This window comes from Equus quagga, chromosome 2 (assembly GCF_021613505.1).
Source record: "Equus quagga isolate Etosha38 chromosome 2, UCLA_HA_Equagga_1.0, whole genome shotgun sequence".
NCBI lineage: Eukaryota > Metazoa > Chordata > Mammalia > Perissodactyla > Equidae > Equus > Equus quagga.
In genome coordinates, this window is record NC_060268.1 from 150,698,626 (window position 1) to 150,770,714 (window position 72,089).

The following is a 72,089-nucleotide window of genomic DNA, read 5'->3' on the forward strand; positions in this document are numbered from 1 at the left end:
TCAAGATTCTGGGTTAGCTGGTCAGAGATAGGGCTAGGAAGTGTTAATTAAAAACAAACAAACAAAAATCCTTAGGCCTCAAACGCAGCCAGGATAAAGAACCACTGAAGTAAATGATTTGATCCAAAATATTGCTCAACATTCTAGATTCTCAGACTGATGATCAGTTGGGAATTTACGACTTTAGGGAAAAGCAGTGCATTCTGTTTCCTATAGATAAAAAGTGTTTATCTTGTAATGATTTACCAAACACTAAGACACTTTATCCTTGAAAATGGAAGACTTTTAATTATTTTAATGTACTGTACTAACATTATAGCCGCCTCGACATAAAATAGCTAGAAAAACTCACATCTTGAATAACCATACATATATCAAGTAAATAGTTGAGTAAATATACACATCTTTTATCATTAAGCTCCCCCCCCAATCCCAGGAGAAGAGTTTATTATCTTTTGTTTTTAAAATGGGTAAAGGGAGACTCTGGGATCTCACATATCACAGGTGGCAGGACTGAGACTAGAACTGAGACCTTCTCATGCTCATTGTGGCACACTATGGCTTACGCCACAGCTGCCTGAAGAACAATTTTGAAAAACAAAAGAAAACCTCCAAAATACTAATTACTCTGAATTTACACCCCTTGATCCTGTTCACAAAATAACAGACTTCACATTAAATAAATTGCCCTTATTTGACTCCAAGGATAATAGAGCCATAGATTCTCCACTCTGTTACTCTCTCTATCACTGCACAGGTGAAACTTGCTCAGTGTAACTTAGGGAGGAGTCAGTCTCAGAGAATTTAGTGGGGAAGGACTTGAGAGACTATGGCTTCCTCCATTTCCCAGTAGCATCCAGACACAGGCTCTTCTGTGTTTTTTGGCCTGTCCTTGTCAGAAATATTGAAATGAAGTACCATATGCAGATGGAGATTATAAACAGAACAATAGGTGTGGAGTCAGTGGAGGATGGGAGGCAGAGAGTTCATTCAACAGACCCACAGCACAGAACCACCACAACGTTCAGACCTGACAGGAGACGACCTTTAGTGGTCATGAGGATCTAAATATCACGGAACGATATACATTAGTAGGTAACTAATGGTCGTGTTTGTACATAGACATGTTCTTTAAAGATATCATTGTATTTGTTCCAAATTGATTAGTGCAGCTATATCTAAGCTCTTTTAGGAAGGGAAAAATTAAGATCTGTCAAGACCTCAGTTACAAAATGTTTTAGTTTTCATTTTTACAGGGAGACGGACAATTAGAGAATTTTCACACCCATCATATCCCCTTTGGTTCTCTAAACTATCTTTGTCTAAGGTGAAATTATTCTCATTTTAATGATGAGGAAGCTGGCTTGGAGTTCCAGCACTGTGGCCAAGGACACATAGACTGCAGGTAGCTCAGACCCCACATGCCCTGAGTCATGCATGCCACCTCCAAGCAAAATACTGAGTTCAAGCAAGTTCCCCACACTGACTGTGTACTTTGATTCAGTATTCCGTGATTCACTCTAAAAAGTCATGTCAAAAACAAATATTAATTTAGTTAATAATTACAGCAACTGTTGATTAAAATGGGGTTCAAAAGTTTAGTTTTGTAACCTTTAGAAGTTGAGTGAGTCCAGGTCTCGATGAAACTTTTATCCAGGATGAAGAGAAGCAGTAGTTTGCTGCTTGACTCACATAGACCCAAACTCTACGAGATATTCACAATCTTATTTTAGGCATAATTTCATTGCCTTAAAAATCATATCCATTGTGCTCCACCTGTTCAATCCACCCTCCTTTAAATTCTTGGCAACCACTGATCCCTTTACTGTCTCTACAGTTTTGCCTTTTCCTGAATGTCCTATACTTACAATCCTATAATATATGGTCTTTTCAGTTTGACTTCTTTGACTTGGTAATATACATTAAAGTTTCTTTCATGTCTTTTCAGGACTAAAGAGCTCATTTCTTTTTAATATTGTATAAGATTCCATTGTATAATTGTACCGTGGTTTATTTATCCATTCACCTACTGAGGGATATCTTGGCTGCTTCCAAGCTTTGTCCATTTTGGATGAAGCTGCAAAAAAAATTAATGTGCAGGTTTTTGTGTGACATAAGTTTTCAACTCATTTGTTTAATACCAAGGAGTGTGACTGCTGGATGGTACAGTAAAACTGTGTTTAGTTTTTTAAAGAAACTGCCAAACTGTCTTTCAAACCAGTTGTACCATTTTTCAGTCCCACCAGCAATGAATGAGAATTCTTTCTGTTCCACATCTTGCCAATATTTTGTGTTGTCAGCATTTTAAATTTTAGCCACCTCATTTTTGATTAATTTACAATTCCTAATGATGTAATATGTTGAACATCCTTTCATATGCATATTTGCCACATCTGTATATTTTTTTTGGTAAGGTATCTGTCAGATTTTTGCCCATTTTTCAATTGGGTTGTTCATTTTCTTATTGTTGAGTCTTAAGAGATCTTTGTGTATTTTGGATAACAGTTCTTATCTGATATGTCTTTTGTACATATTTTCTCTCAGTCTGTGGCTTGCCTTTTCATTCTCTTGACAGTGTCTTTCACAGAGAAGAAATTTTTAATTTTAATGTAGCACAATTTATCAATTCATTCTTTTTTCATGCATGGTGACTTTTGTGTTGTATGTAAAAAGTTATCATCAGACGTCAGCAAGATGGTAGAATAGAAGATTTACCACTCATATCTCCACACAGAAACAATAATTTGGCAGCTATCCATGGGCAAAAGTGCCTTTGTAGGAGCTTTAGCATCCAGAAGGAGGTCGCAAAACCCCTGTGGAACCTAAGACCAAAGAGGGAAATTTTGAGAAGGTAGATCTGCAACCAAGTGGCAGGCTTGCCAACCATGGTCATAATAACAGGTCTGAAAACAGCTCCACTGCGCTGTGGACTCAGCTACAGCCCCATTAGCAATGGTCGTACTTCCAGCATTGTCTACCAAGCGACCCTGGTTGAACCCTTCCAACCCACGCTTTAGGTCACAGGCCATCCAACCTTCGTCCCAGCTGTGGACGCTGAAGTAGGCTATGATGCATCTCCAGCCCATTTCAGTCATGGTGCTGGAGCTGTCCTGCCCAACTAGGGATTAGGCAAGAGACACACCCATCTGTGCTCCTAGAGCTTGGCCCGCCTACCTCAATCTAGTGGTTTGTCTTTAAGACCACAGTGGGAGGTCTTAAAGCGGACCTGTAACTCATTTCCTTTCCCTCTCAGTCACAGTCTGGGGAATAGTCCTGCCAAGGGATCCCACCTAGTGACTAAGTAAGATCCCTTCCAGGGAACCAACAGGAGCCACACATGTCCTTGCATGTGATAACAGGTATGCCATCAACAATGGACCCTGACGCAGACCTTTGGCCCAACACCAGCCCTACTGACCAAGCTGCTGGAGTCAGTCCCATATGCTCAGGGACCCGTAGGATGCATGTCCCCCTACGTATCTGGTAACAAACTACAGACCCCAATGCAGAGGCAGCAGTAACCACAATAAGTTGCTCCAGTCCCATTCACCTGAGATCACAGAGGCAATCCCATTAGCCAAGGGACCAAATAGAAGAAGATCTTTACCTATTGAAACCAATATGTAAGGATTAGAACACATGTTTCTTACTCAAATGCATAGATACAAACACCAAGCTACACAGATCATGAAGAATCATGTGAACATAACACTATCAAAGGAAAGTAATAAAGCTCCAATAACCAATCAAAACAAATGTAGATTGATGAATTGTCCGTAAAACATTGAAAATAATCATTTTAAATAATCTCAATGAAATGCAAGAGATCACACATAGACAACTAAACAAAATCAGGAAAACAATACATGAACAAAATAGGAAGTTTAATAAGGAAATATATATCATCAAAAAGAACCAAACAGAAGTCCTGGAGTTGAAGAATACAATGACTGAACTGAAAATTGCAACAGAGAGATTCGAGGCAGATTTGATCCTGCAGAAAAAAGAATCAGCAAACTTAAAGGTGAGACACTTGAAATTAGCCAGTTAGAGGAACAATAAGAAAAAAAAAACGACAACGATACAACCAACATAGGAGCTCCTAAATATATAAAGCCGACATTAACAAATGTAAAGAGAGAAATAGACAGCAATACAATATTAGTAGAGACTTCAATTTCCTCAATGGATAGATCATCTGGACATAAAATCAATACAGAAACTTTGGACTTAAATGACATGTTAAACCAGAGGACTTAACAGACTTTTACAGGACATTCCATGAAAAGCAGCAGAAAAAATGTTTTTCTCAAGCACACACGGAACATTCTACAGGATAGATCACATATTAGGCCACAAAGTAAATCTCATATATTTAAGAGGATTGAAATTATATCAAGCCAAATGGTAAAACTAGAAATCAATTACATGAACAAAACTGGAAAATTCAAAAGTATGTGGAGATTAAATAACATGCTACTGAACAACCAATGGGTCATAGAAGTTAAAGAGAAATCAAAAAATATCTTGAATGCAGATCAAGTTCATTCTCATTTATCTTAGACTAGTCTCAATATTTTAGGTCCTAAAGTATATTCATAATCATGGATAAAATTAGAAAAATAACACCATTAGAAGGACCAGGAAGAAAAGTCTAATTCTAAAGTATATAAGTCTAAATTAGGCACATGAAATAAAGAGAATGAGTATAATAGGAGGAAGAAGTCATTTACAAGAACCCAAGCGATATTTTGCATAAGAGAGCTATGTTACTTTGGAGAAAATGAAGTTTCATGAAATCTATTTTCTCATCTTTATAATAATATTCAGAGTTGTGTTACTTTATTAATAATGCCATTGTAATACAGTTCTTTGCTTTCTGTCTGGTGCATAGATAATTATATATTCATGTCACACAAAAACACCAACTTTATACCCCCTGTAGTATCCAACAACCCTGCCAGTATATATACATCATATCCATTAACACAGAAAATAGCCCTCTGTAAAATTTTAATTCTTTGCAGAGCTCCATATCATAAAAACTTGCTCTTACGTTTTACACTAGAGGCTATACAGTTTTATTTTTCACACTTCTACGATCCATCTCAAATTACTGTTTGCAAATAACTTGTAGGGGAAAAGTTGCATTTTCTTCCAACTGAATATCCATTTATCCAGCATCAATTATTGAAATTATCCTTTTTCTGCTAAATTAAGTAGTACTCTCACGTGATCATATAGGTGTTACTCTGTTTCTAAACTCTATTCTAGTCTATTCCAAGTTGCTATCCTTATGCCAATATCACATTGTCTTAATTATTATAGCTTTAAAGTAAGTCTTGATATCTGGTATGTAAGTCTTCCATCCTGCTACTTCTTCTTTAGTATTGGCTTGATTATAATAGCTTCTTTGCATTTCCACACAATTTCAGAATAAATTGGTCAATTCCCACAGAAATTCTGATAAGAAGTTGATTGAGAATTCTTTGAATCTACAGTGCATGTTGAGAGAACTGACACCTTAACAGTACTGATTATTTTCTATTTATGAACGTGATATAACTCTCCATGTATTTGGATATTCTTTCATTTCTCCCAGAAATGTTATGTAGTTTGCAATTTTGAGGTGTTGCACATCATACATTATATTTACTCCTAGATATTTGAGGCAGGGGGTTATGTTAGCATAAATGGTTCTTTTAACAATATAATCATCTAATTATTTTTTATTAGCATAAATAAATGCAACTCATTTTTGTATTAACCTTGTAATCACTTCCAATGGCTGTGCTTCTTTACCACCAGCAGTGTACTTCTATTCAGCCACACATTTACACCCTCAAGACTTAAATAGAACATTTTTAGCAGTTTACTTTGTTTATTTCTCTTTTGTGACTATTCTGAGCTAATTCTATCAAATTTCTATTCTTTGTCACGTGCACCCACTAAAGCCTCTGGTATATAGCTTAGTGCTCATCTAATAGTTGGACAGATATTTCCTTAGTAATCTAGAATCAATCAATCTCCTAGTCTTTGCAAAAGGCTCTGTGCATTGTGTCAGAGGATGCCTTCAACATTCATCCAGGCAGTTGCTAATTCTGCCATAGCCTTCTTCACTTCCTCTTACACAGAACCCCAAGGTTAGCCAGAGGCGAGAGCTTAGGGTCTTCTCAGGTCTTTCCTGAGCATGTGTGGACTTCTAATGTCTCACGAATATGTCATAGTTTTTCTAAGACTCCTAAGAACAACTCAATCTCCAGCTTTTTTTTTAAAGCGTTTTGGTCTATTGTTTTCCCCAACTGTTATCCACAGCTTCAGGCACCCACACTCCTGAAAATTGGCCTCTAGTTGTTTTCAACAAGTGACCCTGGGGAAGAGGCTGTTTGTACTGGGCAAGTTCATGGTCAGATTAAATAAAGGAAATCCTGCAAGTTAGCTCTTCCATGGAACCACAAGACAGGTCAAACAATGACAATTCTTTGGAAGAGGGCTTTGAAGAAGCTTCAACCCCATTCTGTCACCTCCAGTGGCTTTTAGGCTGCTGCTTTTCACCAAGCTTATGTGCTGTAGCTTTCCAAGCTACCTTAGGGTAAGGGAGATAAAGAAAGGGAATAAGGCAAGTTAAAACGCCACAAAGCTCATTGTTCTTAGCGAGATTTATCCATTTTTCTTGAATAAACACTTTGCAGATCAGTGCAAGCCTTTGGTTAATGTCCAGAATTCTGAAAATGTTGATCTGATAATTTTTGGCTGTGTGATCATTGTTTTACATCAGAGAGAATTTTTAGGAGTCATCACTCCACACCATTTTGCTGACATCCTTCAGGCAAGGGGATATCTTTACTTTTTAAAAACTTATGGGGAAAGAATTCTGTATTTACCCCTTAACATAAATGTTGTCTAGGATATTGGAGATGTCCTTTTGCAGAATAAGAAAGCCACATTTTTTTAATGGGTTTTTGTCAAGAGTGTTTATCATAACCAAGTATAGAACTTTACCAATTTTTGTATATTTATTGAGAAGTTCACATGTTTTGTCAGCTATTTTTTTTAATTGTGTGCTACACATTGTACATCAAATAATGCAATGATAATTTGAGGCTCTGGAGGACATTACCTTTCTCCAGCGAAAACTATGCCTCCAGCAACAGAAAATGTTTAGGCATGGATCAGTGTAATGCAATCAGCGATTAAAATTATTTAAAGCAGGACTCTAGTCTTAACAAGAACTCTTCAACTTTAGGCTTATTCTTAATCCTCTATTGTAGATCTTCATTGCGATCTTCAGGCTTCAACTGAAGTCAGTGTGTTTACTTGGTCTTTCTCATTTGGCAAGCTCTGAACTGCATTTTTTTTTTCCTTCTAGCCTCGAGAATCTGCCAAAAATTCTTTTCAGTTTCTAAAGCTCCTAAATGATATTTTACAGTCAGCCTTTCAGCCTCGCAGCTCCTGATTTCAAATCATCAATCACCTCAAGGGTAAAATCACATCAAATATCAGGCTTCCCTATATGGATTCCCCAAACCCTCTGTTATCTTGTCCCCACAATTTTTATCACTTTTCCATGCTGCCAAACAAATATAAATGTACATATGTGCGTGTATGTTTGTGTGTGATGAGTAAGACAGAGAGAGATAGAGACATAGACATAGATGTTGTTTCTGGAAATTTCTGACCGTTGCAATGAAACATCCTTTGCTGATGATAGAATTTCCTTCTTGAAAAATTCATAAAGGTAACTAAAAATTACTAAATCTGTCGAAGAAGTCAGTCTTCTGCATATACAAATTTTTGATCAAATAATGTTTGATTACAGTCATGATAGAGAAGTAAGCAGACACATAATTGAGTTAAACTTCAGTATCTATGAAAAATAAAAGTGTACAAATATGTGCAGCCACTTCATATCTAGGAAACTATCCTGAAGAAATAGTACAGAAATAATGGAAGATATATGTAGTCTGTAGCATTTTTATATTAACAGAAGTTCAGAAATAACCTAAATATCCTTGAATAGGGAAATAATTTAAAAAATTACTATAGCCATGCAACAGGGTATTATGAGATATATTTATTCATACTGCTTGTAAAACTATCTATGATATGTTATTATATAAAATAAATATCACCGCCAAATTGTAGCATATTTTATATATGTATATAAAACAAGTGTATTACATATAAATATATGCAAATATGTATATATGTTTATATATACACATATACACACGAAACACACATTTGTTTCTGTATGTGTGCTTTCAACTATAACCATACATATACACTATCTTCCCCTCTTTTTTGCCATAATATGTCTGTATTTCTGTGTGCAGGTATGTGTTTACGTGTGTTCACGTGTGTGTGTGTTTACTCACAATGAGGAAAGAGGAAGGACATCCTTAGACAGACTAGCAAATTCAAGTTTTATCTCATGTTATTCCCTCTTGCTGGAATGATCCTCCCCTGTTTTCTCCCCACCTGTATATACATACACATACATACACCTAAACAAACATACATATACAAACATATACATCACACACATAATTATATTTTAACAGCCATAGAGAAAATACAGAAAGCATACATGCCAAACTGTCAAGAGATCATTCCCCTAGAGACCGAGATAGAAGTAAGAAATGAGTGAGTTTCAAATACATATTTTTTTAAAATATTTTAACTCATGGGATAACTTCCAATTTTTAATTTTTAATAAAACAACATACATTTATAAGATCCTTTCCATTTTGTGTACACTGAAGATGAGATGTAGCTTAAGATCTCAAAATTGCATTACAAGAAGAATTTTACGGGAAACAAAAGAGTGAACTTTATTTCATACAGGGAAATTTGAACTGAATCTTAAAGGATGGGCAAAATTAGATGAGACAGGGCTCAGGAATTTCATTTCTGCTCTTAAAGAAGAGTGGATAATGGCTAACATACAGGACAGAAAGCATCTGACTTGATCAGATGAGGCTGGAGAGGCTCACTCTGCCATCTGGTAGTCTGCCTTTTCTTCAGACTGGAATGAAACAGAGCACATATAAGGGTGGTACAGAGCCTATCCTTCTGACAACTGAGGTAGTGTCAATGTCCTATGGATCAACCAGAGGTTTCAATGTAAAATGCTGTAAAATGTTGGTCAGGAGTAAAGACAGCTGCATGTGAGCAAGGCCTTCTCCAAGAGTAAACCTTTTCCTAAAAATGACAGATAAAGTAAATATTCATTTATTTATTTTTATTTATTTATTTTTAGTTGCAGTAACATTGGGTTATAACATTGTATAGCTTTCGGATGTACATCATAATATATTTCCACTTCTGTGTAGATTACATCATGTTCACCACCCCAAAAACTAATTATAGTCCATCCCCTCACATGTGAGCCTAATCACCCCTTTTGCCCTCCCCTTCCTTCCCCCATGGTAACCACCAATCCATTCTCTGTTGCTGTGTGATTCTTTGTCGTTGTTTTTATCTTCTACTTATGAGTGAGATCACACGGTATTTGACTTTCTCCCTCTGACTTATTTCACTCAGCATAATACCCTCAAGGTCCATCCATGTTGTCACAAATGGGCGGATTTCATCATTTCTTATGGCTGAGTAGTATTCCATGGTGTATAAATGCCACATCTTCTTTATCCATTCGTCCCTTAATGGGGACCTAGGTTGCTTCCAAGCCTTGGCTATTGTGAATAATGCTGCAATGAACATAGGGGTGCAAGTATCTTTATGCCTTTGCGTTTCCAAGTTCTTTGGATAAATACCCAGCAGTGGGATAGCTGGATCATATGGTAGATCTATTCTTAATTTTCTGAGGATACTCCATACTGCTTTCCACAGTGGCTGCGCCAGTTTGCACTCCCACTAGCAGTGAACAAGGGTTCCCTTCTCTCCACATCCTCTCCAACATTTGTTGTTTCCTGTCTTGTTAATTATAGCCATTCTGACTGGAGTGCGGTGATACCTCATTGTAGTTTTGATTTGCATTTCCTTGATAGCTAATGATGTTGAGCATCTTTTCATATGCCTGATGGCATCTGTATATCTTCTTTGGAGAAATCTCTGTTCAGATCTTTTGCCCATTTTTTAACTGGATTGTTGGTTTTGTTGTTGTTGAGCCGTATGAGTTCTTTGTATATTTTGGATATTAACCCCTTATCTTATATATGGTTTGCAAATATCTTCTTCCAATTGTTAGATTGTTTTTTCATTTTGTTGATGGTTTCGTTTGCTGTGCAGAAGCTTTTTAGTTTAATTTAGTCCCATTTGTTCATTTTTCTTTTGTTTCCCTTGCCTGGTCAAACATGGTACTTGAAAATACGCTGCCAAGACTGATGTCAAAGAGCGTACGGCCTATGTTTTCCTCTAGAAGTTTCATGGCTTCAGGTCTTACATTCAAGTCTTTAATCCATTTTGAGCTGATTTTTGTGCATGGTGTAAGGGAATGGTCTGCTTTCATTCTTTTGCATGTGGCTGCCCAGTTTTCCCAAAACCATTTATTGAAGAGACTCTCCTTTCTCCATCGTATGCTCTTGGCTCCCTTGTCGAATATTAGCTGTCCATAATGTGTGAGTTTGTTTCTGGGCTCCCGATTCTACTTCATTGATCTGTCTGTCTGTTTTTGTGCCAGCAGTGTGCTTCCGTCTTGTCACCAGTCCAGGAGATCCAGGAGTGACCCCTTTGTGGGCTACTTGTGTCCTTCTGCTGTGGCAGGGTTGCTCCCACTGCAGGTACCCAGGGAGTCTGGTCTTTCCTTCCCTGGCCAGGTGTTTGTAAATCCGGTTTGGGGAGCCTCAGCACTGTTGGCTACAATGTCTATCAGCACACTCCTATTGCAGTTTTCCTCTTAATTGTGTTGGTACCCAGTGTAGCTGGTTGCTAGGCTCAGGGGCTTAGAGCTGTGGTGGGCCTCAGGCTTATAAGGCTGTTGTCAGTTCTCTTAGGAGTACAGCTGAGTGGGGATGGCCCTAGGCATGGGAGCACTCAATTGTTTCAGGCTTTGGAAGGTGGGGCTGATCCTTTTATGGCTATTTGTGAAGCACAGGTCTTCTGCCGCTGATAAGCCTTACCCCCTCACCCCCAGGACCACACAGGTTGTCAACATAGTCCTGGTCCGAGCACACTTCTCAACCCCCTGGAGCATACCCCAATGCCACACTGCAGAGGTCCCCACCTCTCCACCAATGCCCCCACAGTTCACCTGGTCCTCACACAGGCCCTGCCCCACAGAGGCAGACACCCTTGCCTGCCTGTGGAGGATCAAGGCACCCAGTCGATGCAGGCTGAAAAGTAGCCTGAGGGCTTCCTGTTAGGTGGGGCCTGTCCCTAGGGTGGGTTGCCTGCCCTGGCTGAACTGGATTACATCTGTGCTCTAGTGGGTGTGACAGACCCCTGGGCTAACAGGCCAAGGGATGAACCTCAAAGCCACCCTCCAGGGTCTGTGTCAGCACACCTGGACCAGTTCAGAACAATGGCCCCCAACAATGTCTCAGTCTCTGGAGAGGTCCTTCCTCTCACCAAGATGCCCCCAGAACACACCAGGTGAGTCTCATTTCACCAAAGGACTGTCAGCCTCTTTGGTGATTTTAGGTTGCTGCAATGAGTAAGTTTGTGCATGGGCCCTTTCAGACCCTGGTCTTTTTGGCTTTCAGCTGCTAGCTTTTCTGGGGGTATCCTCACTGCAGTTAATAGCCAGTAAAGCCAGACAGTAAGACCCCTGTCTCAGCTGGGCTGAGTCTGAAGTATGCTTATAGCAGTATCTGCCCCTGCTCTGGACCTCACTCCTCTAGGGAGGGCTGCATACCTTAGGGTGGCTCCCACCTGGCCAGCTGAGAAGCTCCCCTGCTCCCAAAGGTGGCTTTTTTTCCTCTATAGCAAGAATTTCTGCCTCTTCCTCCTTAGTCAGGACTGTCCCTTGTTGTGGGGATTCTTTTTATCCAGTTTTCATTTTTCTCTCCAAGGTAATTTTTCCAAAAATAGTTGTAACCTGGTTGTGTTTGTGGGAGGAGATGAGTTCAGAGTCCGCTTGCACTACCATCTTGACAAGATCCCCCGTAAATATTCATTTAATTCTGTTTCTGAGTTAGCACAAAGGGAGGCTTAAATAAATATGGAATGAATAAACAAATAAAAATGCTAATAAAAACTAACCTATGGCTTCTTCCATCTACACTCAACCTGGTTTCCTTCATTTCCTCAGCACATATTTCTGGGTGCATGCTGTATGAAAAAATCTTTTGTGTACAGCCATATTGGAGTCGCTTTGCTGAGGCTTGCAAGTGACATCTTTCTACACGCGTGCACACACACACACTCACTCATCTATCCCAATTGACATGAGACACACCCTGTACTTTTCCTTCTATGTCCTAAGGCTCAACAGCAGATTTATTTCTCTTTATCTGGAATCTAAGGGATAATCTTATTCTTGTCATGGCCTTACTTTAAAAAAATTTGAAGAGCTTCCCATTGCCAAGTATAAAACAAAAATCACAAGCTAGCCACAAGCATTATGAACTATTCACTACTCCCCAAACAGACCAACAATCTCAAATGTTATCTGAGATTCCAGTCATTCTTCGACTGAAATAGTCTCCCCCTCTGCTCTGCCTGCTGATATTCTCCACACGCTTCTAGATCCAGTTCAGATGTCATTTATTCTATGCAAACTTCCTTGACGTGCTCCAGGTATACAATTCACTCCCTTGTCTGTTCTCCACAACATTTATTAATGCTTCTAATACAGCATATTTCACATGAAATTATAATTGTTCATCTGTCTCACAGACTAGAGTATAAACTCTTAAGGTAAGGCCTTAGATCTTGCAGTGATTCTCACAATGTCAGGACAAAAGCAGACCTGCAAACCCTGTGAAATGAATAGAAATTTGGAGCGGGCTCATTCTGCAATAGTGGGCCTAAAATACAGGGAGAAAGGCCAGCAGTAGTACAGCCGTGTCTTGCTTTGAGATCATCTCTAGACACTGCACATGATCCTGTGGCCACAATACCAAGGCTTGCTTGATACCTATTTTCTTAGTTATTCAATCAGGGGCAAATCTCCTATTTTTGTCCCTGTTTCAGTTACTTTGGTAGGAAAGGCCCTTCACCTTCTACTCTTCCCCTGCTTCTCCCTTGGACTGCGCTGAATATTCTTCATTTGTCCCTCCTTCCAGATCCATTCTGTGTTTATTTGTCTTCCAAGCCTCCTCTGTGTTCAGGAAGCTGATTTCTATGGACTGCATAAACCCAGAAGGTAGTTCCCTTTTGCGGTCTGAATAAATTCAGAGGATTAGATATTGAAAAAGTCAGAGTATTTATTCCCTCAATCCCTCCCTGCCAGACCACAGTTTAGGCACTGGCTGTATTCCTCTACCTATAGATGCATCTGCTCTTGAGGCATCCATTCTCTCTTTGCTAAAGGTCTATTTGGGTTACCATAATTCCAGTAACACCCTCCTTCCCTCGCCACTTCCCACCCGGGGTCTTCCTGCTGATGCTAGTCCCTGGGTACTTCACTGCACCTTCTTACTTGCCTTAGTCCTGCCCAAACCTCTGAAAACAGTCTCTTCATTAAACTCTCTTTAATTAAGCTTTTTTTGAGTGTACCATCTGTTTTGTTCCAGGACCCTGACAAATTGATGGGACATACGCAAATGCTACTTCCTGCATGAAAATTTACCTTACCCTCGAACTACTCTGCCCTCTGCCTCTGCCACCCAAAAGGCAAGAGTCAGGAGCTCCTCTCTCTGGGCTCCTACAGCAGCTCCTTAAAGAGCATTTGTCACTCAAGGGTCACAGTGCCTGTCAATTTGCCTTCCTCTCTCCTAGAGAGAACATCTGTTCCTGATTCACATTTGGATCCCAGGATCTGAGCATGGGGCTGCTACATATAAGGCCCTCAGTGAAGTTTATTGATTGAACTGGCTTCTCAGGGCAGGTGAAAAAAGTCTTTGTAGAATTGGACTTTGGGGAGGAGCTCTCAGGAATCTCATTGATGGGTTATGGGGCAAACTTAATGAGTGCATCCTCCAATACATTGAGAAATAACCTGGACTTCCGGAGTGGGGCCTCTGGCCTCATACACACGACTATTTTTCAGCCCAGAGTAGCCTCCATGCAAAGCTCTTCCTCATCACACTTGACACTTGATGTATAGACAAAAATCAATCTTGCTTGCCTGCTGAAAAAGCCATAAAGTAGTCACTCTTCTTAAAGTTGCCACTTTCATCCAGAAGGTGGCCAGGATCAAAGTGCTTAGGGTTGGGAAACTCTTTCTTTGTCATCGTGCTGGACAGAAGTCAGAGAAGTTTTTATGGCTGTGCCCTGATACAAAGGGAAACAGATAAACTGGATTATAAAGAAGGTCAGGAAGCTTGGAAAAAGAAAACCCTTATCTAGTTCTTTTGCTTTATAAATGAGGAGATTGAGACACAAAAGGGTGAATTTATTTCCTTCAGGTTACAGAACAAATTAATGACCAAGCCTCACAGGTCAATAATGTCAGTCCAGGGCACTAGTCATGGACTTCGAGGCCATTCTGTTCAGTTTGTAGCCCAACACCAGCACTTGCTTTTCAGAAAATTAAGGGAGCTGCTTGGGGTGCACAGTTATTCACAAATAAATTGCAGTATTGTCTAAAAGTGCTGATGCCACTGAAAATTCAGCTCATTTCTTTGGAACCAAGTTTAAGGTCTTTTTAAAAACTCTAGTTGAGTGGTCATATTCTTGAAAACCCTTCACTTTCCCATCAAGATGATAAACTTACAAGTATCCCCTTTTGCTGTTATGTTCTTTCAATTGAATTTTTGCATATTCTTGTGGAAATGAGAGAGCATTTCTAGTTTGTAGTAGGATGTTGTCTGCAGCTGCAAAGGGCAAGGAATGACAGGTACCGCCAAGTCTACTTGGTTGTTTAAGCAATCAAAGTTTATTGATAAAAGGAAACAGAATGAGGAGCAGGGATAAAGGGGAACAACACATTGGTACTTACAACATCCACACCACAATCAGTCGGGGAACTCTCACTAAGGAAAGGACACTTTGCCTCAGACCCAGACAATCGCCACTCCTGCCTGCTGTACAAACTATTGGGACTTCTCAGGGAGAGGAGCCTCCAATTGCCTGGGTCCAACTCATGGGCCAAACTGGAGGTAACATCTCCTTGATGACCTTTCCCAACAGTACTAACTCAAATTAAAAAGATTCTTCACAGCAAAGAAAATGATTCACAAAATGAAAAGGCAACCTATGAAATGGGAGAAAATATTTGCAAACCATATATCTGATGAGGTTAATATGCAAAATATATCAGGAAGTCATACAACTCAATAGCAATAAAACAAATACAGTAGTCCCCCCCTTATCCACAGTTTCACTTTCTCTGGTTTCAGTTACCTGCGATCAATTGCAGTCCAAAAATATTAAGGGGAAAATTCCAGAAATAAAAAATTCATAAATTTTAAATTGTATACCATTCTGAGTAGCGTGAGGAAGTCTTGTGCCATCTCGCACTGTCTCACTTGGCATGTAAATCATCCCTTTGCCCGGTGTATCCACTCTGTATACACAGCCTGCCCATTATTCAATTAATAGCTGTCTTGGTTTTCATGTTGATTGTTGTGATATTGCAGTGCTTGTAATCTTATGAACTCTTATTTTACTAAATAATGGCACCAAAGCACAAGAGTAGTGTGAATTTGGCAATTTGGATATGCCAAAGAGAAGCCATAAATTACTTTCTCTAAGTGAAAAGGTGAAAGTTCTCAACTTAAGGAAAGAAAAAACTGTGTATGCTCAGGTTGCTAAGATCTATGGTGAGAACGAATTTTCCATCCATGAAATTATGAAGAAGGAAAAAGAAATTTGTCTTAGTTTTGCTCTAGTACCTCAAACTGCATAGATCACAGCCACAATGTGTGATAAGTGCTTAGTTACAATGAAAAAGACATTAAATTTGTGTAATAAGATATTTTGAGATAGAAACCACATTCACATAACTTTTATTATAGTATACTATTATAATTGTTCTATTTTATTATTAATTGCTGTTAATCTCTTACTGTGCCTAATTTATAAATTAAACTTTATCATAGGTATGTATAGAGAAAAACAAAGTATATATAGGATTCAGTACTATCTGCAGTTTTAGGCATCCACTGGGGGTCTTGGAAAATATCCCTCATGGATATGAGGGGACCACTGTAATCTGATTAAAAATGGGCAAAGGACCTGAATAGACATTTTTCTAATGAAGCCATGCAAACGGCAAACACGTCTATGAAAAGGTGCTCAATATCACTGATCATCAGGGAAATATAAATGAAATCCTCAATAAGAAATCTCCTCACACCAGTTAGAGTGGCTATTATCAAAAAGAAAAGAGATAACAAGTGCTGGCGAGGTTGTAGAGAAAAGAGAACTCTTGTATACTGTTAGTGGGAATGTCAGTTGGCACAACCATTTCTGAAAACAGAATGGAGGCTCCTCAAAAAAAAGAGAACTACCATATGATTCAGCAATTTCACCTCTGGGATTATATCCAAAGGAAGTGAAATCACTGTCTGGAAGAGACATCTGCACACCAATGTCATTGCAGTAGTATTCACAACGGTCAAGACAAGAAACCAACCTAAGGACATCATCTATCGATGTCCATACATGGATAGATGGATAAAGAAAACGTGGCATGTATGTACAATGGGATGTTGTTCAGCCATAAAAGAGAAGGGAGTCCTGCCATTTGCAACCACATGGATGAACCCTAAAGGCATCATGCTAAGTTAAATTAATCAGATAAAGACAAATCGTATATGTTCACATGTTAAATGTGGAATCTAAAAAACAACCCAAACTCACAGAAACAGAAATTAGACTAGTAGTTGCCAGGGACTGGAGGTGGAGGAAATGGGGAGATATTAGTCAAAGGGTACAAACTTCAAGTTGTAAGATGTATAACTTCCGGGGGTCTAATGTATAGCAAAGTAGCTATATAGTCAACCATACTGTACCGTATACTTGAAAGTTGCTGATATTAGATCTTAAACACTTTCACCACAAAAAAAAGGTAACCATGTGAGGTGATAGATATGTTAACCAAACTTAGTGTGTTAAACTATTTGCAACATATACATATATCAAATCTTCATGTTGAGCATCTTAAACTTAGACGTTATTATACGCAAATAAATATCCATAAAGCTGGCTAAAATTGTTTTTGCCGTTTAATACTGATAACATAGTAATAACTCAGAAAGTATTAATGTATGTGGTGGTTGGTACAATTTACACATTGTGAAGAAAAGGAGGCGTATATTTATGCTGTGAAAATAAGGAAATTCTCCTTAATGGAGGTTGGATGTTCACTGAATGTTGAGATAAAGGGGTAATGGAAAGAGGAGAGGAAAGAGAAGACATTCCTGGGAAAGGGATGAAGTGGGAAGGAGGTGAACAATAGCCCAAATGAGGGGGAGTTGCAAATGATAGCACATCAGTAGCCAGATTGTCTGCCCTTCTTCAGACAGGAATGAAATGGAGCTGGTAAGAAGGTGGCACAGAAGCAAACCCATTGGCAACTGGAGTGATGTCGATGTCCTTTGGATCAACCACAGATTTCAGGGTAAATTTCTGTAAAATGTTCGTCAGGAATAAAAATAGTTCCATGCGGGCAAGGCCCTCTCCCACACAAATTCGTTTTCCTGAAAATAACAAACACAGAACGTAAATACTCCTTGGACAGTATGCTTCTGATTGGCACAAAAAGAATAAAGAATACATAGTAACCATTTGAGGAATGGTTGACATGGATGGATGGATGGATGGACGGATGGATGGACGGAAGGCAAGATAGCTGGAATGATGGTTAGATAGACAGATGGACAAAAGATGGACTCACACATTATCCACCTTAATACCTTCTTTTAAAAGGCATTCTTCATGCAACAAATTTTTACTGAGTGTCAGCTCTATGCCAAGCATTTCATTAAGTATTCCTACTTTATAACTGCTATTTTGACATTTTGGGTTTCCATCAATCTCTTTCTAGAAACACACCCATGTTTGCTTGTGTTACCTGTTCCCAGTCTGATGTTCCATGATCTTCCTTGCATTCTTCACATTTTTTACTCTCAGTTCTAGCTACATCTACACTTCATTAATCTTCAGCATAACGTGCAGTTTCAAGATTTATTTGATATTGTTGATTTTGGCTAAGATGCACTTTACTTATACTTCTCTTAGAATCTAGGTCAAATTTCATTTCTTCCTTACAATCTTTGTGATCCCTTCAGGCAGTAGATTCTCACTCTCTAGGTTTCCTCAGTATCATATTCATGCTTCCAATGAAGCACAGACCACCTTGAATCATAATTCTCCATTTTTCTAGCCTGCTAAAATGTGAGTTCTCAAAAGGAGGTCTTAGTCCTTGTCATCATAATATGTACAATGTCAGATCCAAAAAGCAGGCATCAAAAGCCAAAGAATGAATCTGGCTTGTGGCAATACTTTGACCAGAAACTCAGCACACAGTTCAGGTACAGAGACCCCAATAACCAAAAGGGGAGACCTTAATTATAAGAAGATTAAGGTGTCTTGGAATCATTAAAGGGTAGTCTGTCACATTCCCAAGGTTTCCCTGACCCACAGTTACTAGGAGGACACTCTGAAATCCTTGAACTAGAGCAAATGTCTTGCTTCTATGGTCCATTACCTCTGTTAAAATGTCCTGCCTTTCTTCTTATCTTTTTCTGCGCCTTTTATGAGGCAGCTCAAATTTCCTTTCTTCTATTAGAAGAAAGGAATCACATAGTCCATTTTATGTCTCACTTTGTGTGTGCTATGAGAGAGCAGGAAGGAGGCAACTTCTTCCTCTCCTCGCCCCTCCAACAGCCTGTCCTTCCCTCTCTCACAGCACTAGTCCTACTGGATTATAATTATCTGTTTATTCATCTGCTTCACTTACTGGGGTGTGAGCCCTCTGGGTGACCATTCTGTGTTTGTGGATACTTGTATCCCCAGAGCTCAACCTAGGGGTGAGAGGCGCCACATAGAACATACTCAAAGTTGTGGAGTTAGATACCTTCCTTAGGGCAGATAAGGACAGTCTAGATGAGGTTAACCTGCTAGAAAAAGTTCTGTGTGGTAAAGTGATGTGCCTTGAGGTAGAACTCAATCAAACCATTCTCTAGCTTTCTTACTTTGGAAGAAGTAGTTCAGCTCTTTAAATCCCACTAATCTGGGCCAATAATGAGAAGTATCATGAGGTGTGAAGTGTATGGGCATTGGGAACTGGTGTTCTTGATCATGTACAAAAAGAAATTCTATGAACCCATCTATGAGAGTAGACACTGCAAGTTTAACAGATCCTGTGAAGGTGACCTGTCCCCTGAAGTACCAAAGGACACATTACCTGCTGAGAAAGCCATGAAGTAGTCACTCTTCTTAAAGTTGCCACTCTCATCTAGAAAGTGGCCAGGGTCAAACACCCTTGGGTTGGGGAATTCTTTATCATCATGCAGCACAGAAGTCAGAGATGTTAATATAGTTGTGCCCTGGAATGAACAGATGAGGATAAACTGAGTTATAAAGAAGTTATGGAGCTGGAAGAAATGCTAGAAAATACTTAGTCCAATCTTATGATATATAGATGAGGAGATTCAGGTGCAAAAAAGAGGAATGACATTTCCAGGCAGACATACCAAGCAATAAATAGTCCCGATTTTAAGGCCCATGGCAGTGATCTTACAAAAGTAGCCTCCTATTACATTTCAAGTACTGAGTGCTTGGGTACTTGAATGCCCTGCTTTCTGAACCCCACTTCTCTTCCTTATCATCACATTTAGACACTGGCATATGTACCCCTCTGCTGCTATGTCATCATTTCAGTTTTCACACATCTTATATGTGAGTTATGGTCTAAGGTGGCTGTCTATTTAGGCTCTTGAAATGTCCAGAGTTTCTATTCACAGGGAGTTTTAAAATAGAGGTCTGATCTAATTAGAAATTCTCTTCTGGAATAATGACAACAAGCACAGAAAGAATTTTGACTGTTTATCACTGACATGAAATTTATTTCTCTTCATTTAAAAATGTGGAGGAGCTCTTCTTTAAAGGTGAATCCCAGGGAAAAAAGGAAAAAGAAAAGGTAGAAGGAGTGATAAATTAGAAAAATTGTCACATTGCAACAGTAAAGGTCTTCAATTAATGCTGAAACTGTTGAGTGAATCATTTGGGAAGCTGGATATTCACAAGGTCTTAAAATACCGCGGTGCAGATTTTTATTAATTACATATGAAAAACAGAACCTCTGCAATGGAGAGATCTGGCAGACACCATTCTATTAAGTGGGGAACATGGCATCAACAATAATGAGATAAGTGATATTATTGGTTGGCCCCTGCCTCCTCAGTGTAATTCAATGGGACACACACGCTAACACTGTAGTTTTCCTGACAAAATAGTAACTACAATATAATCTGTAGAAGACAATCACACAGAACTAGACTGATGAACATTATATATGACAACTGGCCCGGACTCTTCAAAAAATGTCATTGTATTGAAAGGACAGTAACAAATAAAGGAAAGAGAACCATTCCTGATTACAGGAAACTAAAAGGATAAGAAAATTAAATTTTATGCTTCTTTCTTGATTGAAAACTAGATTTCAAAAGAAAAAACTATAAAGGATACTTTTTAAAATACTAGGAAATTTTAAATATAGGCTGTATATTAGATAATATTATTATACCAATGATAATTCCTTGAATGTGAATCGTTTTATTGTTATGTAGAAGAAAGTCCTTGTTTTTAGAAGATACATACTGAAGTATTGAGGTGTGAAATGTGATACATAGATATTTAGACATAAAAGTAGATATGTATATATTTCCATATATATAACACATATATGTATACATATGTTTTGAAATGTTATTGAGATTTTTTAAAAATTTAAATATAAAGTTGAGGGAAATTTCTTCCTCTTAATTTTATCATATATAAAGTCTATAATTTTGATTTTAAAAGTTTCCCCTTGTATGTTTTTACACAATTCATATGTAAAAATGTTTCTTTAAGATACAAAACTAGATATACTTTGAATAAATAGTGCTGGAATAATTGGGCATTCATTATAAAAAAGAAATGATGCATGATCATTACCTCACACTGTAGTTAAATTTAACTTGAAATGGATCACTGATCTAAATGTATGAGCTAAAAGTATAAAACTTTTAGAAAATGATATGAATAAATGTTTGGGAACTTGCGCTAGCAAATATTTTTTAGATAGGACAGAAAAACACAAATAATAAAAGAAATAAGTGATAAATTGGACTCCATTAAAATTAAAAACTACTGTTCTTTGAAAGATGATCGTAAGAAACTATCAGAAGGAGAAGCCACAGACTGGGAGTAAACATTGTGAAGCATATATCTGATAAAGGACTCATATTCAGAATATATAAAGGGATACAACAATTTAATAATAAAAAAAGGTCACAGAAAGTAGGCATACAATTTGAGCAGACACTTTAACAAAGAAGATACATGATGGCCAATAAGGACAAGAAAAGAAGCCATATATTTTTACTCATCAAGGAAACAGATGTTGAAACAAATGTGATATCACTACACAACCACTATAGGAGCCAAAATTTAAAAAGACTAACCATGGCAAGTGATGGAGAGTACGCTGAGCAAATGGAACTCTGATGCATTGCTGGTGGGAATGCAAAATGCCACAACCACATTAGAAAACAGTTTGTAAGTTTTGTATCAAGTTAAACACATGTGACAATCCCAATATTTAGGAATTTATTGAATAGAAATGAAAATATATGTCCATACAAATATCTGTATGCAAATGTTCATAGCGCTTTTATTCAAATAGCCAAAAACTGGAAACAACTAAAATATCCACCACTGGTGAATGGATCATCAATTTGTGGTATTCCACATAATAGAACACTACCCAGCAATAAAAGAGAATGAACTACATTTACATGCAAAAATAACAATGATTCTGATCACGATTTTCCTGGCTGGGAAATAAGAACTTCAAAACATGAAGGGGACATAATCTGGGCGCATGAAATACAAATAGCCTTTCTACAACTCAGAGGAAGTCATCCTCTCCCAAAAGGATGTTTTATCAGCTAACACAAAATTCTCTATAGGCAGACAATTTTACCTTCTGCTTCAGTCCATTAAATTTGAACATTTGTCTTCCCTTGAGGTATAAATAGACAATCGTATAAATGAAATCATTGGATCCTAATGTATTTCCATTTTTGGGATTGTTTGACATTTTAGAAAGGATCATGATGTATACTCTGTAGAATTTATGAAACTCCCAAAAGATTGTAGAGGAATCCCATATAATCAAACACATTAATATACTTTTTAGCAAAACATAAATATGCACACAAAGTAGGATAAGTAAGAATATATATGGTTCACTTCAGGCCAAGTGAGGTTTTGACCACCCAGTGAAACTGCACCAAACTTACAGTTTATTTATATTTTCCAGACTTTCAGTATTGCAAAGTTAAGAATGAGGGATTTCTAACTCTCTATTAGGAAAAGAATTTTAGATTCACACTATACAACACGGTAGCCACATGCCACACATGGTTCTTTATATTTAAATTGAATTAATTATTAAAAGCAAATGTAATTTAAAAATGTATCTCCTTAGTTGTGTTAATCACATTACAGGCACTCAGTAGGCATATGTGGCTAGTGGCTACTGTATTGGACAGCACACATATAGAACATTTCCATCACTGTAGAAAGTTCTTTTGGACAAGACTGTCTTAGATTAGTTGTCAGCAAACCATAGCCCAGGCAAACTCAGCCTGCCACTTGTTTTTATACAGCCCATTAACTAAGAATTTTAAAATTGAAAAAAAATCAAAAGAGGAATAATACTTGTGACAGGTAAGAATTACAAGAAATTTAAACATCATTGTCCATAAATATTGGAACACACAATCTTATTTCATTTATGCACGATCTATGACTGCTTTTGTATTACAATGGCAGAGTTAAGTAGTGGCGACAGAGACCCATTGCCCCAATATTTACTATCGAGCTCACTACAGAACATGTTTGCCAACTCCTATCTTAGACCACTATTTCCACCTAGCTCAATGGCTCTATTCCATGGTAGAAGAAATCATTTATCTGATTAGTAAGAGGATAGATGGAACCAGCCACTCAGTGCTGCATATTTCTATACTAGGCTGTTCCATGCAGAAGTGAATAGGCCATTCCCTTGGGCTCTGGGCTGTCTAGACTCAAAAGCCACTGGCACAATGTGATCTGCCACGCAGAAAAATTGATGGGTGTGCTCAGCAGATGCAATGCTCCCCTCAATCAGGTCCCCAAATCTGATGTAGTAGACTGGCAATCCCCATCTGATTCTTTAGCCTATTTCCAATTTAATTAGTAATAGGAGGAGAAACAACTTTTATTAATATTACCTTCGTGCCTCAAAATTAAAAAAGAAAAACCTTTGACTGGTAGCGTGTTTTTGTTGAAAAAACAATGGACTTGAAGTCCTAACCTTTGCATCAGATCTGTGACCCTCAGGGCAAGCCCCATTACTTCTTGGTAAAGTCCTCAATTCCCTCTTCCCCAGAAGATGGCGATATTGATTGCAACCTTACCAAGTTTACAGTTCTTTTTCCCTCATGGAAATAGAATTTTTGGTTATATTATTTCTTATTTAATTAGTCATATGTGTTGGCTTCAAGTGGAATGAAGTAGCTTGCAGCATAGCAACTATAAAATCTGGATAAATATAAAAACCATATGTTAGAAAGCGTTGGAAATCTCTTAAAACAAAAACTTTTCTCAAGATTCCAGAGATGAGAGAATCTCAGAGAGGTCAGCTGACACTTACAGTCAATTTTAGACTGTCTTCATTTCCAACTCTGAATGAGAGCAGGAAGCATTACATTATTCTGACTGCCTAGTCGAGGACAGAAGAACTCTTTCTAGTGGAAGATAAACATCTCTGAAATGCTCCATTTTTTCATATATAATATCTTTTATTTAACTAAAATTTATTTGGAATTCCAAAGAAACTACTGAGTGGACTGAGCAAGAAGAGTGGGAGGAGAAGGCAATAGAATAGACTCAAACTAGGGAACATTTCCCACCTCATTTTGTGAGGCCAGCATTACCTTGATATCAGAAATATGACAAGAAAATTTTGAAAAAGAAAAATTGCAGACCAATCTATCTTACGAATATAAGAATAGAAGCCCAGAACAAAATATAGCAAAACCAATTCAGCTGTGTGCTTATACTTACAGTATGTATATCGAGTGGAGAAAGAGAGGCCAAAATATATGACTACCAATAGATCCAGGGAATCCACCTGATAGAATTGTATACACATTCATGATGAAATATGACATACAAAAATAAGAGAAAGTGAACTCCTCTAATCTATAAAGACTATCTACCAAAATGTATATAATACCTCATTATCAATAGTGCAATGTTAAACTTTTATCACCTCCTGGAGATCAAAAATGAAACAAGGAGGTCCACTAAAATCACTCTCCCTCTCTCTCTCTCTCTTTTTTTTTTTTTGCTGAGGAAGATTTTCCCTGAGCTAACATCTGTTACCAATTTTCCTCTACTTTTTTGTAAGTGGGTCATCACCACAGCATGGCCACTGAAGAGTTGTGGAGGTCCATGCCTGGGATCCAAACTTGGGCCACTGAGGTGAAGCACACCAAACTTAACCACTAGGCCAAGGGGTCAGCCCTGCACCACTCTTTTGAACACTATTCTGGAAATTCTAGCCAATGCAATAATGCAATAAAGAAAAATTAAAATAATCAGTACTGGAAAATAAGAAATCAAACAAATGAACAAATAAAACTCATAGATACAGAGCACAGGTTGATGATTGTCAGAGGGGAGGGGCATTGGCAGGTGGGTGAATAAATAAGCCATGAGGATATAATGTACAGTGTGGTGACTATAGTCAATAATATTGTATTGCATATTTGAAAGTTGCTAAGAGAGTAAATCTTAAAATTTCTCATCACAAGAAAAATAAATTTTTGTTAACTTTGTATGGTGACAGATGGTAACTAGACTTATCTTGGTGATGATTTTACAGTGTAACAAATGTTGAATCATCATGTCGTACACTTGAAACTAATATAATGTTGCATATCAATTACACTTCAATAAAAAAGAAACAAAATAAACATTAACCCACACAACAGAATTGTGTACATTGTAACTGCAAATGAATCTACACACAAATTATTAGCAATTATTAGTAATTTAGCAAAGTTCCTACTTAAAAGGTCATCAAAATAATGAAATTAATTATATTTCCGTATACCAGATGGAAAGAAATGGAGAGGCATTTTTTAAATTATACAATTGATAATTGCATCAAAAATATTAATTCCTAGGAAAAAACTAACAAAAGATGTGCAAGCCATTGAACTGAAAGAAAACATTATTGAAAAAATAAAGCTCAAATAATTTGGAAATAATGCCATATTAATGAATTCAAAGATTCAACACATGAATTCTTTTCAAGATGCCAATTCTTTTCAAAATGATCTGTAGATTTAATGTCACCCTGATAAGAGCCCAGAAGAATGTTTTGGGAAACTAACAAACTGATACTAAAATTTATTTGGAAATGTGAACAGCTATGAGTAGTCAATAAATCTCGAAGAAGCAGAAGAAATGGGGAAGGCTTACCCTGTCAGCTATCAAGACCTCTTATAAAGCTTTATAGCCCAAATTGGATACAAACCAAAGTACTTCAAGCTGCCAAATGTATGATTTTTGCATTTCTCCCATGTTGTATTGGTAGAAGACTGGAACCATATTGCGAATATGGGAACTTCAAGAGTGTTGAGGTCAATATAAACAAGAAACAAATCTTACCTTAGGGATGAGGTAATTTCTGAACTTAATATCTTGTGTCACTGCATGAGGCACGTTGGTGGGGATGATGTCAATGTATCTCTGGATCTCGTGCACCACAGCATCCGTGTAGGGCATGTGGCTCCTGTCCTGCATGCAGGGGCTTCGGTGTCTGCCAATCACACGGTCAATCTCTTCCTGGACTTTCACTGATAAGACACAAGTAAGACAGATGGAAAAGAAGTAAAACAGCACATTTGCCACAGCAATTTGGGGTTATATTAAGAATTATGAAGATGTCCCAACATCATTATAAATGTAAGTTATATACCGAGAAGTACACCAAGACTTAGAGAATTATTCTATTGTAGATACATATAACTCTCCTACACACTAGGCATTAGATATATCTATACATACCTATACAGCATCATTAAGGATAATTAATACAAATAGAAATGATGAAATTTTTCAAAATATGAGGTTATCACATTGTTAACTCAAGAAATTATTGTCTCTGCAGAAAGAAAAACAGGAATAAATATTAATTTATTTCAAAGTAATACACGATGTTTAAAAATTAAATTCTAGTAATGGATCTATATGGATGTAAGTCTTTGTGTGTGTGTTTGCATGTGTATGTATGCAACTTGCAATGGTATCCGTTTCAACTTCACAGTCCCTAGATGCAGCCTCTGAATCATTCTTACAGTTTCTTCTGAAATTAAATATATATATTTCTAAATAATGACTATTTCTGTTTCTATTTATTCATTTACCCAATTTTAGGCAATATTTAATGAAGTCCTGGTAGGAGAGATGGGGATTTACATCTCTATCTCCACTCCATACAAAATACTCATGAAGAGATACACACACACACACACACACACACACACTTCCCTTAACTCCACTTTCACCTGTATATTTTGATTATATCAATACACATTATTTACATCATTACAATCACATAAGTATTGTTCACTGGTAAGATAACCATGATTATTTTTCTTTTTGCATATTTTAAACTTATTTTTGAACAATTTATACAATTCTTAAATTTCTAGTTGCCTATTTAGAACTATTTTCAAATGTTCAGGCAGATGTTTCAAACTCCTAGTAATAATTTTCCAAATGCTCAAACCTCAGACGATCAATCACTTCTCATTTTTTCTAACTTCCCTCATATCTGCCTCATCTACTTATCACAATCTAAGCTGGTTGTTTTGAAGACCTGGGCCCAAGTACCCTCCCTGAAATTTCATTCTCCTACAGGAGGTCTTCTGATTTCTGTAGCCCATGACCATGTCTGACTTGGTTTCAAATATTTGGATGGAGTATATCCTCCAGGATCTTTCTGAGAAAGTGGAGAGAGGAAGAAAAGACTTTTGGTAAATATGAACATCTGAAAATATAATTTTTCTATTAATACACAAGATGATAGTTGATCTTGAGAATTCTGATACCATTCCGATTCCTAATCTTTTATACATATGACTTGATTTATCTCTGAAAGGTTTATGATTTTGACTTTACCCTGGTGTTCTGAAATTTCATGACCCTGTATCTTGGGTTGTGTGCTTGTATTTCATTTACTCTGCTGGACACTTGGAGAGAATATTCTGTCTCGATAGTGGAATATGTAGGTCTTTCCTTTGGAAAACCTCTCTTTCCTGTGAGAGGAAAACAGTTACCTTCTCGAAAAATCTGTAGAGAGAAACTGGACAATTGTACAAACCTGTAGATGTTGCAGAGGGGGCCTCCTGCCTTCTGCCTCATTCTCCCCTAACTTATTAGACACTTGGTACTTCCAAATAGTGACAATTGTGGGGATTTGGGGGACACAAATTAGCCTTTCCACGTTGATAAATCTTCTTCTGACATTTAAGTTACAACTTCATTCTCTCTGCTGAGGCAATTATCACCCTCCTTTCTGCTTTCTGTGTTTCATAAATTTGTTGACCGCTTCTTGGCTGCTTCCTGTACTCTTCTTCTCCAACGTCAAAGGACTAATTAATTCTCATTTGTAATTACTTAATAATCATTTTAATGAGATCCTGACACAAGAAAAGGTAGTGTATACTTCTAATCTGCTATGCACAACTGGAACTTCTTTGAGATAAATTTGTAAAATAAAATGTTCGTAAAAGATAAAATTATTTACTCCCCCAAAGTCTTATTTTTGTGAATCCAGCTTCTTGGAAACAGACTTCTGGAATAATAAAATTGCCTTAGGCATGTCTTCTGCCTAAATAACAACATCTTTCTTATGATTTAACCTTTAGAATACTTCTCAGGCTGTAGAAATTTTCCTAGGCTACCTCACTAAATTTCTAGAATTTCCACTTATGCTTCTATAAAAAGAGTTTCCATCTTCCCTACCCCAGCATTAGAACACTGTATTTTCAGAATGAGGAAAGATTTCTGCACAAACATACCTACCATTCAAAGTGGCCTCTTCTAAAGAAAACCAGTATGCAATGTTAGGCCAATTCATGATAGCTGTTGCCCGATACAAATCACCTCCCAATGGAATCCAGACACTGAACCAAATATTTTTTGCTTTTCTACTACCCACACCGTCCTTCACTTCTCTCAGTCATCAACCCCTGTTTTGCAAAGTTGTCTCATTTTTATCCCCTCATTAAGTTTGGACAAATTACAACTAGTGGCACAGAAATTTCAATAATGTAGCTTCTCTAAAAGAAATAAGATGCAGTACACTACAGTGTCTTGCCAGATTTCTATTCTTGCTGTTCATCATGTGTAGTCATACCTGTGACCTCTGGGTACTTTATCAGAAGCAGGATTGCATATCTCAAGGTGGTGCTCGTTGTCTCTGATCCAGCAGAAAATAAATCAAATGCAGAAATTATCAAATTTTCAATAGTAAATTCAGACTGTTGATTGTCCTTTTCCTAGGAATGATTTAGTGCAATTATTTGACAAATTAGTTTGCCACATATTTAATTACAACGGATACAAAATAACTTAGATTGCTATAAAGTAAAGCCATCATCGAAACTGAACATTGCAGTATTAGAAAAAGTACTGTATGGTATGGTAGATTGCAGAATAGTGGACCCAATCTTCATTTCCTACTCCTTTACTCCTTGCTTGCCTAAAAATTCCATTATTTTTGCAGTTAGGTGGGCCGTGCAATATATTTTTTGCAAATGGGATTAAACAAAAGCTTTTTGATGCCACTTTTCTTTCCTTCTTCTTACTCAAAATGCCGATGTGAAAGTTGAGAGGAGGCAGACAGCAGTATTTAAGCATGCAGATGTAGGCCTATGTACTAAGTATGATGAAGGAAAATGAAAGGTGGCTGAGTCTGTGATGTTTCAGAGCTACTGTACTAACCCTAGACTGGTCCACCATAAGACTCATTGTATGTAAGATAAATCAATGAACTATTTGCTTAAGACATTGTTAATTGGGTTTTCTCTTATTTGTAAGCAAACATGATTTTAATTGAGAGAAATGGGTAAATTAGGGCCATATCATAGAAGATACAATAAACCTAAACCAAGAGTCTTCAATTCTCTTTCTTTAACAGGAACAAGTGACCTGTGGCATGTCTAATATTACGTAGGCAACAAAATTAAGACAGACTTAACCCTCTCAACAGGTGTACTTCCTAGACATGGACAGTCATCTCCCACTTTAGCATTGGTTTTTCACAGGTTTCTAAGCTTGTCAAATTAAAATTACTTTAAACTCAGTAAGAAGAGCAGGGTACTCATAAACCAATATTAATATTTTATCTGTTGATGTGAATTTGAATATTTAGTGGCTACATGCACATATCCAATCAATGTTAAGCTACACTATATAAAGTAATGCTGAAAGAAATCAAAGAAGACCTGAATGAAAAGAAACAAATTCCATGTCATGAATCAAAACACTCAATATTATTAAGGTGACAGTACTAGAGTAATGCCACAAAGATGGCAGATTAGGAAGTTCCAGGAATGACTACCTCCACAGAAACAACAATTGACCTGGTATGAACTCTCCGAAGCAACTATTTTGGGACTCTGCAGTCTAGCTGAACACTTACAGCATCCAGGGGAGTGCTTGCTGAGAAAGAAGTTGATAAATTTTCATTTCAGTTCTTATATTTTTCAGTTCTGAACGATTCTTTATTAAATTTTCTGTCTTTTTGTTGAAGCTCTCACTGTGTTCAACCATTCTTCTCCTGAGTTCAGTGATCATTCTTATGACCATTACTTTGAACTCTATGTTAGGTAGATTGCTTATCTCCATTGTATTTAGTTCTTTTTCTGATATTTTATCTTGTTCTTTCATTTTGCTCATATTTTTCTGTCTCCTCATTTTACCTAAATCTCTGTTTGTTTCTATGTATCACCTACATCAGCTACCTCTCCCAGTCTCAAAGGACTGACATTATGGAGTAGATTTCCTGTGGGACCCAGAAGAGCAGTCTTCCCTGGCTACCTGAGCCAGGCACTCAAGAAGCATCCCTACTGTGCGTGAGCCCTCCTGTTGCAACCAGGCCATAACTGTGGAATGTTGGTGGTCAGGGCTGGCTTTCAGCCTGCTGTAGGTTGCAGTCACAATCACTCTGGTGCATTTGTAGGTGAGGCAGGACCCTGGTCCAACTTCCAATTGCATCCACACCTGCTGCAGCACATTGTTGGGTGGGGCTGGCCCAAGGTCTGCTACTAGGTGCATCTGTGACTGCTTTGGCACATTGGTTGATGGGGCTAGTCCATGGCTGTCTGCTCAGTGTGTCTGTGAGTGCTGTGACACATTGGCAGGCATGAGTGGCTCCTTGTCTGTCTGGGAGATGTGCCCATGACTGCTGAAGTAATTTGGCTGGTGGGTTTTCAGTGGGGTGCACCCACAGGCACTAGCAGTTTAGTGGGAGAATTCAAAAATGGCACCTACCAACGCTGGTATTAGCAAGGTAGACTGAGATCACAAAAATGGCTCCTGTTAGTGTATCAGTCCCCGGAGGGAGTCTTGACTCATTTGTGACTCTCTGGCTAATGCTTTAAAGTCAATAAATGAGCCTCCTTTACCCATGTTCTATGCATTTTTCAAACTAGTGTTTTTGTGCTGGTTTCTGGGTTGAGTGAATCTGTGACCAGAAACCAGGCAAGGAAAGGGTTACTGAAAATATGATCCATAACTAAACATAATCTGTCAAATATTTTCCAGACAAGGAGGAAACAAAATGTGCTATTTCAGAAGATGGTGTCCTCGTTTTTGCAGATTTTGCCATCTTACAGCAAAACTGACATGGTTGCAGCAGGACCCCTGCAAATTTCTCCAGCTCTAAAAAGCATGTTGCATTGAACTTGTTGTGTAATGGCCTGCACACACAGCCTGATTTGGCTCAGATGTTACACACTTATAACATATCCTCTGCACTCTGGTGTATAAAATTTCCAACTGCACTAAACTCAGTGGTGGTCGGGGGGTGGGGGGGGAGTTGCATGGGGCCCTGCTTTGGCAGCTATCCCCAGTGTTCTCCATTGCTTCTGCAAGCAATAAACCTGTTTTTTCTTCACCCACTTCAGCCTTGGTTCTGCTTTTTGGCTCCACAGTCACCAAGAGACGAGCCAATTGAGTTCAGTTACAAATCTGCACACAATCACTTTAAGAGCACGTTTTCCATTTCCTATAGTATAATACTCTTCCTAGGCATAATCCCCACTGATTTTCAAAGCCCATGTTTGGGGGGCTTGTCTCTCTTGCGCAGGATCTAAAGGTTGTGGTGACTGATGTGGAGCTCAAATCCCTTGCTCCTTGGGGAAACATTTCATACCTTTGAGATCTCTCCCCAGTGTGGATTGCTGTGGCTGTGGTGTGGTTCTTCTTCGGTGAGCCCATGACTCTGTCTCTTTTACTTGTCTTGATGCTGCCCTTTTATCATTTTTTGTGGAGGCTCTGTTCATCCAATCTTCAGGTCCCTTTCAGAGGGAGTTATTCCAAATGGAGTTGTAGATTTGCTGTCTGTGGGAAGAGGCGAGCTCAAGATCTTCCTATGCTGCCATCTTGAACCACCTCCCATATACATAATCAATTTAAAGTAGATTGTAGACCTACATGACACAGCTAAAACTATAATACTGTTAGAAGGAAACATAGGCATAAATCTTTGTGACCTTGTATTAGGTAATTTTTCTTCATATGACACCAAAAGCACAAGCAACAAAAGAAAAAACAGATAAAGTGCACTTCATCAAAATTACAAAATTCTTCTTCAAATGACAAAATCGAGAAATAAAAAGATAATCCACAGAATGGATAAAATATTGGTAAAATATCGGATAAGGGATTTCTATCTAGAATACATAAGAAACCTTACAACTCAATAATAAATAAAAACAAATAACCTGAGAACAAATGGGCAAATAATCTGAAGAGACATGACTCTAAAGGATACATGTGAATGGCTAATAAAACCATGAAAAGATGCTCAACAGAATCAACCATCAGGAAAATGCAAATCAAAATTACAATGAAAGACAATTTCACACCCATTAGGATTGCTATAATAAAAACTATAGATATTAACAAGTCTTGATGTGGATATGGAGAAATTGGAACTCATACACTGCTAATTTGAATGTTAAATGGTACAGCTGCATTTTGTCTGTGTTTTCTTCTCGGAGTTTTACAGTTTTGCCTTTTCCATTTAGATTTTTGATACAGCCACAGTTCCTCAAAAGGTTAAAATAGAGTTACAATATGACCCAGCATTTCCACTCCTAGATAGATATCCAAGAGAAATAAAAACAGACATCCATACAAAAACTTGGACACAAATGCTTATAGAAGCATTATTCATAATAGCCAAAAAATGGAAAAATTGAAATGTCATCAATTCATGAATGAAGAAATAAAATGTCATATACACATACAATGGAATATTATTCATCCAAAAAAGGAATGAAGTTCTGATACAAGCTACAATGATAATAAACCTTGGAAACATGCTAAGTGAAAGTGATGCTTTCAGTTACGCTTTGTGAAAAAAGCCAGTCACAAAAGTCCACAGATTGTAAATTCAACTTACATAAAATATGCAGAATAGGTAGATATACAGAGACAGAAGGTAGATTAGTGGTTGCACAGGGCTGGTATGTGTGGGAAAAAAATGGGGAATGACTGCTAAAGAGTATGGAGTTTCTTTTGAGAGTGATGAAAACGTGATGAAATTGATTGTGATGATGGTTTCAGAACTCTGTGAAAATACTAAAAAACATTAAATTGTGCACTTCAAGTTGGCAAGTGCAATGACATGTGAATGATAACTTAATATAGCTGTTACCAAAATAAATTAATCAGGACCTTAATTACATTGTGAGGCCAGAGAAACAATATTGTTTAAAAAATAGTATTCAGGAAATAACCACTTGAAATAGAGAGATCAGAGGTCTTGGAGCTCTCCCTGACCTGAGATTAATGAAGAGGCTTCACAGCATCAAGGAAACCTCAATAATTGTGTATAAAATATGGTGAACTCATGTAGGTGCATTATTCTCGAAAAGTGTCCAAACATTTAATCAGATTCTCAAATTGACAGGACTCCAAAAAGAATAAGAATCATTGCTCTAACAGAAGAGAAGGCACAGGAAAAGTAGTTTGCTTTTTCCTTCTTTCAGTTTCTTCAAATCGTTTCATCTTCCCACTTTCTTACGTCTAGAACATATGATTTGCACGTCTAGCTCAAATTCTAGGAGTAATTCTTTGAATATCACCCCCTTCAGCATCTTTGACTTGCTTCACATCTTGCGCTAATAATTGATTTTTCATATCTTCCCAGTGCTACAAAGTGGTTGAATAAAATAATAGTGGCCTCAGGGGAAAGAGTTTTCTTCTCTAAAGTTAGCTTTTTTCAGATTATTCTGGAGTCTACTTCACCAGACATAAACGAGACCTTGTGCCAACACAAGGGTTTTCATGGTATCTATATCACCTTTTTTACTCAGTTTTTCAACTTGATCCTATCACTATTTAAATTCACCATTCAAATACTCCCTTTTTTGTCTGAACTTCCCATATGGGACATTTGGTCTCATCCCTGAAATTTCCTACACAAGCCCCTGTAATTTGGCTCCAATCCTTCCCTCTCTACTGAAACTACTCTCTATAGAACTCCTCTGACATAAAGTCTAATCAAATCCAAGCACTTCCCAGGAGTAGCATTCTTTATTTCCTAATATTATCTGTTCCATATTTTTTCTAAAATGTTGCTTCTGCTTTGACTTCTGTGACACAGCCTAGTTGATTCTCTTCTTAGATCTCTGAGAATATAAGATGGACAAACTTGATTTTATTTCAGATTCCTCTGCACTTCTACGGCCTAGAGTGCCAACAAGTCTAAGTTTAAAGAGATGAAAAATCTCCTTGAGACAGTCCTTGAGCTCCATTCTCATCATACAGATCTCTCTACAGGATAATTTTTCCTAATAATTGTCTGAATTCCATTCTTGTTTTGACTCATACTTCTTCCTGAAAAAATCAAAATTATCCATGCCAGAATTCATGTTTACACATTACTTGACAACATCAACTTTGAACTCTTTATCTATCCAAATTCATTTCCGATTACACTCAGTTAGGCTTCCCTTTTTCATCTACCTAATCTTTTTGCTAACACACACATCTGAACTTCTGCATACACCATTCAACCCACCTGCAATTCCCTACTTTGTCCCTCATTGAAAACATTTCAAGATCTACTCAAACCTCAGAATATTCAGGAAGCCCACCTTGGTCAAATCTTTCCTTCTCCCTCTTCCATATACTGAGTGCAAATGATCATTTCCATCTTCATTTTACGGCTCAACATTTTGTATTTTGTAACTTTTTGTAACCGTATCCGTTTCACCTGAGTGTGCATCCTGTCCTTCCTCAAGTATATTATTAGCACCTAAGAACAGGGTCAATGCATTCTAGTCATTTAACAATTCAATTTTAAATTTTCTCTGATGCTTAGTGCAGTGCTTCTGAAGCATTTCTTGCCTGACCATGTAAACATCCCTCGTAACTACAGCATTAATTAATGAACCACAAAATGTACAAGGAATAAAATAATTGAGCTGTGTTAACATTTTACCTGTTCCATTTTGATCAGGAAATGATCAATGAAGTCCCGAGGATTGTTAATGTCTAGAGATTCTTGGTGTTCTTTTACTTTCTCCAAAAGATAATTTTTTATATAAGCAAAATTTTTAAGTAAATCATTATGACTTCCTGGGAAATAATCCATAAAAATAGGGAAAGTATTGCAGACCTGAAAGAGAAAAAAAATACTTTTTAAATAAAAAACACTTAATGATGACATGTATGTCATATGCAAATACAAGTTAGAAATTGTTATTACAAAAATGAAAAAATATGGTGTGTACCTTTCACTGTACATATAAAGTAATTCTCTATACTTACAAAGATTTCAGGGAGAGAACCATGTCCAGAGCATACAGATGATAATCATTTCCTACATTCATACATCATTTTAAAAAATAAAAAACATATTTATATCAAATTTCTCATCTTTTACATCAATTCTTTCCTCCAGCCTGGAAATATAAAGTGGCATGAATTGCTATGATTCACATTTTGTAGATGGGAACAGAGGTTGAGGGAGTTTGAGTAACCTGATAGAGAACATAGGCTACTGTCTGCTGTTTCTCATTTGCCTCAAGCAGTCTCACAAACAGAATCAATACTTTAGAATGGAGAAGGTCTTGAAAATACCATGATATCTGAGTGAGCATTTTATGGAGAAAATAACTGTGCACAAGAGCAGTTAAGTAACTTCTCTAAGATCACACAATTATCTTTCAGGCATAATACAGACATGCCAGGCCAGCATAAGGTGAAATTGTGTTTATTTAGGGTTCATACACAATAAAACCCAATCATGTTTTCATTTCTAATGCAGTTACCTTGTCAGCTAGGATCCGAACTGAGGCATCTGACATTCCCTCTCTGTTCAAAGTTTCTTGGCAGCATCTGTGCTCCCAAACATTCCGCCTCCTTGATATCCTAAATGAGCATATTTCTGCCAAGCAATGTGATGAGGATGTCTCTAAGTGTTGATTGGAGGGCAATCCTAGTGGGTAATGGAAGCTTTTCAGCAAGGGTTTGGATGTCCGTTGAATGCTAATGCTATACTTTTTGGACACCTACATCATTTATGGAAAATGGGCTTTGAAATTTAGTGGAAAAACCACTGGACAGGGAGCAAATGGACCTGAATTCAAGATCGGTATTTGGGCACTCATTTTCTTGTGTAAAAAATAAAGGTCTTGGGCATCTTTTCCAGAATTTTACTCCATGCCACTAAGCAATGAGCAGGACTGTGGTATTCAAACATTATCTTCACAGTTTGGTCCATATAGAATTTTGGACTTGTCAGAGAAAAGAGTATCAATGGTTTCTCAGAAAGAAAGAATCTTGGTCTTACCTGCACCCATGGAGAGCTCAGAATCTTGACATTTTCATTCAATAGTTCCAACAAGTTAAGGAAATTCTGATCTGTATAATCAAAACGATTCTGGAAAATAATGGAGCAGATCACATTGCAGGGAGCGCAGCCCAAGATAAAAGTGGGATTGCAAGGTGAGGCTGAAGAATTGGAAACATTTAAAAAATAACATTAAAATATACATATAAAAGTATTTGTCTTTGAGATAACAGAGAAAAGTAATTTTAGGAACTTTAAAGCAATATCTACCTAGATATTACCTCAATAGTAAAAATTCACCACACATAAAATTAAGAGATCACTTTTACAATAAACTAGAGTTGACCATTATATCCTGGCTAGTTTAACAATAGTTTTTCCCATACTTTATTCACATCCATCATCTTGTTTTTATACCATTCTAACCCAAGATACCTCCTATTTTGGAGGGATATATATAGACCACATTTAAAGAGGCCACTTTTTAAAACACTGAACAATTTATCAGTGCAGAATCACTTCTATCTTCAAAGTCTGTAAACAATTAAGGACTGATATAGGGAAAAATCATTAGAGATTTCTAACTTTTTATATTCAATGAATAATTGAAAGAACTATTTGTAAAATAGTATAAGGGAAAATTAAAGAGATAGAGATTATGGGTGAATTCGTGTATTTGAAGGAACAAGTGTGAAAAAGGAGAGTGTATAAATGCTTTCTAGGAAAAAAACCTAACATATATAAACAATAATAATCTCAAGAAACAAGAAAAATCACAAATAAACAATCTTACACTATACCTAAAAAACCTAGAAAAAGAACAAACAAAGCCCAAAGTCAGAAGAAGGAGGGGAAGATTAAAAATCAGAGCTGAAATAAATGAAATAGAGATAAAAAAAAACAACAAAAAGGCTCAAGGAAACTAAAAGAGGTAGTGACATCTTCTTGAGAAGATAAAAAAAACCCTGACAAACCCTTAGTCAGACTCACTAAGAAAAAAAGAAAGAAGAATGAAATAAAGAAAATCAGAAATGAGAGAGGAGAAATTACAATGGACACCCAAGAAATACTAAGGATTATAAGAAAATACTATGAAAAGCTATACACCAACAAAGTGGATAATCTAGATGAAATGGATAAATTCTTAAAGTCACACAACCTCCCAAAACTGAATCAAGAAGAAATAGAGAATCTGAATAGACCAATCACAAGCAAAGAGATCGAAACAGTAAGCAAAAACTTCCCAGAGAACAAAATCCCTGGGCCAGACATCTTTGCAGGTGAAATCTACCAAACGTTCAAAGAAGACTTAATACCTATACCTCTCAAACTCTTCCAAAAGACTGAAGAGGAAGAGAAGCTTCCTAACTCATTCTAAGAGGCCCACATTACCCTGATACCAAAACCTGACAAGGACAATACACTCAAACAAAATTACAGGCAAAAATCACTGATGAACATAGATATAAAAATCCTCAACAAAATATTAGCAAATCAAAAACAACAATACATTAAAAGGATCATACAGCATGATCACGTGGGATTTATTCCAGATGTTGAACCAGCTGGGATGGTTCAACATCTGCACATTAATCAATGTGATAAGCCACATTAACCAAATGAAGAGTTAAAATCACATCATCGTCTCGACAGATGCAGAGAAAGCATTTCACAAGATCCAACATCCATTTATGATAAAAAACTCTTAATAAAATGGGTATAGAAGGAAGTAATCTCAACACAATAATGGCTATAGATGTCAAACCCACAGCCAACATCATGCTCAATGATGAAAAACTGAAAGCTAGTTCCCTGAGAACAGGAACAAGATAAGGATACCCACTCTATCCACTCTCATTCAACATAGTACTGGAAGTTGTAACCAGAGAGATTAGGCAAGAAAAAAAAAGGATCCAGGTGGGAAAGGAAGAAGTAAAACTGTCACAATTTGCAGATGACATGATTTTATATATAGAAAATCCTGAAGAATCCACCAAAAAAGTATTAGAAATAATGAACAAATAGAGTAAAATTTCAGGGTACAAAATCAACATACATATCAGCTGCATTTCTATACACTAATAACAAACTAATAGAAAGAGAAATCAAGAATACAATCCCATTTATAATTGCAACAAAAAGAATAAAATACCTAGGAATAAATTTAACCAAGGAGGTGAAAGTCCTATACACTGAAGACTATAAGACATTATTAAATGAAATCCAAGAAGACATAAAGAAATGGAAAGATATTCCATGCTCATGGATTGGAAGAATAAACATAATTAAAATATCCATATTACGTAAAGCAATCTACAGATTCATTGCAATCCCAATCAGAATCCCAATGACATTCTTCACGGAAATAAAACAAAGAATCTTAAAATTTATATGGAACAAAAAAGACCCTGAATATCCAAAGCAATCCTGAGAATAAAGAACAAAGTTGGAGGTATCACACTCCCTAAATTCAAATTATACTACAGCTATAGGGATCAAAACAATATGGTACTGGTACAAAAACAGACAGAGAGATCAGTGGAACAGAACTGAAAGTCCAGAAATAAAACCACACATCTATGGACAGCTAATCTTCAACATAAGGGCCATGAACATCCAATGGAGAAAGGCAATGGTGTTGGGAAAACTGGATGGGCATGTGCAAAAGAATGAAAGTAGACCATTATCTTACACCATATACAAAAATTAACTCAAAATGAATTAAAGACTTGAATGTCAGACGTGAAACCATAAAACTCCTAGAAGAAAATATAGACAGTACACTCTTTGACATCAGGCTTAGGATATCTGTTTGAATGCCACATCTACTCAGTCAAGGGAAACAAAAGAAAAAATAAACAGATGGGACAACATCAGATTAAAAATCTCCTGCACAGCAAAGGAAACCATCAACAAAATTAAAAAGACACCACAGTAACTGGGAGAAAATATGTGCAAATCATATATGCGACAAGGGCTTAATTTCCAAAACCTATAAAGAACTCATACAACCCAACAACAACAAAAATGAACAACCCGATCAAAAAATGGCAAAGGATATGAACAGACATTTTTCCAAAGAAGATATACAAAACATGAATGTGTAAACGTATATGCATCCCTATGTCCATTGCCTCATTTTTCACAACAGCCAAGAACTAGAAACAACCCTAGTGCCCATCAAAGGATGAATGGAGGATAAGCAGATGTAGGGTACATATATATACATATATATATATATATATATATATATGTATATGTATATATATACACACAAACAATGATATATTACTGAGCTATAAAAAAAGAAGCCATTTGCAACAATATGAATGGACCCTGAGGGTATTAGGTGAAGTAAAATAAATCAGATGGAGAAAATCAAATACTGTATGATCTCGATCATAAGTAGAATATAACAACAACAACAAACAAACACATAGATACAGAAATTAGATTGGTTGTTACCAGAGAGAAAGGGGGGAGGGCAGAGGGCAAAATGGCTGACAAGGCACATGTGTATAGTCATGGATGATAATTAGTTTTGGGTGTCGAAGATGATGTAGTCTACACAGAAATTGAAATATAATCATGCACACTAGAAATTTATATAATGTTATAAACCAATGTTACCTCAATAAAAAAAAGTCAGCCAAATTAAAAATAAAATAAAATTCCTTAATCAAAAAAAAAAGAATGGTCATGGAAAACAACACAATTTCACTATTAAGGAATAATTTGAGTAAACATTTTACATCATAGCATTATTTGATCATTAGTAATTACTAGAATGGATATCATGTGAAACAAATGGGAAATTTTCAATACTTTTATTGAGTATATTAAAAACATATAGTTTCTTGCATCATTATATTTGCTTTCCTTAAAAGAACTTTATAAAATGCAGATATGTTTTGTATGGTCAAAGCACGCTGAATAAAGTACATAAAATTCTTAAAAAAATATGTATCTATATATATATACAGATGGCCAACAGGCACATGAAAAGGTGTTCAACATCACTAATTATTAGGGAAAAGCAAATCAAAACCACAATAAGCTATCACATCACACCTGTCAGAATAGCTATTATTAAAAAGACAAGAAATAACAAGTGGTGGAGAGGATGTGGAGAAAAGGGAAGCCTCATACTGCTCATGGGAATGCAAACTTGTGCAGCCACTATGGAAAACAGTATGGAGATTTCTCAAAAAATTAAAAATAGAAATGCCATATGATCCAGCTATCCCACTACTGGGTATTTATCCAAAGAATATGAAATCGACAACTCAAAGAGATTTATGCATCCCTCTGTTCATTGTAGCATCATTCACAATAGCCAAGGTGTGGAAGCAACTCAAGTGACCATCGATGGATGAATGGATAAAGAAGATGTGGTGTATATAAACAATGGAATACTACTCAGGAATGAAAAAAGACCAAATTGTGCCATTTACGACAACATGGATGGACCTGGAGGACATTATGCTAAGCAGAATAAATCAGACAGAGAAAGACAAACACCATATGATTTCACTCGTATATGAAAGATAAACAAGCAAACACATAGATAAGGAGGACAGATTAGTGGTTAACAGAGGGAAAAGGGGTGAAGGGAGGGTGAAAGGGGTAAAGGGGCAGGTATATGTGGTGATAGATAACAGCTAGACTATTGGTGGTGAACACTTTGCAGCCTACACAGAAATTGAAATATAATAACATATACCTGAAATTTATACAATGTTATAAACCAATAAGGCCAAATAAAATAGTTAAAAAATAATAACAAAGTAGATCTATTTGTCTAAAATAAAAGCAATATGAGATATTTTTATTTCAAACTGAATCTCAGGTAAGGCAAACAAAAGAGCTTGAATCGATAAATGGAGCCCTTTTATTTCTTTAATTCATGTGCAGAACACAAAAATAATTTCTATATTAGGAAGTAGAGTCCACCATCTCCAATCAGTCCCCAAATTTAATTTATTTTGGCAAAACTGCCCTGTTGGACCTCTGGGATATTATTCTGCATATTCATCAACAGAATAGTATATTTTAATACATTTTAAAATTTGACCATCATTTCGTCAATTCTATCATTTTATAGGTAAAGAAATTAAAGTAGAGGAAAGGTCTTCTTTTTGGTGGAGATTAATAAAGTGAAGTTGTAATCATATGGTCAAAAAACTTCATGTGTAAAAAGCTCCTGAATTCACTTCTACACATTGAATTAAAGAGGACTTGAATCACAAATGATGTGAAGAAACAATAGGGCATTGAATAACAGGAAACCTACTGAGTTTTCTGTTTCTATGACAGGCTCCTTCAAACATTCCAGGGTTCTGAACTTTCAAAAAAGGTTTTATTTTAGCTAAGGAGGTGGAGGGTTATTTAAAACACCTAGAAGATGTGTGTGTGAGGGAGAGAGATTCACAGGTAAAATCTGATTTGCAGCCTTTCCTTTCACTTCATTTCACAGATAAATTTTAAAACAGGGAAATTTGGAATCCAAGCAGAAAATCAGAGTCAATCGTGAAAAGCACTTCATAGGTTAGTAGAGCTGGCACTGAAAGGTAAATAATTACCAATTAATTTTAATCCAAAACCCAATAAGATGGGGAAAAATAAGCAAAACTGGGAACAGAGCCAATTAGAGTTAGAGAGAGGGATTAATAATAGTTGAAGTCTAGTTAAATAAATCCTTATGCTTGTTGGTATTCTTGCATTTTGCAGAATTTTGCTGTAGCATACATATTCATAAAATATGTAACTCAATATCGTAAGTATTGGGTAATACAAAATAATTCAAGTTGATAGTTTTTAAATCATGCTTTGTTTACAGGAAAATTATAATTGATGAGAATTGCATAAAGATATGCCAAAACAATTAAAACTATATATTAAATTATAGACCATATATAGCATAATTACTGGTGGAAACTGTAGGCAGGGACATTGGAAAACCCTCAGACTTGACAGGGAGGATGACCCTGCAAATACAATCCAATTAAATGAGAACATGTGTCAGTTGGTTCAGCAACATAAGGGTGTGAATGGTTATTCACTTTTCACAAGTGTTCTCTGGTGAGATGTTCTGGAATAGGTAACCCACAATTATGCTACGGGAAAGAAAATGCTCTTTAACTTTTAAACGATGAGACTCAAAACCTTCTACTTTTACGATATAATGCTTTGGAAATAAAAGAACAAATTGGGACAGAATAGGATTAAATGACCTTTTATACCCACACTGTATGCACAATCATTGGTGTACGCACTCAACAAGCAGACATACACAAAAGGTCCCTCTTCCGCCTGAGGGCTGGTAGCCACAACCCATAATGAACTATTTTGCCGCCCCTGAAATACTTTCAAAGACATGATTAAAGAGAGTAGTTTATGGTCAGAGTCACAGAGTATAGAATCACTCACCATTGGTTTTTCTCAATTCCTCCACAAGGCAGCGGGCTTCCTCTTGAACACAGTCTTCAATGCTCCTCTTTCCCAACCCAAAATTCCTCAGGGTCATGAGGGAAAAGCGCCGCATCTCCTTCCATCTCTTCCCGTTGCTGAGTACTATTCCTATCAGAGGAGAAACAGAAATGGGAAGGCAGGTTCTTGCCAAGGAAGAGGATGCTGACACTTGGCAGCCTCCTGGATGGGACAAGCTCAGATGAGGAGATGTTTAAGTCTGTAAAGTCTTTTCTATCTTCTCATCCCTTTTACCAGTGCTGAACTTGCACACAACCATACACACACCTACCATATTTTCTATTAGCTCTTTCAGCCACTGGGAAAGTGCCTCTTCCAGAAAACTCCTCTCCCAGATCAATCAGGGCTTCCTTCACTGCTTCATATCCATGCAGCACCACAGTGGGCTTCATGCCAAAATATAGGGTGAACACAGGGCCATAAACTTTTGAGAGCTGGGAAATGGAAAGATAATGTAAATATTAGGAAAAGATGTCACAAATTGGTCTACATTTTATACATGATATTATCATCATATATTCTATATGTTTATTCTATCATCACAGCTTTAAATATTTCTGAATTTTATTCCTAAGCATGTTGATTATTACAGCTGCCACATATGGAAGACCTATGCTGTGCCATGATCTGGGCAATTGGTATACAGATTACATAATCCTCACATCAACACATTCGGCAAGTTTATTTGCCCTGTTTCACAAAGAAAGAAACTGAAGTAAGAGAAATACAAATTCTTTTGCAGTGTACATTGCTAATAAATAGAAGAACCAAATTTGAACTTATGTTTTGTCAACATCTGATGCTCGAGCAATTTATCAGTCCCCAATGCCTCCCACCTTTGGAACAACATGCAGTTGATTACTTCAGGATCACCTGTGGAACTCTTCCCATGGGAAGAATTCTGATTTAGTAGCCCTGTAATGAATATTACAAATCTATATTTTAAAAAATGAGCCCAGATGATTCTAACACCTAATTCAGTTTGAAACAAGTGGGATTACTAACACAGAAGGAGAGCAAGCCATCACAGAGGCAGTGCCAGAACATACATCATCTCATGGAAGAACAATTTCTTTTCTCCTGAAGCATTCATAGGGTATAGACAGCAGCTGTGTGCAGAATCCAAAACGATTCTATTACTACCCAATGGATTCTGAATGATTATTTCTTTCACTCAATTTTGCTGGTTCTGAGCCCTTAGCTATTTCTTGAAATTAGACATAATTTCCTTCTTTAGAGAAGTTTAATTTTCACAACTAATCTGAACAAAATTCATAGCTCATAAAGAAGATAACTTCATGAATAAAATCTCTAATCTTTTTTGCCTTCAGGCAGAAAATCACAGCAAATGATTATGAAACAAATAAAAGCAGCAGCACTCCAGACTTTTGCCACTTTATTATTTTGTTCCTATCTTATATGACTTAAATGTGTCTCTTCTTCCAAAATGCATTACTTCATACAACTATGTGACATTGACAAACTAAAAAAAGCAAGGAAAACATTGAAATGCACAGTGAGTATTTTCTGTATAATGATCTATTTTAATCATTTGCCATCAGGAATATATTTTATTGAAAAGTAAAGATTAATTTACTTACCTTTGCAAGACACAAAAGATACTTACATTGATTAAGGTTTTGCTGATGTCCTTAACGTCTATCTGCAGGATATTTCCAATAACAGGGAGAGGAGTGGGACCAGGCGGGAGCTTCCCTTTCCTGGAGCTCTGTTTCCAGAGTGAAAGGAGGAGCAAACAGGACAGAGAGAGCACCAGCACCACAATCAGATCCATTGTCTCTTCTTGCTCAGAAAACTGTGAGTGTGAAATCGAAAGCTTTAAAACACTTCCTGCTAATTTAACATGTGACTCTTTGACTGATGTGTAAAGTGACCAATTAATCAGCTGAATCAACTCTAATCCCTTCTGAATGGAATTTTGGCAAACTGACAAAGACAAAAATAAAGTGATCTTTAGCCTTCCTCTTCTTTCTAATCCCTTAACCTCGGGATTCTGGTTTAGTTCGTCTGGGATAGGGCCAGGAAGCGGTAATTAAAAAACAAACAGGCTGGCCCTGTGGCTAAGTAGTTAAATTGACGTGCTGTGCTTGAGCAGCCCAGGGTTTGGCAGGTTTGGATCTTGGGCATGGACATGGCACTGCTCATCAAGCCATGCTGAGGCGGCATCCCATATAGCACACCCAGAAGGACCTACAACTAGAATATACAACTACGTACTGGGGGGCTTTGGGAAGAAGAAGAAGGAAAAAAACAAAGATTCACAACAGATGTTAGCTCAGGTGACAATCTTTAAAATTGATAAATAAAAACAAACAAACAAACAAAAATCCTCAGGAGGTTTCAACTGAAGTCAAGATAAAGAACCATTGAAGTAAACATTTTTGTCCAAGATATTGTTCAACATTCTGGATTCTCAGAATGATCGGTTGGGAATTTGTGACTTTATGGGAAATCAGTAGATTCTATTTTTTATTTATAAAACAAAGTTTATCTTGCAATGTTTTATCAAACACCAACGTACTTTCTCCTTGAAAATGGAAGCCTTTTAAATATTTTAGTGTACTGTAATAACATAGCCACCTAAACATAAAACAGCTACCATAAATCACATCTTGCATAACCATAAATATATCAAGTAAAGTGCTAAGTAAACATACACATCTTTTACCATTAAACCTGCTAAAACTCACAGGAGAATAGAGTTTGTTATCTTTTACTTTTAAAATGGATAAACGGAGACTCTGGCATCATACAGCTCATAGGTGGCAGGACCGAGATTAGAACTGAGATCTTCTGATGCCCATTGTGGTGCACTGTAGCTTACACTACTCTGCCTCAAGAACAATTTCAGAAAAACAAAAAAAACCCCTCCAAATTATTATTCTGATTTTACACCCCATTGACCCTGTTCACAAGATAACAGGCTTCACATTAAATTAGATGTTCCTTATTTGACTCCAAGGATAAAAGGGCCATAGGTTCTCCACTCTATTCCTCTCTCTATCACTGCAGAGGGGAAACTTGCTCAGTGTAACTGAGGGAAGAGTCAATCTCAGAGAATTTAGTGGGGGAGGGCTTCAGAAACTATGGCTTCCCCCGTCTCTGTTGCCTCTAGACACAGCTTATTCTGTGCTCTTTTTGGACTGTCCTTGTCAGAAATAATGAAATGAAGTATAGTATGCAGATGGGATTGCAGACAGAAAAACAGGTGTGGCTTCAGTGAAGGATGAAAGGCAGGGACTTCATTAAACAGACCCATAGTACAGAACCAGCACAACATGCAGACCTGACAGGAGATAACATTTAGTGGTTGTGAGGATCTAAATATCACTGGAATGATACATGTTAGTAGACAACTAATCGGAAAGCTTGAACAAAGGCATGTTCTTTAAAGATGTCATTGTATTTGTTCTAAATTGATTAGTGCAGTTATTTCTAAACTCTTTTAGGAAGGGAAAAACTAACATGCGTCAAGACCTCAGTTACAAAATGTTTTAGTTCTTATGTTTCCAAGGAGACTAACAATTAGAGAATTTTGACACCCATAATAGCCCTTTTGGTTCTCTAAATTATATTTGCCTAAGATAGAATTATTCCCATTTTAATGATGAGGAAGCTGGTCTTGGAGTTTCAGCACTTTGGCCAAGGACACACAGATGGCAGGCGGTAGAGCTCAGGCCCCACATCCCTCAAGCCCTGCATGCTATCTCCAAGCAAAACGCTGAGTTCAAGTAAGTTGACCAACATTTACTGAGTGTGTACTATGATTCAGTATTTTGTGATTCACTCTAAAAAGTGATGTTAAACATAAATATTAATTTAGTTAATGATTACAGCAACTGTTGATTACAATGGGAGTCAGGGGGCTGGCCCTATGGTCTAGTGGTTGAGTTAGGCACACTTTGCCTTGGCAGCCTGGGTTCATGGGTTCAGATCCCAGGCGTGGACCTATACCATTTGTCAGCCATGCTGTGGTGGCGACACACATACAAAAATAGAAGAAGATTAGCACAGATGATAGCTCAGGGCAAATCTTTCTCAACAACAACAACAAAAAAAATGGGGTTCAGAAAAGTTTGGTTTGGTAACCTTGAGAATGTAAATCAGTCCGGGTCTCAATGAACCATTTATTTAGGACAAAGAGAAGCAGTAATTTGCTGCTTGACTCAGGTTTAAACTCTGAGAGACATTCACTAGCTTATTTTAGATAAAATAAGCTCATTTGCTTTCTTTAGAGTAATCTTTTTATTCCTAGAGAGAAAGTATCTCTGCCCTGCTTCTCCTTCACTCTACTGAGGGTCCTCCCTGGCCCTTTTTTTAACAGCATGAAAGAGTCATAGATAATTTGGAGATAGACAATATCTCTGAGGTCAACTAATCTAATCTTTATTTTTAGGAATGAGCAATTTTAATTCAGTGAAGTGTCACCAATACATCCGTTCTAGACCTTATCTTAGAATTCAGGTTTCCACATTCACAGTTCAGTGATTCTCCCATTGAAGAGATTTCCCATTGCTGACCAAATGGATGGACAGGAGAGCATCAGTGTGAAGCTCTCCAAAGTCACAGAGTAAAGCAAACTTTGTCTTGGCTTGAGTTGTGAACTAGACTGTTATCTTTTTTAATTAATAGACTTTATTTTTTAGAGAACTCTTAAGTTCATGGCAAAATTAAGCAGAAAGTACAAAGAGTTCACACATACTCCTTCCCACACTCACACATAGGCTTTCCCACCATCAACATCCCATACTGGAGTGGCACATTTGTTACAACTGATCAACCATTCATCATCAACACATCATTTTCAATGAAAGATGACAGTCTAAGTTAGAGTTCACGTTTTGTGTTATACTTTCCATGGGTTCTGAAAAAGGTGTACTGACATGTATCCATCCTTATAGTATTATACAGAATAATTTCACTGTCTTAAAAATCACATCCTCTATGCTCCACCTATTCATTCCTTCCTCGCTCAAATGCTTGGCAATCACTGAAACACTTACTATCTCTATAGTTTGCCTTTTCCTGAATGTCGTATACTTGCAATCCTAAAATATATGGTCTTTTCAGTTTGGCTTCTTTCACTTAGTCATATTCATTAAAGGTTCCTCCATGTCTTTTCAGGACTAAAGAGCTCATTTCTTTTTATATAAGAATAATGTATAAGATTCCATTGTATAATTGTACCATGTTTTATTCATCCATTCACCTATTGAGGGATATCTTGGTCACTTCCAAGCTTTGTTCATTATGGATGAAGCTGCAAAAACATTCATGTGCAGGTTTTTGTGTGACACAAGTTTTCAACTCACTTATTTAATACCAAGGAGTGTAACTGCTGAATTGTACAGTAAAACTGTGTTTAGTTTTTTAAAGAAACTGCCAAACTGTCTTTCAAACCAGTTGCACCATTTTGCAGTCTCACCAGCAATGAATGAGAATTCTTTCTGTTCCACATCTTGCCAGTATTTGGTGTTGTCAGCATTTTAAATTTCAGTCATCTCATTTTTAATTAATTTACAATTCCTAATGATGTATCATGTTGAACATCCTTTCACATGCGTATTTGCCATCTGTATATCTTCATTGGCAAGGTGTCTCTCAGACTTTTTGCCCATTTTTCAATTGAGTTGTTCATTTTCATATCATTGAGTTTTAAGAGCTCTTTGTGTATGTTGGATAACAGTTCTTATCTGATATGTCTTTTGCAAATATTTGTCTCAATCTGCGGCTTGTCTTTTCAATCTCTTGACAGTGTCTTTCACAGAGCAGAAATTTTTAGTTTTAATGAAGTGTAATTTATCAATTCTTTTTTTTATGCATGGTGACTTTCGTGTTGTATTTAAAAAGTTATCACCTACTACTCAGCCATAAGAAATGACGAAATCCGGACATTTGTGACAGCATGGATGGACCTTGAGGGTATTATGCTGAGTGAAATAAGTCAGAGGGAGAAAGTCAAATACCATATGATCTCACTCATAAGCAGAAGATAGAAACAACAACAACAACAACAAAAAACACATAGCATTGGAGATTGGACTGGTGGTTACTGTTGGGGAAGGAGGGAGGGGGGAGGGCAAAAGGGGTGATTAGGGGCACATGTGAGGGGATGCACTATAATTAGTGTTCGGGTGGTGAACATGATGTAATGTATACAGAATTTGAAATATGATGTACATCTGAAAAAAATAAAAATTAAAAAAAATAAAAAGTTATCACCAGACATCAGCAAGATGGTAGAATAGAAAATTTACCACTCACACACCCACACAGAAACAATAATTTGGCAGCAATTCATGGATGAAACTGCCTTTGTAGGAGTTTAGGATCTAGGAAGGAGGTTGCAAACCCCCAGTGGAGCCCAAGACAGAAGAGAGCCATTTTGAGAAGGTAGACCTTCAACCAGGTGGCAGACTTGCCAACCATGGTCCTGACAACAGATCTTAAAACACCTCCATTCCTCTGTGGACTCACCTACAGCCCCATTAGCAATGGTCCTACCTCCAGCACCATCCACTAAGTGATCCTGGAGGAACCTCGCCCTCCCATGCTTTAGGAACAAATCATCAACAGTGCACCCTGAAGCAGACCTTTTCCCCAACAGCAGTACCACTGAAAAAGCTCTTGGAGGCAGTCCCATATGCCCAGAGATCAAGCAGGATACACACCCCCGTAAGCACCTGGTAATAAATCACAGACCCCAGTGCAGACTCAGCTGTAACCACAATAAGTAGCTCCAACCCCATTCACCTGAGATCACAGAGGAAACCCCATCAGCCTAGGGACCAAATAGAAGAAGATCTTTTCCTGGTGAAACCAGGAAAGATTAGAATACATGTTTGTTACTCAAATGCTCAGACACAAACACAAGGCTACACAGATCATGAAGAATTAGGCAAACATAACACTATCAAAGGAAGCTAATAAAACTCCAATAACCAATCAAAACCGAGATTGATGAATTGTCTGAAAAAAAAATTCAAAATAATCATTTAAAATAATCTCAGTGAAATGCAAGAGAACACACAAAGACCACTAAACAAAATCAGGAAAATGATACATGAACAAAACAAGAAGTTTAATGAAGAAATAGATATCATCAAAAAGAACCAAACAGAAATCTTGGAATTGAAGAATACAATGATTGAACTGAAAATTGCAATAGAGAGCTTCAAGGCAGACTCAATCATGCAGAAAAAAGAATCAGCAAACTTAAAGGTGAGATACTTGAAATTAGCCAGTTAGAGGAACAGAAAGGAAAAAGATGATGCGCCCAATATAGGAACACTTAAATATATAAAGAAAATATTAACAGATCTAAAGGGAGAATTAGACAGCAATATAATATTGGGAGGGACTTCAATACCCCACTTTCCTCAATGGATAGGTCATCCAGACAGAAAATCATTAAAGAAATTTTGGACTTGTCACGTTAGACCAGACAGACTTAGATATTTACAGAGCATTCCACCAAAAGCGGCAGAATACATATTCTTCTATGCACACATGGAACATTCTACAGGATAGATCATATTTTATGCCACAAAATTAATCTTGTATATTTAACAGGGATGAAATTATATCAAGCCAAATGGCTTAAAACTATAAATAAATTACAAGAACAAAATTGGAAAATTCAAAACTATGTGGAGATTAAATAACGTTACTGAACAACCAATGGGTCAGAGAAGAAGTTGAGAGAAATCAAAAAATATCTTGAATGCAGATCAAGTTCATTCTCATCACTTGTTTATCTTAGACTATTATCAATATTGTAGGTCCCAACGTATATTCATAATCATGGATAAAATTAGAAAGATATCATTAAAAAGACAAGGAACAAAAGTCTATTTCTAAGGTAGTCAGGCTTAAGTCAGACACCTGAAATAAAGAGAATGAGTATAATACAAGAAAGAAGCCACTTTACAACAACCCAAGTGCAGTTTTACATAAGACAGCTATGTCACTTTGGAGAAAATGAAGTTTGATGAGATCTATTTTCTCATCTTTATAATAATACTCATAGTTGTGTTAGTTTATTAATAATGTCATTCTAATATAGTTCTTTGCTTTCTGTCTGGTGTATAGGTAATTATATATTCATATCACACGCAGAGACTGGAATCTTCTCTGGTATTTGGAATTTAGGCTGCAGTCATTCTTTTGAATGTATCACTGGGTGTGTGGCACAAAACTTATGAGACGCAGAAAAAGTAGTTCTGACAGAAGTTCATAGTGATGAACGACTAATTAAACAAGAGTATCTCAAATAAACATTGAGGAACTAGAAAAAGAAGTAACTAAACCCAAAGTTAGTAGAAGGAAAGAAATAACAAAGACCAGAGTGGAAATGAATAAAATAGAGAGTAAACGACAACAGAAAAGATTAATGAAATTAAGAGCTGTTTTTTGAAAAGCTAAACAAATGGACACATTTTTAGCTAAATGTCCAGGAAAAAGAAGAGGACTCAAACAAAACCAGAAACAAAAGAGGAAATGTTACAACTGATACCACAGAAATACAAAGGATCATAAGAGACTACTATGAACAGTTATATACCAACAAATTGGAGAATCCAGAAGTAATTAATACATTCCTAGAAACATGCAACCTACCAGACTGAATCATGAAGAAGTACAAAATCTGAACAGACTAATTACTAGTAGTAAGAAGACTGAATCAATAATCAAAAATCTCCCAATATATGGCATGGTGAGTATAGTTAATTATGCTATATTTCATATTTGCAAGTTGCTAAGTTCTCATCACAAGAAAAAAATTGTGACAATGTGTGATGACAGTTGTTAACTACACTTACTGTGGTGATAATTTTGCAATATAGACAAACATGGAATTATTATGTTGTATACCTGAAACCAATATAATGTTGGATGTCAATTCTACCTCAATTAAAAAAATAAAAATTAAAAAAAGAAAATAAAGGAGCTCACATAAAACGTTGGTACGGGGGACAGGCCCTGTGGTGCAGCGGTTAAGTGCACACGTTCAGCTTCGGCAGCCTGGGGTTTGCCCGTTCAGATCCCGGGTGTGTACATGGTACCCCTTGGCTGTCCATGCTGTGGTAGGCGTCCTGCATGTAGAGTAGAGGAAGATGGGCACGGATGTGAGGTCAGGGCCAGTCTTCCTCAGCAAAAGGAGGAGGATTGGTAGCCGATGTGAGCTCAGGGCTGATCTTCCTGAAAAAAAAAAAAAGTTGGTACTGGCTTTTTATAAGAATCTTATAAAAATAGGTACAACATAACATAAGCATTGAGAAGACTCATTGTGTTAATGCAGGTCAGAGTTTAAAGGGGCTTCAGAAAACTAACCACAAGCAAGCTCCTCCTATCTCCATGGGAAAACATCAAGGATCAAAATCTGCTGTAGTGCTGTCCAATAAAATGTCCAGAATCATGTGAGCACCAGAACTGCTGCTCCACTGATCCCTTGAGACAAAAGGACAGCATTTGGACCTGGAAAGCTTTGCCGCAGAAAGTTGTTTTTCTAGCAAAGGTGGCTTTGCCCTTCCCTAGGCTCTTGAAGACTGTGAGTAGTCACTAACAGACAATGAATTTCACCTGAGACTAAGGACCCCACTAAATTGAAGCAAACATCATTCGGTGAGTTAATTAGTAAAACCCTTTTTCTATGCAACATCCTAAATATATCTTTGTGGTCACATCCTATGCTCACCGTCGAGATTATACCAGTTTCAGAAAACATAAGTTCAAATAATTCATCCAATTAATCATCAGTTTTTAATTTTTTTCTTTCTTTCATCTCCTGCTCTGGGATCATTGCTTTCTGCATGTTGTTTCAGCTAAGCAAAACTTAAATTCATTTTTTATAACATATTTTCTCATATTTTACCAAAAGATCAAAGCTAACCTCAACAGATATGTGTATCTGTAAAACAATAACAGACATAAAGAATCAATATTGAAATATTTTTATATGTGCTTTTCCTAACAACTTAAAATATGTAAATTCTTTATTGATTTTTCTTTAACGTGAACAGAGATTTTTTTTGATTCTTTGTTGACAAAGAATTCTCAGTTCCACATACTAGCCCATTCTACTATTGCTGTCTTTTTAAATTGAGGTATAAAAAACATGAAAGATACAAGTGTATAACTCAGTGTGATGTATAATCTCTTCCTAGATCGTTCCAGACATACTAGAAGGATCCACTGTGCCCCTTTGTTATCATAGTTCCTATAGAAAACCACTGTTTCTGAATTCTATCACTCTATATTAGTTTTGTCTCTTCTTTAATTTCTTATAAGTGGAATGATACAGATGAGATCCACTCTTTGTGTTGGTTTATTTTGTTCATCATTACGACTGTGAGTTTCATCCACATTTGCATGAAGTAACAATCGCTCTTTTTGTTGATGCATAATCAATTGTATGAATATACTACAATTTATGCATCCATTCTACTGTAGATGGGCAATTGAGTTGTTTTCAATCTGGACAATGAGGAATAAAGCTTTTGTAAACATTCTTGTACATATCTATTAGTAGGCATATACATAAAATCCTTAAGTATATAAGTAGGAGTGGAACTAATGAGTCATAAAATAAGAAAATATTTTTCATAGCCATTGTCAAAAAGTTATCCAAAATGGTTGTAATTCTTGCTATTTTTAAAATTAGGTAGTTTACTGAGATGATTGTCTCTAAGACAGAGGAATTAAAAAACCCAAAAACCTCCCAACAAACAAAAGTCCTGGACCAGAAGCCTTCATTGGTAAATTCTACCAAACATTTAATGAAGAACTAATATCAATCCTTCTCAAACTCTTCCATAAAAGACAAGAGGAGCGAACACTTCCAAACTCATTTTATGAGGCCAGCATTACCCTGATACCAAAAACAGACAAGGACATTGCAAGAAAAGAAAATTACAGGCCAACATCCTTGAAGAACATAGATTCACAAATCCTCAACAAAATATTATCAAACTGAATTCAACAATATATCAAAAGAATCATATATGATGATCAAGCCAGATTTGCTTCAGAGATCTAAGAAAGTTTCAACACCTGCCAATCAATTGATGTGATATACCACATTAAGAAAATGGAGGAAAAAACCAAATGATCATCTTGATAGATGTAGAAGAAGCATTTAACAAAATACAACGTTCATTCATGATAAAAACTCTCAACAAAGTTGGTGTACAGGAAGCATATCTCAACATAATAAAGGCCATATATGTCAAGCCCTCAGCTAACATGATACTCAATGGTGAAAAGCTGAAAGCTTTTCTCCTGAGATCAGGAATAAGACAAGAATGCTCACAATAGGCACTTTTATTCAACACAGTACTACAAGTCTAGTCAGAGCAGTTTGGCAAGAAAAATAAATAAATGGTATCCAAATAGGAAAGAAAGAAGTAAAACTGTCTCTATTTGCTGATGACACAATAAATACACACCAACAAAGATCTGTACACACGACCCAGGCAGGTGAGACCAAGAAAAGGATCCTCAAAGGGATGAGCAGGTAGGTGTAGATTCTGGGACAGCTCTTTAAAACTGAATCAGTAAAATTCACCTTGCCAACTTGTAAAACAACTTGAACTGCGTGGATTCTGACTTTAAACTTGAATCCAGGTTCCTGTATAGACATGTCAGTACCTTCAAGTTGAAAGGAAACAGGATTATTAAGGGGATCAAGAGTCTTTTTGGACATCAACTGCCTCTTACAAAATGGCATTTTGATTAGTTAAATATAAATGAATCAGAAAGACATAGATAAAATTTCTTTTGAAGCACATAGGTGTTTTTAAAGAATTAAGAATAGGAAATGTTGACATAATACATTTGGAGATCTGATGAATGAATGAGATGGAAAATAGAGTTTGAGATGTTCTACTCAACCCAAAGCACCAACGAGATCTCGTAATCCTGCTTTGTCATTTTTGTGGTGGAATTTCTATCCTCTCTCAGAGTCCATGTTTGCTAACTTTTCTTCATTGAATGACTCTTACTCTAACATCAGCCAAAAAAGTTTCTAAAAACCTCTTTATAGATGTCTTCTGAAAACACTATTTCTTAATATGAAATTAGAGTAGGGGCATTGCCTTAATCTGTGCCCACTTTAATACCTAGCAGAATTGGTAGCTTTCCTTGTGTCTCTTGGAAATGGTACCTACAATGAACTACATTTGTCCCACCCTTCTGTGATATATTAATTATGTAAATGGCTGTTAGTCATGCCTCTGGTGGCAGAGGCAGAGATGGCCGGGACCCAAGGACCCTAAATCTCAGCCAGCTACCTACTGTTCTCTCTCTAGGGAGGATGCTGAGACATAAACAGTGTGTGTTTGCCCAGAGCCCTGTCCCCAAATGTGAAATCCCTGGTCCTGGCGATTTGGGCAGAACCGGGCACATATAAAACACTAAGCACTCCTTCTGCCCCTATACACTAAAGCCTGAGGGGAGAAAACTCTCTTCACCCGGTTCCCCACACCAGTGCCGTCCAATAGAGATGTAGTGGGAATCACAATCATGAGCCCCATATGTAATTGTTTCCTAGTAGCAGATGAAATTAATTTTAAAATATTTTGCTTAACCCAATATAACTAAAATATTACCATTTCACCATTTAATCAATATTAAATGTTTATTAGTAAGATATTTTGTGTTTTAAACATGTCGTAAGTCTTTGAAAGCCTGTGTGTATTTTCCACCCAGGCCTACATTCCAACTGCTCACTGACCACGTGCAGCTGGTAGTGACCAAACCAGACAGTGATGTTCTGGACCTCTATTTTAACCCTGGCCTTGGAGTTGTATCACTGATGATGAGAGAAAGAAGAAGTTGAATTAAAGGGAGTGAAGAAGCTAAGGGAAAAGGAATTTCATTCCTCAAAGGGAATGATTCTCAGAGTGGAATCTATGAACTTTCTGTGTCAAAATCCTGGGATACGTTTTATTTTTAATGAAAATGCAGGATTCTGGCTTTGACCCTAAATCTACCTAATCAGAACCTCTAAGTTGGGACCTTGGAACATGCATTTTTAAAGCTTCTGGGATCATCGTCCTGTACACTCACTCCTGTGGTGCCCAGAAGAGATGTCATACACATGGGCCACTTATCCTCAGGAGCAGTTCTGTTTTCTTTGTCCTTAACATGTTTTTAAAACTTTTGAGCCATTGTTTTAAAATCGCAGTCATACACACACTCACAGATTTCTGGATTCTCTTGAAAACTCAGAAAATCTATAACCTGGGGCCTGCGTTTCCAGGTCGCAATAATTGGCTAGAGGTTAACAGTGGGTATTCTCTAGACAAGACAAAGGCTGACCAGTTTGTGACTGTCCCAACCTGGCCCATTTCATTCCTCTATGTTACATCCAGCCTCCACAGACTTTTTATATATATCTATATCTATATCTATCTATCTATCTATATTTTACAGTAATTTTAGATTTATAGAAAAATTATAAGGATGGTTCAGAGATTTCCCATACACTCTTCACTCAGCTCTCATAGTGTTAACGTCTCCCATAACCATGATGCCTTCATCACAACTAAGAAGCTAACATTGGTGTAAGACTATTAATGAGACTGCTGACTTTATACAGATTTCGCCATTTCTTCCACTGATGCCCTTTTTCTGTTCCAGGGTCCAATCAGGAATTGTGCATTGCATTTAGCCCCATAACCTTCTGAGTTTCCCGTCCCCAGTCTATGCAGCAGACCCCAGCTGTTCACTGCATGCCTCCTGTCTTCTGGACCTTACCCAGGTCCTGTCAGGCTTTCCAGGGCAGGTGACTCCTCCTGAGTGGCCCGCAACCCCAGGCACACTTTAATTCCTCCAGCTGAACTGGCCATACAGTAATAGCAGCAGCTGCAAAGTGAAGAACAGTCTTCACACGTCCAGTGTGGGAAGAACTCTTCACTTCAGGGATCTTTTAGGTACATCTGCACTCGCTAATGGCAGTGCCAGTAGCACCATCTTCTAAAAAGTAGGACAGTTTTATGATTTATCTTTGAAGATCTTTATGTGACTACAGTGTTCAGGTGGGACTTGTGCTGGATCTGTGGCCACATAACTCTGTATGCATGTACTTTTCCCAAAGAGCTACCTAACGCCACACCTCTTTGGTATGTGGAAATACTTAAATACATTGCATCTGAATCTCCCATCCTAGGCAGTATAATTTAGACATACAGAACTTTCACTTTCCTTTCTGACTCTGCTTAACATGTAAATTGTCTTCCAGTCCAGAGGGACTAAACCTCTTGAGAAAGTGCTTTTATTTCCTGGCTAACCTTTCCTTGAGCAGAATTCGTTTTGCAGTGCCTGAAACCACAAAACTAGTGATGGGCTTCAGGGCAGGCCATCCCAAGATGTACCACTCTGGTATGCGGACTATTTCCAGCTGAAGATAATAAAGGCTCAAAAGACTCGGGAAGAGCATCCGACCTTCCTTCCGCCAAACTGCCTAAAAGACTTTAACATAGAAGGCCTGTTCCAGGAAGGAGCTCATACTGTATGATAGCGGTAATATGATGTAAAATAGGTGTGATAAAAGGACACCAACAAACCCATGTTATGGGCCTAGCAAAACCTGTTTAACAAACATTTGCGTTCCATCTCTATGTAAATTGCCTTCCTCCCCTTTGAAGCCCCAAATCACTATCCCCAATGTCCTCCTTGTCTATAGCTGAAGATACTTAAACAGCTGGCCTCAGCCAGATGGCTGAGTTCCTCAGTTTCTTCTGGGTTTCTCCCATGTATACATGCTATTAAATTTTGTTTGATTTTCTCTTGCTAACCTGCCTCTTTGATTAATTAATCAGCCATAAGAACCTTAAGGAAAAGCGAGGGTGGAATTCTCCCACTTCCCCGACACTAGCATATATGCTGATTTGCCTTAATTGCAAGAACAAACCCAATTAACAAAGCTACAAGGTGTCCGGCTGGAACTGAGCCATTCTTCCAGGTGGAAACATCTTTCTGTTAGATGTGTTTCTTGTCCTCTGATTGTCCAGATAATCCATGACCTAAGTGGGGAAATTTGGAGTCTAATAAATCCATCTTCACAAGTCCTGGGGATCAATGGCTAGCACGTTCAAAGACTTTTCTTTCTAATCATTATCATTCCCAGGGCTGTTTCCCTCTGATTCTGATACCTGAAATAATTCAATAAACCATTTAAAACAAAAGCTTTTTGCACACAGTGAAGTTCTGGAAAAGAAGACAGTTAAGATCCCATAAAAGCCAAGATCCAGACAAACCAAAATAACTCAAGGCTATCAGTGGGCTGGTGTGGGCTACTGTGACTTGCCATAAAGCATTTTCTAGCTTAAGCACCTGTTACTGCAAAGACAGAGTCACTCTGGTTCCTGGATTACTGTCTGGCAGTTTATCCACTGTGTTTTATCATATCTTAAGGGAGATAAGATTTCCCAAGAATGCATGCACTGTTTATAGACAACACTCTTCCTCTTGAAAGCATCAGTTCACTTCCAATTTACTGTTGGTACTTGATCTTTCTCAAAAGGTCAGCTCTACTTTGCACAGGACAAGGAAATTACCTTAGAAAATAATCTCATATTTGTAAAAGAGTTCCAGCTTTTCAAAATACTTTCAAACCTATTATTTCATTCAATTCTCTCTGTAGCCTCAAGAGCAGGATAAGATGAAGGGTAGGTATTATCATGATCTGTCAGAGAAGAAGTTTCATTCTTAAAAGGCATTAAGTAACTTTCTTAAGGTCATGCAGCTTCCTAGCCACAGTCTGGAATAGAAAAACTAGATTTGTCTCAAGCCCTATTGTTCTGTCATGGTACCATGTTGGACTCCTGGGTGCTTGTGATTTCTCCCATCTTCCTAACATTTAAAGGTGTTAGCTGTTCTAGGGCTATTTGTAACTTAATGGAACTCAGAACTTTAAACTGAAGCTCTACAGTAGAATTCATAGCAAGCCAGTGACTGGAAGGGAAGCCTGGGGCTCTCTGACTCTCCTGACTCTTGTTTTCGCTTGTTTATTTGTGTTTGGAATCTGGGGACAATGGAAAGGGCCTCTCTTTAATTCAAAGAGTCAGGATCATTTTGACCCGGTGCAGACATGCTCCTTGTTAATCTCACAGAACTGGATTCAGGTGTGCTCAACATCCACAGTCAGGGTCAGTTACGAATCCTGATTAATGAGTTTGTTAGATTTGTGAAATCAATTAGATCAAAGAAAGTTACCCAAAGAGTCTGTCGATTCCAAGTTAGCATCTGCCTTTGTTTTATTTTTACTGGCTGGACAAAATCATTTTACCATTGCAAAATAAATAAATTAATTAAATCATTGTTTTAATTCTCTGCTAGAATGAAAAGTTCATGGTTCTACCCTAATTCCAAAACAATGCTTTTTAGACGAAACAAAAAATGTTGAAATTAAAAGAGGGAAAGAAAGTGCCAGAACTTGAATATATTTTGCTCTCACATTAACTCATCGTTAGAGGAATTTCCCAACGTCTGCCTAACTCCCTCTCCCTAAGAGTTTCCCATGAATCTTCATTTTCCCAAAACCTTCCAGCACCTGAGGTCCCACTTACGTCTCTTCCTCCCAGCAGTGTCCTAGGGACCTTGAGGGAGGGGGCAGCGCCTTGCATTTGGTCTCCAGAAGCTAGTTGCCCTTATGTGGTTTGCATGTGTTCATAATGGCAAGCTTGGAGTATGTCAGCTAGTACCATCTGGGGCACCTGGAGCAATGTCTGGGAGGCTGTGACAACTCAGTCTCAGGCCAGAGGATGGGGAAATATGTTGAATGATTGCAGTTCCATTTTAGGCAGAGAGACTCTGACATCAGGATGTCCACATCTGCTAAACCCATTATAATCTCTGTTCCTCAGAAATATTACAATAAGAATAGTCATCAATCTAGCTAAATCACAGCTCCTTTCTGGCCACTATTCTTGGGTCTGATCCTGTCTGTGCCTAACATGTTAGGGTGGTCAGTATCTAGCTGGAGCTCCTGGCCAGCCTTTGGCCTGCTTATGTTAGAAAAGCCAAACCAGGCCACTGGTACTGAACCGACAGTCTCTAAAAAGTCTGAGGCCTGATATTACCCTAGGAGCAAATTGCTGGGGAGAGGGCATGTGTCTTAAATTCCACATATCTAACCCCTAGCACTTAATGTCTGAACCAGTGCTTCTCAACCTTTAGAATGCATAAGAATTACCTGGAGAGTGTTAAAACACTGTTCTTGAGCTCCATCCCCATGAATTCAGATTCAGTAGGTTTGGGGAGGTGCCTGGGAATTTGGTGACCCCATTGGAGTAACACTTTTCTATCTTTTTGCAACAAAAAGTGTTGTCCTCATACCACCAGCATTGCCATCACCTGGGAGCCTGTTAGAAATGCAAGTTCTAGGGCTCCACTCAGGCCCACTGAATCTGAATTTATATTTTAACAAGGGCATTCTTTTGCACCTGAAAGTTTGACATCACTGGTTTGTATCATTCATTTAGTGCTGAACACAGTGGCATGTTATGGACTTAGAAAGATCCTTAGGATTTCAGAAGATCCAGGTCCTTGCTTTCAAAACAGTAACTTATTAATTCTATATTGCTTTGTATTATCAACTTTCTATGTATATCTGTGTCTTTCAACTAAATTGTAATAACCTCAAAAGGCAGTGGCCATGTCTTGCTTATAGTAGGCACATAGCAAGCCTTTGCTGGTCAACTGGTTGATTGTGACAATGTTGCAAAGATACCCCATAAGATGAAGGCATGGTCTCTGTTTCACTTGTAAAGAAGGCTGTATCACCAGCTGTGATCTGTGTTTAGTTTGTCAGGTAAACTTATAAAACAGAAAGCTCAAGAACAATCTCACGTGTGCAGTGTCTGAACTCTCACTGGAATAATGGCCCTATTCTGAGAGTAGGGTGCTTGTTGTGTTTATGGGGAATGTATCTACAGTGAACAAAGCATTGAGTGGGAAGCCTTTGTTCCTCTCGGTTCCATCCAATGCTGTATTTGAGAAGGAATGATCTAAACTTTAAATCAGGAGAATTTTAAAAACAAACAGAACTCTACTTGAAAACAGTAACTGATTTTGTCATCAGTCATCCCAAATAGACCATATTATTCTTATTTGGGAATTTTGATAAAGGATAGAGGCCTCATAAAGGTCTCATCAAACCTTAATGCTTGAATCAGAAATACCTTCCGATGCTAGCTAGCTTGCTCTCACCCAAAGCTAGAGTCTTGGCTCTTTCATACCCCTGAGAACTGGGAAAGCATGTTCAACAACAAATATTTATTGGTTGCCTATTAGGATTCAGTGTGGTCCACAGATTGGCAGTGTTGGCATCACTTGAGAGCTTGTTGTAGATGTAGAATTTCAGGCCCTCGCCCAGACCTCCAGAATCAGAATCTGCATCCTAGTGACTATGCACATTAAAGTGTGGGAAGGCCTGGCATAGAAGGCCCCTATAAGGTCATTAAAGTTAAGACCTCAGTGATAACAAGGAGCCAGCCATTTCGCTGGTTGGGGCAGAGCAGTGGAGCTTAGGAGATACAGTGAGTTAGCCCAAGACATGAGTGACAATGAATAGAAAGAAGGCCAATGTGGTCAAAGCATGGCCAGAGATGGGTAGCGTGGTAAGAGAAGAAATAGAAACTGTAAAATGGACACGGATCCAATGATGCTTAGAAGCCCTGTTGGGAGCTTTGATTTTTCTCTAAGAGCAAAACAAGGCACTGATAGATTTCAGGCATGGGAGAGGAGAGTCATGATCTGATTTAAATTTGAGATAAAAATCCCCAGGCTAAGTTGATGAATTCGATGTAGGGTAGGCAGCAGGGTATGAAGAAAGGAGAGACTTGAGAATAATTTCTTGATTTTTGGAAGATTATAGCACTATTTGCCAAGATGGGGAAGACTAGAGGAAGAGAGTATGGGGTAGAGGTGATGGTGAGGGGCAGGACATGGAGAGGGGTACTGGGCAGTTAGACACACAGATCTGGGGATGAAGGCAAATTAGGCCTGGAGATGAGAATTTGGAATCTAAACTCTCAGTTGCCATGTTGTTCTTAATTTGTAGTTGCAGGCAAAAGGTTGTTTGGCAGAATATTTGAAACCTAGTTTGAGTGACACTGAGCATTTTCAGTATTATGCTTACTATTCTGTGGCAATACAGATGCTCCACTTTATCAGAGAACCATGAAGCCAACAATTTCATTGCTTGGGAATTACTCAGAAGTAAACAGAAATGGACTATGAACATGCCATGTTCTGGAATCCTATTTATCCTTAATTTATGCATAACTCTCCCAAGTGTGATTATTCACTCTCCCAGACCAAAGCAAATTAGAATTAACTTGTGTAATTGTGACCTTGTTTATCGTCCATCTATCCTTCCAGCAGGTCTGCTCTGTGCAGGCAGGCCCTTGCCCACTGTGGCCTCAACTGAACTGTCCCCTCTGCATGTGGAAGCTAGCCTAGGGCATAGTGAATGCTCAAAAATAGTCCTTGCGTAAATGGATGAGAGTGAGGGATGGTTTCTAGAGACAAATACAGTAGGACAGTAACAAGTAAAGGGAAGAATTAGAAAAAGTGTTAGAGCTCAATAAATCTAAGACCCCCAGACATTTACCTGGGAATTTTCCCAGTGCAGCTCATAACTCAATAGACCCTGATGTCATCGTTTACCCAAAGCACAGCAAAATCATCCACACTCATGGTGATGCCTCTGAATCGTCAAGAAGAGGTTGAAATATGTTCAGTTGCTAGATTTAAAATGGCAAGAAATATGAGATAAATCTTTAAAATTATTTTATCAAAAGTGGTTAAGATGAATACTGTGGACCTGAAGTCTTAGGATAGCCCAACAGCACATAGAAATGGCACAACTTTATCCCCCATTGATACTCTCTGTACACATGAGGCAAACCTGCGTTATTCTTCATAAAAAGCTTCCTTCTGCAAACTATAGTCAACTTAGTTTAGTGATGAGTGTATGGTCCTAATTACCTACAACTTCATCTGAAGATGAGCAAAAGTTTTTTCAGGAAAAATTACAGCCTCTTCTTCTGTGCTAACAAGGGCATTTTCCTTCTGAACACAGTTCCTACTGCAAGCAGAAGAATACTGGAAGTGTCTGCCAGAGAACAAACGTGTGCACAATGGCACTGGAGTGCAGATAGCAAAGGAATGTAAGCCACGAGTACAGTGACCACTTGGAAGCCCTGAGGCTCAGATCCCAGGAGCAAAAGCCTTGTTCATGTAGGGCACCCAATGGCGGAGCAAACCCGTGTGTACTTTGTATGTCATGGGTGCTCAACAGAGGAAAGAACAGATGCAGACATACTTCTTTCCCACTTTACCGGGAAGGTGAGGATTAGAGTCACATCCTCAGGCAGCTCCAGTCTTGTAAACTTTTTCACATCTAAGGGATCAGGGTGGGTATTTTAAGATGGCCCTTGCTGAAGGAACTACCTAAAACTTTGTCTGGCATCCTGGAAATGCTGGTGGTGAGATTGGGATGATGGTCTAAGGCCAAACTAGCACAACTGAAATGAAGCTCCTCCTGAAAGATAAAATTTGTTTACTAAGTCTTTTCCTCCCTAGCATTAATCACGCACACACTTACTCCTGAGGGCTGAGACAAAGTCTGCTGCAGGACCTTGAGGCTGCTTTGGGGGGCTGAAGCCGAGATACGGATTTAAGAAGCAGGTGTTTATTTCTGTTTATCTGACTTCATGACAGTATTTGTAAGACAATTTGGAAATAAAGATGTTTTAAACCCAGTAACAACAAAAGCTGGGTTTGTGTATTACAGGGCAACTGCAGGACACTGGGACGTATTTCCACAACATTCCTGCCATGCCTGTAATCGGTACCAGCACCATCTAAAGATGTGCCTAATATGCAGTTCAGACTGACGACTTCCCTAGCCAAAGTGAGTCACTTAAATCAAAGATAGAATCTGGAAAGGAACTAGACTTGGGGGAAAGCTCTGTCAACTCCCGATAGAAGAGGCTCATCAGAGCGTGAGTGATAATCACAATACAGGTGACAATAACCCCCAATCAGACCTCACAGGACTTCTGTGCCAGCACCATGTTAGAATACCTTCATGGACCATCTCCTCTAACCTTCACAACTCCAAGAGGAAGGGACTAGTCAGTCTCCGTTGATGGCTGGGGAAACTGGGAGAGCAGTCAGAAGGCTCTTGCAACAGTTCAGGGGAGAAGGTGGTTGCAGAGTGGGCAGTGAGGCTTAGAGAGGCTGAGACTTGCCCAAAGTCACAGGGCAGGTGGATGGTGGAGGCAGAAAGAGCATGACCAGATGCCCCAGGGCTGAACCTGTGCTTGGCACATGGCGAGGTCCCATGGTGTGTATATCAAATGAGTCAGTTTCCCCCCTAGCCTATCCCTAGTTCACCAGCGCTCAGTAAAGTGAAATACGGAAGACAGACAATTAACAGGGCAAGGAAAGCCTTTTTAATTCTTGTAATAGCTGAGCCAAAATGTAGAGTTTTATACACATCAGAATATAGGTGAGTATTAAAATATTGCTAGATACACAGACATGTCTTCATGGCTGCTAAGAGAATAGAAGTTTGATAAGAGAGAGCCACCACACCCAGGAGGAGAAAAAAGTTGAAAACTCTAAACTTTTATAAAATTGGCTAAGAGCCAAATGTCAGCATTTTCACCTCTTTTCCTGTGTGGCAGGAAGCATTTCACAAGCCTTCCGTAATTTCAGTAACTCTGGTAAGTGATGTGAGTACTCTGCACACCAAGAGACATATAATATGTGTATCAAAATAGATGTCTACATTGGTTTGCGACAAGAACCAGATTTCGGCAACTGAAAGAAAAAATCGGGCCTGGCTTTGGTGCAGTGGTGGGTAAACAAGATCCTGGGTCTCTTTTTGCTTATTTTCTTTTTCCTTAATTTTTTAATGATGCTTCACTTACTTTTGCTTATTCTCTAGAAACCCTTGACCGTCTAGATAATTTCTTCTTATTGGCATCCCATTCATCACTTACAGCCTCACTGGGCGTTGTTGCCAGTTGATGATACAGAGCATTCAAACTCAGGAATTCATTCATCCATCCGATACATATGTAGTGAGCTCCAGCTCTGTGCCAGGAATTGTTTACTGCACTGGGGATACTGTAGTGAACAGAAGAAAGTCCCTGCCCACATGGAAAAGCTGAGAATAAACAAATGAACAAATTCATAGTCAATATGTCAAATGATAATCAATAATATAAAGAAAAGTAAAGCAGGGCAGTATGTAGAAGGAGTGATTAAATGTGTCAAAGGCCTCGATGACAAAATGACATTTTATCAGAGACCATAAGGAAATAAGGGAGCCAGTTGTGAGAGGAAAGCATTCTAACTGCAAGCGCAGGCACTCTAGGGTCCAAACTTGTTTATATTCAAGGACTAGTAATGAAGCTAATGAGGCCAGAGCAGAATCAAAAATGGAAGAGCAGTAAGAGAGAAGGTTGGAGAGTTAGCTGGGCATGTGGGCCCAGCTAAGGACTTCGGATTTTATTCTGAGTGAGATGAGAAGTTGTTAGTGGGTTTTGAACAGAAGAATGACATGGTCTGAAGTTTATTGCGGCTCCTGTTGGAGAATCTACTGAAAGCTGAGCAAGGCTGGAGGCAGGAAGGCTTTCAAAAAAGTCAGCCTGAGGGTGACAGGGACTGGGACTGCTTTGAAGGCGAAGACTACAGATTGTGCTGATAGATAAGTGTTCAATGTGAGAGAAGTGAAGGTAATTTTGGGGGAACTTTGGCTACATCTACAAACTTTGCAAATAAAATTTATTGCCTACCACAAAAAGATGGTTATACCCCAGCTGACAACCTATTTTGTGTCATATTTTGTGCACATTTCAATACATTAGCAGGGTGATTGGAGCCCAGAGTGTCATGCAACAGGGCTCTGCTGGTGCTGATCTCTCATCACAGATTTTTTCCTAGGAGACACATCCCTTTTAAGCTGCCATCAAGTAATTATTAAAATGAAAAAGCTGGCTCTTCTCTGGAGCCATTTTAAAGGGGTGACTCTATGTTGAACAGTCCTGTTGTAACACTACCCCTATAGAAAAATCAGGAAAGAGAAAACAAACCATTTCAAGTAAATGTACACAATTGCCAATTTGGGTGTCAACCAGGTGAGCTGAGCTCTTTGGATAAGCTGCTTTGTTTCTCCAGGGAATGGTGGTAGTTTTTGACGTGTTAAAAGACAGCAGAAAGAAGGAGAGGGGAAGCCTTTGCGATTGCTGGCCTACACCTTAAACGAGTCTGCAGCTTATAGGCTTGTTATCCATTTCAACTCAAGCAAGTGGCCTGGTGCTCCTGAGAGGTGAGTCCTGTATAATAATCATTCAGACTGGACCCAACTCAGTTGTCCCCGCTGCCCTTGATTCTATCTCCTGGTGACTGCACACACCCTTCCTCTGGGTGATTATCCTATGTTCCAGGAGCAGCTCTAGGCCACAGGAATGTAGAATGATGTAACTAGCTCCTGGGACCACCTGGCCTTTATTCACCACTGCTGACCTCTTTTGTGAGGACCAGAGGACAAGTGTACAGAAGGTCCATTACCCTAGAAGTCTCTGACCATCCCAACCTCCCAAGGAGGACTCTGAATAGAACCTGAGGAGCATTCTGAGGTCCCAGGTGCTGGACTTTTCTTCTCTTCTCAAGTGAAGAGTTCAGAATTACATAGACGGGGGGAAGAGGCAAGCTTTCCCCATGGGATCTTTTGATTTTGGCCTCATATACCTTTCCCTCAGTCCATTTTGTGCTTTGGCTCAGAAAGCACAGACATCGAGTAGGAAATGGTTGGAGCTTCAAAATGCCCTGGGAGAAGCTTGGGAGCTGGATTAGGATGTGGAACAGTGGTTTTCTAGGATGCAACACAGCCTGCTTATATCCATTCAGGGTTGGTTCCACTTAACATGTTCTGGAACCATGTTTAGCCACAGTGGCTTGAGGAAGAGACGATGGTGGTTGAGTAGCTGGAGGAGGCTGAGGAGGGGGTGGCTGGTGGTAGCTCACAATGGACTCTGACAGCATGACTGCCCCTGAAGACCTTGACCAGGCTATACATGTATGTCAGGGGCCCTTGTCCTTACCCAAGCAGGCATTAAGGAGATTCAAGGAAGTTCCGTAACCCTTTGCCCAGCATCTGAGGAAGAAAGCTCTAAGGATACCAACTCACTAGGTCATACACTAATAATGTAACCCAAGTGTCTGTCTTCTAGATAACTCCCAAGTCTTCTGAAGTCACATCCCCAGCATTCAAATGAAATGGCTATTCCCCCATCTAACATACTCTGGGCAGCCGAGACCCACCTCACACCCCTTCTTTCTTTTCTCTAGTATTCTTTCTAGAAGGGAGACAACATTGCATTCAGTCCTGAGATAGTTCACACCATGACCTGGTTCCCCACTGTCTCCTAGCTCCCAGGCATCATCCTTAGCTCCTGCAGTTGCTGCCCTTACTCAGTACCACTTCTGCCAACTCTGGACATCGCTACTCTTCCTTCATCCCTCAAGACATCATTCAATAAGACATCCTGGAAAGCAGATATGTACTAAAATTCTGGGGGTGAACAAGAGACTTACAATGCAGGCAAATGTTCAAGGAGGAGAAAAAAGTCAAACACTTAACAAGAAACTTCAAGTGAGTCATCCTAATTTTAAGCTTACCCACCCTATCCTAAAGCTTCACTCTCCTGAGAACCTTCTTCTCCATTCTACTTTGTGGGCTCTCCTGGACCACCTGGAAGAGCCAAGGTTCTGTTAGTTTAGTAAAAAGAACAATTAAGTTCTCTTGTTCAACTTGGATCTAGGCTCCAGCCCTTAGAAAGCCAAGATTGTTCATTGCCTGTGACCACAAAAGCTCATTAAGCCATGGTGGACATGGGATGGAGCACGTATCTTGCCAGACTCAGTGTGAGCTCTGAACCACTATCGCATACTGCTTTCTTACTTTCCTGCTGTTCTCCAGGCCCAGCAGGGAAGTGGGGAGACAACAACGGAAGCCCGGGAAGGAAGTTCTTTTCCCCTAGCTCCCTCCGTAAGGCAGAAGTCAGCGGTAAGTACCAGACATTTCATCCAAGGAAACAGAGAAACACATCCTATGCCCATCCACACTTGTTAGATCTCTGCCCAGACCCTTATTCACCACAACTTAGCCACGATCAAATTGGGGATGCAGACTAGGTCTGGCTCTGGCATCTCTTGTGTGAACTACTTAGAGTCCAGACAGCTCCAGGTAAGCTAGTAAAGTCATAGTCTTGGCAGTGACTGGGCTGCCAACAGTGTCTGCTTCTTTGTCCCCTGGGCTCTCTCTGCTCCGTTCCCGGGGCTCAACTCTAAGAGTCTGTAAATCTTTACCATACACAGACTAAACGAATGTCTACAGGCAGCCTTTACACAGAGCCCAGGAAAGCTCCCTAATCTGTAAAAACTTCCTAGCAAAAACAGGCCCCCTGAGTCCAAGGCACACCCAAGCTGCTGGAGGCGTGCTGAGTGGCTCTTTTCAAAGGCAGGAGGCCTGGCTGCTGCAGTGTCCATGTCTGTGGTCTCTGTGGAGTTTTCACAGTGAGGACCTTCATTCAGATACAGTAGGATAATCTTTCATGATTCCCATAAATCAGAAAACTGCATGTGTCAAAGAGGGTGAAGTCGCTCTGGGAGCTCCCGTCTGGAGTTTAAGAAAGAGGAAAAGAGCACGTTACACACAGTGAGAGAAGCAGAGGGGAGGAATGTTATGAATTGTGCTCTGAAAACTTCAGCTCAACAGTTCTACTAAGGCCAATATTTAGGCTATGATATTTGGCTGGATCTGTTAAGCAATTCGTCTTCCTGCAAGCAGACACAAATGATCTGACCCAGAGCCAATTTACTTTCATGGAGTTAAATTAGTCACTATTTATAAGCTGAAGAGGTTTCAAAAAGGCTATTTAAGGAGGGTGCCATGACATCCCACTATGTTTGCTTTTTGATCATTCTGGATTGCTCACGTTTGCTTGTGGTTTCTGGGTAAAATAATTGGCACTATTTGTAAGCTTGGGCAAGATAATGTCAGCTGTCTGAGTATTGGGATCATTCATCCATAAAATGGGGGTGACAGACTGGGAAACTTTAGGCTGAGCCAGGAAATGTGGGCTGGAGGCTTGAGTCAGCTGGGAAGAACAGCCAAACGTTACCCAGATGTAGGTTTTAATTAGTGGCTGTCGACAAAAATAATCCATAACCAATCTATAAATGAAAATTTGGGAGAATTTATTCTGAGCTGAAATCTGAGGACCATGGCCCGGGGCCTTTCTTCCCAAAGGAAGAAAGGGCACCAAAGAAGTGGGGTGCACAGAGTGGTTATATACCCCCAGAGAGGATGTTTCACATAGGATTGAAATGTCCCTTTTACAATAGCAGGGAGACTGCTCTGTTGGCACAGCGATTGATGGAAACAGTAGGTAGGTCTGCTGTCTCGGTGAACACAGCAGGGTGGCAGGTCTGCTCTCTGGAGCTGGGTGGTCACAGGTGAGCTGGGTGGTCAAAGGTGAGCGTAGCAATCAGTTCCTAGGCTAAGGAAAGATGCTTATCCCTAAGGAAATGCCAATGTAGGGGGAAGTTGCACCTTTATCTCAAGGACCTTTGTTCTTGCCATAGGAAATGTTTTAAAGCAGATATACAATGCATGCTCAACAGTCACAGTCAGGCCCTTTTGGAAAAACAAAGTCAGGCTGAATTAGGTTTATACCAAATGGCTTCCTCATATACTCCAATATAGCCTATTGCTTGCCATTTCAATTTGTCACGGCAAAAAACGGAAGAGGACTTCATTTTTCCCAACATGGCATGGACCACTTCCCTGTCTTTTTTTCCCCACTGGAACTAGATCTAAAGGAAGAGATGCCAAAGAAATTACCTGATGAAACACCTGCTGCAACAGGGAGATGCCAAAATTACGTAAAGCCCCACTCCTTGCCTCCCACCCCAGCTTTTCCAAAATTACCCATCCTTTCTTATTCCTCTCCATCGGACTTCATCTTCAGCAAATTCTTGTGATCCAAGGGAAGAACATCATGGAATCGTAGAGTGTTCAACTGAAAAATCTTAGTGATCATTTGTTAAGCAACCTCCTTCTACAAAATGGAAGAGAAGAGAAGAAGAATTCTTGCCCAAGGCTGTAAAAGGAGCATCTGAGTTGGGCTAGAACCAAGCTCTCCAGACTCTGTGGCTTCCCTTATGTCTCCCCAAGGGGGCATAGCCAAAGATAAGGCATTGGCTTGTGAGGGTGGGAGCTGGATGTGGCAGGCTGAAACCACCACCCTGACCTTAAACCCCCTACTCTTCCTGCTCACCATTCCTGGAGAGAACGAAGCCCTGCTTAGATCACTCACCCACCCATCTGCAGAGACCAGGCTGCAGAGCCTCTTTCCCAGGCCTAGGCTATCCCATGGATGATAGTTTCTGGAACATTTCTTCCCACTTATCTCTTCTCCTGGCTCCTGACCAGACAGTATCATACTCACCTAGTGGCCAGTCAGTAGAAATCACTTATGTCTCTACCTCAAGGCCTGATTTGTATCCAGATTTTATCCCACCATCTAACAGGATTCATCCAAATACTTATAAATTATGGGACTCAGGAAAAAAGTGGCAACTTGTTTGACCACAGAAACAAATATCAAGTGCCCCTGTCGCTGTTCTCCTCCCAGGCACCTTCTTTAACTGACATCACTGTGCTCTCCAAGGACCGGCTTGGATCTGGGATCCTCCTTCTGCATCTCTACTCAGGATCCCCACATCTTTCTCCACCTGCCAGGGATCTAAGAAGCTGCCCCATTTGTTCTGTCAGAGTTATGTACGAATTTACTAAGTGCAAAATAGAGAGTCATGTTGCTTAGATACAACGTTTTGTCTTCTATTCTGTATTCCAAAGTGCCGAGTGCTAACAATTAATCTGTGAACATGGGTTCATAACAGCTTTGTCAGAAAAAAAAATTGGTCCCAGCCTTGAATCTGCCATTAATTCTCAGTGTGACCTTCAGAAAATTACAACCTTGAATTATAACTTTCTTATCTGTATAACAGGGATGATAATAGTAACTTAAAGAGTGGCATTTATTGGGCCCTTACCAGGTCTCTGGACACTGGGGACCATGGATGAACAAGGCGAGAGGCCCATCTTCAGGAGGATCACAGAGAGGTCTAAGGACAGAGCGTGGCCTCCGTCTCAGGAAAGCTGCCCACTCTTGCACTAAGCTAAGAGTCAGTATCCAAGAATTGCAGAATATTATATTCTTATGGTTTGAGAGTTACTTTCAGGGTAAAAAAAAAATCTATTTTGTATTTTAGCATACAGAAACTTGAGGATTATTTGAAAAAATTTGCTCTATTTTCCAATGATAACTCGATAAAGCAGAGCAAATGTAGCAAACTTCGAACCTCTGTAATATTGGAATTTGTGGCTGAGCTATTTCTTAAATTAGATCATTATATTTAAAGTAAGAATATTGATTAATAGACAAGATTAAACAATCCCTGTAAAGCATTTTCTCTCAGAGTCAGACAAAAGGAAAAAGAGCTAATAACATTCTTGAAGCTCGAAATGTCAAGTCAGAGTTTCCGTGTTACAAGTATCCTCTTTGCATTAGCTGATGCTTAACACTGCACCAACTGTTGTAGGAAATACAGGGAAAGGCCCACTATGGTTTACCCTGACGCAGGAAGAATCTAGACAGAAGTAAAGACACACACAGGAAATGATGGGACTCAACACGGTGGCACCAGAAGACCTAGGAAGTAAGGAGTGCTGTCGATATCAGCAAGGGACTTCAGCAATGGCTGTGGCCAGAGACATCAGAGAAGGTCCTAGAGCTGGGCCTCTAAGAAGCTGGGCTATGGATGTTTGTTCATGGGAAGGGCCAGCAGCAGAGATAACTTGAAGAAGGAAGGGAAGGCAGATGGTGGCTGGCCCTGTGAGGTCTGCAGAGCCTGGTGTCCAGCTGCCTTTGACCTCTGTCCCACTGCTCTTCCCTCTGCTCACCCCAGTTCTGCCCACTGGCTTTATACTGTTTCTTGACCATCCCAGACTTTTGTCTCAGGGCCTTTGCACTGGCTGCTATCTCTTCCTTGGAATGCATCCCCAGTGTCCATGTGGATGTCTCCTCCCTTCATCAGGGCCTGTTTGAATGTCACC

The 72,089-nt window shown here is 38.4% G+C and overlaps 1 protein-coding gene across 4 annotated transcripts; it reads right to left on the reverse strand.

The window, feature by feature from the left end:
• Window positions 1–17,216: 17,216 nt before the first annotated feature.
• Window positions 17,217–44,673, reverse strand: LOC124236067 (cytochrome P450 2C19-like). 4 transcript variants are annotated; one of them, XR_006887640.1, is made up of 11 exons: window positions 44,490–44,673; window positions 43,134–43,296; window positions 42,803–42,952; window positions 36,374–36,534; window positions 35,021–35,197; window positions 28,700–28,841; window positions 25,945–26,132; window positions 24,331–24,397; window positions 23,682–23,805; window positions 21,681–21,730; window positions 19,496–19,559 (listed from the first exon to the last, which is right to left on the reverse strand). XR_006887640.1 is itself a non-coding variant. In XM_046654723.1 (9 exons), exons 1-9 carry the CDS (start codon window positions 44,655–44,657, stop codon window positions 17,527–17,529), a joined length of 1,473 nt encoding a protein of 490 aa, XP_046510679.1. In that variant the 5' UTR covers window positions 44,658–44,673; the 3' UTR covers window positions 17,217–17,526. The 4 variants fall into 4 exon arrangements, 3 of the variants coding, with proteins under 3 accessions (XP_046510679.1, XP_046510681.1, XP_046510680.1); XM_046654723.1 differs by lacking the exons at window positions 21,681–21,730; window positions 23,682–23,805; window positions 24,331–24,397 and adding an exon at window positions 17,217–17,708 and having other exon boundaries at window positions 19,418–19,559; XM_046654725.1 differs by lacking the exons at window positions 23,682–23,805; window positions 24,331–24,397 and having other exon boundaries at window positions 19,420–19,559.
• Between the last annotated feature and the right edge of the window lie 27,416 nt (window positions 44,674–72,089).

Coding starts and splice junctions, on each gene's coding strand:
- LOC124236067 (XM_046654723.1), bottom strand. CDS start 44,657: ATGGATCTGATTGTGGTGCTGGTGCTCTCTCTGTCCTGTTTGCTCCTC. Junction 42,953..43,133: donor AAGAGCTAATAGAAAATATG/GTAGGTGTGTGT, acceptor CTCCTCTGATAG/GAATAGTACTCAGCAACGGG. Junction 26,133..28,699: donor AAAGTACCCAGAGGTCACAG/GTATGACTACAC, acceptor GTGTCTTATCAG/TGAAAGTCCAGGAAGAGATT.